A 72,089-nucleotide genomic window follows, 5' to 3' on the forward strand; every position below is an offset into this window, starting at 1 on the left:
AGTCATGCAACTGAATTTACACCTATCTCCCTTGTCCTATGGAATCTCTTTTTCATCGAACCTGTGACAAAAACCATCATTTGCGTGTATTCAATCCACAAAAGCTTGTATATCTCATCATTAGGCCTTAAAGTATGATGACCAAACTATCAAAAATCTTCAGCGAATTTTTATGAGATATATTAGTCAAAATTAGGGGTTTTTTATAACAAAAACCATTTCCCTTGTTCTTGGATCAAGGCACTACTTTACCAAAAACACAACTTTGTTTATTCTTCCATGGCTTCAATGGATTGAGAAAGCATGATCAATTTGTCTTGGTTTTCTCTTGCTCTGGCAACCCTTTTACTTCTTGCTTGAGTGTCTTTGTTGGTTGTTAGGGTTTCTTGTTTCTTTGCTTCTGCATATTTTTTTTCCTCTTTTTTTGGTTCTCTTCTTATCTTTGGAAGATCATGTATCTTCCTCTTCATCAATGATTATTGGTTCTTTTAGTCTAGGGTTAAATTTGGCTTTAAATCCTAGTCTCAACTTATTGGTAGCTCTGGTGTGAGGCTTTCTCAAGTAATAAACCCTAGACTTTGTTTCTCGACTTGTATCCTCTGCCTCCCTTTTTGGCTGCTTTCCATTTTTATTATGTGTTGTTATATGCCCTAGCTCTTCCTCCTTTTGCATTTTCTATTGTTTTTATTTGGTTTTTCTCTTATAAACCCTAGTTTTTCCTTCAGTCGTAGGGTTTTTTGCATTTTCTTATACAGGGATTTGATGACTAGGATCCCTTGTCTCTGTTTCTAGAACTAGGGTTTCAGCACTGGTTGCAGCCCTAACTTTTCTTTGTCTTTTGGGTGTAGGGTTCACCAAATTTCTTCTTCTCAACTGCTCTATTTGTTTATTTAATTCATGTATGTACAATATCTTAATTAAGCCATGATGGCATATATCATGAGGTAATAACTTTGCCCTAGTTCTAGCCTTAGTAACCATTTTAAATAAACTTTGATGCAAGAAATAAGGCAGACTCATTTTCCCAAACCCAACTAAATGACATAAAAATATCATATGGTATAGATATATTTTGGAATACCTGCCTTCACATGTGAAGAATAATTGCACAATATTTAAGGCAACAGACCATTCAGGCTTCAACATCTTTTGAGGGATTCCCATGCTCCAATTAGGGTTTTGATACTCTTCCTTTAAGAAGAAATTGAGATCCACATTCTGCATCATTTGTTTCTTGAACCACTTCTCACCCTCGGTAGGAAACCTCGTGGCTTTTGCTATTGAATCTTTAGTAACTACAAACTCCACATCTCTTATCCAAGCTTTGTTTCTGTCGAAAGAGTGAATAAAATCATAACACCAACTCAAATTATAACCATTAAACCGCTGGAAAATTGGCTCCCATCCTGCGTTTCTAAATAAAGGTGAAGCTTCATCATAGACCTCAAACCATACTCCATCTGGTTCAAACCATATTACGTGGCCTAAATTTCCCATTGCTTGATTGAGAAAAAATGTAAACTTTACCATGTGTTGTAAAAAGTTGCTAACAATTTCACTGTCTGCTGCTAGCAAGTCACCTAGGTTTGATGGAAATAGTTGATTTTCGCACAATTCTGGTTTTAACACTTTTCTTCTCAAAACCTCTTTTAACATTTTGAAACTGCCTCAAAACATCACATCAAGTTATATCATATATATTAAATTACATCAAAGGAATTTAAAGTGTTTAAAATGACCCAAGTGATAGCTATAAAACTTTCTTTTTTTCAAAATTCTATAGGCGCTACAAAAATATTTCGTAGCACACTACGGAAATATTTCATAGAGCCATCTTCTTTTTTGGCATCCGATTGGTGCAAGACTTGGGTAAAAAAAATTGGCATGACAAAAACAACTTTCTTAACATGTTTCTTATTCCTTATGCCACCTTTTCACACCAAAATTTGGAAAAAAAAGTAATTTCCATTAAAAGATAAAATTAAAATTATATGTAGTAGATGTTGTCATGCATATCTAGCAATATAAAACCAGAAAAATCTGATGTGCTTGCTTGAGATAAAAAAAAAATATCATTTTGACAAGAGTACCTGCTACCTAGATTTCATCATTGTTTCTATATAGTATGAGTTATTTATACATTAGTTTAGAAATAAATATCTACATAATATCATAAAAGATGGATCATAAGTAGATGTCACGGCGAGATCCCCTGTAGTCGCATATAAACATAAAAAATTGTCCCATAGTTCTGAAAACTTCTTAAGTTAATTGTGCGTGATAATATGAAAATGGTCGATGGTAGTACCAATAAAATTCAGCCCCAATGTTCTCTTGAATTATCCATGTTCCTAGAACCTGTTGTACCCCTTCCCTTGATAGCTAATTGAAAATGGTGTTTCTCTCCCTGTCAATGTGTGAACATACAATGTCATCAAAATTACCTCTTATCATGTGAGTCTCCTCCAATAATTTTTTTAGAGTGTGTGTGTGACAGTGAGTTGTCTGATTGAACTAGTCAATGACAATTTTTGAGTCTCCGAATACTTGTAGTTTCCACGTCTCTTCTCTAGCACAAACGACAGGAGTAATTTCAAACTTAATAGCTCAACGAAGTTAATTGTACCTGACCCAAATCTAAAACTCATTTTGAAATAATTATTTTCACTCATGGACAGAATGGCTTCTCCTCCACTGCAATTTGTGTTGCATCACCATCGAAATACGCCCAGGGCTTTAAATGATCAATAACCTCAGTAGTGATTGCGTGAATTGAACCAGTGGTTTGATCTTTAGGGATGAGATCATATATGGCGAGTAGGAAAGCTCCTAGCTTTTCAGGATTATACAACTTCTTTTTGAAAATCTTCTTGTTCATGCCTATCCACACTGCCCAGCAAATAAGACTCAGTAGAATCCGTAACTTTTTGGATTCGGGATCCTAACACCATTCTTGCCATGCTTCATTTACCGATCCTCCTCTCCATCTATACCAGATACCTAGTGATAGATAAGCCATGTTCCATATACGATTTTCTACCTAGTCCTATACTTAAGCCCACTTTGCTTGTAATAAAACTCTTAAGTTGTTTTCAAAACATTTTGACTGTTATGAAACCAACTCACAAAAATATAGAAAAGATAGATCAATGCTTTAGAATTCAGCCTCTTCGAGGGGGAAACCTCCTTTACGTTACATAAATGAACAATTCTTGGATGATTCAAATGACAAAACCTCCTTTCTATATATAGGAGTCTAAGGAGTCACAATATAACCCAGCTGACCTAACAATAATAATATAAAGGCACAAAAATAACAATAGAGGGATTCTATGGGGCACGATAATAATAATATGGGGACAATAGGGGCACAACAATATTAACAAGGGATACAACTACAATAGTAATGGGTTAATCACTAGTATTATAGGGACCTAACATTCCCATCTCCTTCAAAAAAGTGTTGTCCTCAATGCTTGAGTAGTTCTGGATGCTTCTGTATAAAATTCTCATCCTCCCATGTGGAATCTTCAACAATTAAGTTCTTCCACTTGATGAGATACTCTGAAATTGATCGATTTCGTAGTTGTCGAGTTCTTTTTTCTGTGACTGCTTCTGGTTCCAATATAATTTTTCCTTCCTCATCAAGTTCTGGCAATATTGTTTGAATTGGGAGCTTGTCGCCTATAACCTTCTTTAAACATGAAACATGGAAAACTAGGTGCACTCGAGAAGCTGCAGGAAGCTCCAATTTGTATGCCATAGTACCAATCTTTTGCAACACCTTATACGGACCATAATACTTTGGTGATAATTTATTATCCTTCTTAGCTTGCTTGAGGGACATTTGTTTATATGGTTGTATCCGTAGGAATACCCAATCACCTACATCAAAACTTCTTTCGCTGTGATGTTGATCTGCCTATTGTTTCATTCTATTTTGCGCCAACACGAGGTTATCCTTTAAGAGTTCGAGGACTTGTTGTTGATGCTCGATGTGATGTTCCACTGCTTGAACCTTAGAATTTTCTTTTAAATATGATGTGATGGATGGTGGCTGATATCCATAAAGTGCCATAAATGGGGTCATTTATGTTGTTGTATGGAAGGACGTGTTATACCACCATTTATCCAGAGGCAATCATTTGACCCATTGTGTCTGTTTATCAAATACAAAGCAACGAAGATATCCTTCCAAAATTTGTTTACTATCTCAGTTTGCCCATCAGAATGAGGATGATAAGATGAGCTATGAGCTAACTGAGTACCGAGACAAGAAAATAATTCTGTCCAAAAATTTCCAGTGAAAATGGGACCTCTGTCACTTACAATAATCTTTGGGTTTCCATGTAGCTTTTGAATTGTTTCCATAAATGCAGTAGAAACTGTACTGGCTTTAAATGGATGTGATAATGCACAAAAGTGTGCATACTTGGTAAGTCTGTCAACTACCACCATGATGACACTCTTTCCCTCAGACTTGGGTAAACTTGTGATAAAATCTATTGAAACCTCCTCCCAATGTTGGCTTGGAATGGATAAAGGTTGTAATAGACCCAGGGTCTTAATTGTTTCAACTTTATTTTGTTGGAAAACCAAACATTCTGCCACAAAATTTTGAATATCTGATTTAAGGCCATCCCAAAAAAATTCCTTCTTAACCCTATGGTAAGTTTTTAAAAATCCTGAGTGCCCTCCTAAGGGAGAAGTGTGCAATTCCATAAGAATCTTTTGTTTGAGTTGGGAATTCTTATAGAGGTATAAGCGATCTTTGTACCATAACGAATCATTTTTCCAGCTAAATGTATCAAATGTACTGGAATCTTGTTGTAACTTTCGAATAAGTGCCCACACTTCTTCATCATTCTTCCATTCCTCCCTTGCTTCATTTATCCAATCTGGTTGGATAATAGAAATGGTGCACAACAATGTTTCCACATCCTCATCCTTTCTTGAGAGTGCATCTGCCACCACATTTTGCTTCCCTTTTTTGTAGATGATTTCAAAGTCATAACCCAACATCTTTGTGACCCACTTTTGTTTCTCTTCAGAGGATAATCTTTGTTCTAAAAAGTATTTAAGGCTATCATGATCCGTTTTTACCTTGAAGTGTCTTCCCATTAGGTAGGGTTGCCATTTCTTAAGTGCATGTAGTATTGCCAACATTTCCTTCTCATAAATAGCTTTGTGTAAAAACTTTCCCTTGATTGGAAGATTTTCAAAAGCAATGGGTCTTTGATATTGCATTAAAACAACACCAATATTTCCTGAAGCATCACATTCCACAATAAAGGTTTTTGTGAAGTCCGGTGTAGCTAAGACCGGTGCTTGGCACATTGCCTCTTTAAGATGTTTGAAGGCCTTTGTTGCTTCTAGAGTCCATGAAAATGCATCTTTCTTCAATAATGTTGTTAGAGGTGCTGCTATTCTCCCATAATTCTTAACAAACTTGCGATAATACCCTGTCAACCTAAGAAATCCTCGCAGATGCTTTATGGATGTGGGGATTTTCCATTCCTTAATGGCTTTAATTTTTCTAGGGTCTACCTTAACTCCTTCATGAGATACAATATGACCTAGATATTCCACCTCTTGTACTCCAAAGAAACATTTGGATCTTTTTGCATATAATTGTTTCTCCTCCAATAGTTGTAGCACCCTGTCAACATGTTCAACATGATCCTTCCAAGACTTGCTTTAGATTAGTATATCATCAAAAAATACTAACACAAATTTTCTAAGGAAGGGTTTGAAAATGGAATTCATCAAACCTTGAAATGTAGAAGGTGCATTGGTAAGGCCAAAAGGCATGACCAAAAATTCATAATGACCCTCATGAGTTCTAAATGTTGTTTTCGGAATGTCTTCAGTCTTCATTCTGATTTGATGATATCCTGAACGAAGATCCAACTTGGTGAAGTAAATTGATCCATGCAATTCATCCAGTAATTCATCAATGACAGGAATGGGAAACTTATCTTTAATAGTGAGCTTGTTGAGCTCCCTATAATTTGGACACATGCACCATGATCCATCCTTCTTGTGCACCAATACTACTAGAGCAGAGAAAGAACTTTGACTAGGTTGAATTATACCAGCCTCTAGCATTTCTGCAACCATACGTTCAATTTCACTCTTTTGGGCATAGGGATATCTACATGGCCTGATGTTTGGAGGAACACTTCCTGGAATCACATGAATAGCATGATCATGATCACGAATAGGTGGGAGACCTTTGGGAGTCTCAAATACCTTGGAATGATTGTCCAAGACTTTTTGGAGATCTGGAGAAATAGATGATTTGATGTGGAAACATCTAGCAAACATAATTGTGCAATTACACCTATTTGTTCCTTTTTTAGAAGCTTTGTCATACCGTTAGAGTTGATTATCTTTCCCGGTTTCCCTACAATACCCCTTAATTCAACTTCCTTTCCTTCCACAGAAAATTTCATGAAAAGTTCTTGAAAATTAAAAGCTGTTGTACCCAAGGATTGTAGCCATTAGACCCCTAGTACAACATAAGCACCTCCCATTGGACTGGAAATCATTGGGCTAGTCAATACATATTCTCCCATGGATAGCTTGATATTATGGCACTTTCTAGAGAAATTTATTGTTCCTCCATTTGCAACCATACTTGACACTCTGGTGCTGGATAGAGGAATCAATTCAATTCTTTTGCTACCTTGCAATGAATAAAATTGTGTGTACTTCCTGAATCAATCAACACTATTACCTTTTTCTTCTTGATTTTTCCTTCTATCTTGATGGTTTGAGGAGTGGTAATTCCAGCCAATGCATTACAAGATATGGTCAGATTCATTTCTTCTTTATCTAGGCTTTGTTCCTGGAGTATATCCTCTTCTTTTGACCTTTCTTGCTACTTTTCTTCTTCCTCTTCACAATCTATGTAGAATAATTTCTTCTCAGCACACTTATGACCTTTAGTGTATTTGCTATCACAACTGTAACAAAGCCCTTTTTCTATTTTTTCTTCCAATTGTTGTGGTGTCAACCTTATAGGTTGTGGAAGACTAGGGGCAACAACACTTCCATCTTTATAGTTGTGAGTGGTATGCTTCCTAGTTGCCATAATTTTGCTTTCCATTTTTCTTGCTAACCTGAATGCCTTCGCTAATGAATTAGGTTCCCAAAGGCGAACATCATGTTGGATATTATCCTTTAAAGTCCCTATGAACACATCAATCCTATGCTCCTCTGGAATATTTTTTACCCTTATGTTCAATTTTTGGAACTCCTCAATGTGCTCCATTATTGAACCCTTTTGTTTGAGACTTATCAATTGGCTAAAAAAAGTGTTGCTTTTTGTATCCTCATAATGTGTTGTCAATTCTTCCGTAAAAATTGCCCAAGTGATAATTTGTTTATGAGAGCAAAGCCATTGATACCATACAAACTGATTTGGTTCCAAATATAAAGTTGCAATACGTACCTTTTGTGTGTTTTGCACATTATTAAGATCGAAAATTTGCTCCATCTGTAATATCCATGTTGCGGGATCCTTGTCATCAAACTTCCTCATATCGATTTTTGGAATATGGTAGGTCTTCAATCCAATGTTAGAGTCTATGAAATCATGATTAACATTTCTTTTGTTCATATCATGAGTTTCCTTTACTACCCTTTCACCATAGTAAGTATTTCTTGTAGAAAATTTGTCAATCCTATCTTCAAATCTGCCATGCCTGTCTTCAAATTTGTGTTCAAATCTATCTTCAAATTGTCCATCTTAGCTTCCATGCAATTCATCTTAGCTTCCACACCATTTATCTTAGCTTTTGTTAGCTTTTGTGAGAGTGACATTTGTTGCACTTGGTCTTGTAATTTTGATATATCATGTAGCATTTCTTTCTCTTCTTCATGAGTCATGCTAGAGCTTTCAGGTTGCTTACTAGGTGTTTTCATTTTCTTTCCTTGGGGCATCAGTTACCGATAAGAATTCTCTACTATGCCCTTTGAATTCCTTCAAAATAATTTTTCAAACCAAGCTTAAGCAAGAATTTAAAAAAATCTACACACCTTTTTTCAATTTGTAGGAGCTCGGTATTGCCTCTGATGTATCTCTATAATTTTAGACCATCCAGTTTTGAAATTGCGACCTGCAGTAGCCCTCTGTGTCCTCTTTCCAATGCTACCAGTCTGATCCAAATTGGATTCTCCAAGGAAGAGTTATGCCAAATCTCCCACAGTGACCTGATTATAGACTAGTTCAGTAGAGCAAACTTGTACGGAGTGCCACGTCTCCCTATTTTGACCTTTGGCTCTAAAAAACATATACAAGAAACTACAGTCCGTCCTCTTCCTGTACCTTCATACGAAATTTCAATCTGATGCTCAGAGAGAAAGTTATGACGATTTTCCCCAGGTCACCTGTTTGGAATGTAATTCAGGAGTCTACAAAAAGACCAACTTCCTCAGATCATATCTCCGCAAATATAACGCAAAAAGATCTGAAATTTGGATCCAAGGTTCAATGCGATTTCGTCTCAAATGGGTTTTTTTTTGCTTCTGAAACATTGCAAAAAAAACGTTATAGCGAAAATACCACGATGACCTATTTGGAGCAACAAAACCCTATAATCCAAAGCTCTGATACCAAATGTTATGAAACCAGCTCACAAAAAGATAGAAAAGATAGATCAACGCTTTAGAATTCAGCCTCTTCGAGGGGGAAACCTCCTTTATACATTAATGAACAATTCTTGGATGATTCAAATGACAAAACCTCCTTTCTATATAGGAGTCTAGGGAGTCACAATATAACCCAACCGACCTAAAAATAATAATATAAAGGTACAAAAATAACAATAGAGGTATTCTATGGGGCACAGTAATAACAATATGGGGAAAATAGGGACACAAAAATATTAATAAGGGATACAAATACAATAGTAATGGGTTAATCACTAGTATTATAGAGACCTAACATTGACACTTCTTTGAAAGTACAAACTTAGCGCTAACACACCTAAATCTCTTTCAGGTCTGAGACATTTGTAATTTAACATTTTTTATAGACCAACCTATGCCAAATTGAGTCTCCATGTCGTGAATTATTTATTTTTGTAGTTGCAACGGTATCTTTGGGAATAGAAAATGGAGATGGTCTTTGAACAGTTGAAGGTGTGATTGCTTCAACCTATTCACAAAAATTTCCCAACATTTGATCTACAGATTTTTCCTAAAACCACATTGTATTATATCCTTGTATTATAGCTACCAATCCAAGATTCATAATGTGGCACGGTGGAAGAAGAGATTTTTCCTTGGAGTGGGTTGGACATTGGAAGTCTTTGTTTCCTCTTCAAAATTATTAGTTGTTGTGCTTAATTATTTCCTCCTTCATCTACTGCTCAATCTGTTAAAATTATGCAACTACGGTCAAATTTCACTTTAGACAACTCACATGATGGAGATAATGATTTCATTGAATTCCTCTTTTCGAGAGGACCAAAATTGACTTAAATATCATCTTATTTGGACATGCATAAGTTGGTTTTTGAATTTATTTATCCACTCATGTATATTGGATTAGGTCGGCCCTAAGAAAATGTAAAATTGAACAGTTCAGCCCTAAGAAAATGTAAAATGGAATAGGTCAGCCTCAACATCAAGTGGACCCTCATGGAAGCCTATATATAGAAGATACCTCAAGCTCATTTGGACACAATCATCAAGCACTTTCTTCTCCCTTCTATTGTTTGGTTCGCACAGGTTTGATGGAGGAAAGATCATGCAAAGGTTCTAAAACTACAAGGACAAAGCTCACATGTGCCTAGGGTTTCTGATTCTCAGATGCACACTTGTAACTAAAGATTTTTGTCCCTAAACGCTCACGCACTATGGTCAAGGGATCATTTGGGAAGTCTCGGATGCTCGCACACAGTGTCTAAGGGAGCATCCAGGAGGCCAGGGTTTTCATAATCCAATTTCGCCCCAAACACTTGCATGTAGTTTAGCTGGAAGCATCCAGGTCAGTCTCAAACACTCACATAAAGTGTCTCAGGGAGCATCTGGGACCAAAAGATGAATTACCAGTACTCCAAAATTTTTGCTTAGTGAAAGTAGCATTTAGTAGTTGACTACAGTCAGTGACAGGGCATTACAGTCCTTGGGATCATGGTTTTCAAGTATAAGCATGTTCAGGGTCATGTCATGGATGTTATAGTTATTTTGTTGCATATATGAAGATATGAATCATTGTATTCTCTTTTGTTGAATCATTTGATGACGATTTAAAAGAGGAAGAATTTGCAAGGGTTTTCCCCATAGTGGGTTTTTCCCTGGTCTCCAACCCATCATGGTGTCTCTATGTGTGCATGATTTTCTTCTATAGTTCCTTTATGTTCTGTTGCATTGATGATGATGTTGATATTGTTCTTTATACATAGTTTCATATGCTGATGAATAATGATGTAAATTTGAATAATGTTATAATGGTATGGGGTGAACTTAATGTGTTAATGAAGAAATGCAATTATCAAAGTAAGGAACAATGTATTTCTATGAAAAATTAACACGATCCAAGAGTGGTTGGGGAATCAATTGATTCCCTTTGATCCGGTTGATGTGCTTGCAATGTTTTAGTGGTTTTAGTTGATTGTTTTTCAATGTATCCAGCAAGTTTTTTCAAGTCCACACTGTCAATTTTGCTAATTGCCTCCATCCCCAATATCGAAGCCAAGACCTCTTTCTCCTTGCCAGTCTCATGCCCCTAGATATATAAAATAAATTTTTTATTTTAATTTTTGGAATTAAAAAAAAAATAAAAATAAAAATTAAACAATTACATCTCTATAAATTAACAATGACTTACCTCATTTTATCCACTATTTGCTCCATTTCCTCTACTCCACATTTTGAGGTTTGGCCTACAAATCTTGTCCGTGGAGGTGAGCCAAAGTAAATAGTGTGCAAGGAAGGAGATCACATTGCACGAAGGGAAACAATTCGAGCTGATGTAAGCAATTCAGACATCACATACACACAAGCTAGCTATATTTTCAACAAACCTTTATGATAATCAAACCATTCTACACCAATACATGAATAAATATCCCACAATTTAACCCTAAATCCACCATTTGTTGATGGAAATAATAATGTCTTACTGTGCAGCTCCAATTTCTAGACCAAAAAGGGAGAAAAATAAAAATCTTGTGTAAGCTTTGTCTAAATCCTTAAGATTACTTCGCAGCTCTAATTTCTGGACCAAAATGGGAGAGAATTAAAAATCTCGTGTAAGCTCCATCTGAATCCTTAAGACCCTTTAAAATCCACTAAAGATGATCAAAAATTTGTCAAATTGTTTTGCTGTATTTGAAATATCGTCATGAATTCAAGCAAAATAAGGCAATATCGAAAGTCCAGAACAGGTGGACTTAAAATCTCCAAGATTGAGGCCTAGGTAGGGGCAGAGGAGTCTGTTCTTTTCTTTCCCAATTTTATGCCTATCAACAGTGAAAAGATTTCTTAGAGGAGGAAGAAAGAGTTTTAACTATTTGTATAGTTCAATAGTTGGCGGATATTTAATTTCGAAGTTTTGGTCTGTGGGAATTTTAAAATTTTGACTCACCCATCATTGAATATTTTGATTTTCACATTGTTGAATTTAGTGCCGACTTAGGTCAAATAATATAATCATGTTAGGGCGTCAAAATCAATGTAAATGGTGCTTATTCTAGTGCCATCAAGTCATTTTTTTCCATAAAAAATCGACATAGAAATGTTACAAGAATATAACATTATTCTCAAACAAAATCAAGGATTAATACAATACATTCAGTAGAATAACCATAATTTCAATAATCCACTACATTCACTATAGAGTAATTTAATTAGCTCTAAAATGATTTCATAAACTAAGTTATAAATGAAGAATGAAACAAAATTGATATACACACTAGTGGTAAAGTGTGTTACATGGGGGGAAATGTTAATCTCAATTAATATTTATGTTGTAAGGACAAATTATACTGTATTCAAAATATAATCTACCAATAATTATTCCCGTGCACTTATTTTTTTATTGTTGATAATTGGATTTGATTATTGCATTAAAAATTATTGTCATTGTTGTGTATTATAGGATCCAGAGAAGGCCATGGACATATGACATGGGCGTCGTAGAACTACTAAATCACAAAGAGGAAAGTGGGTTGAATAATATATAACAATGGAACTTACAAATACAATACAAGTAAGAATATAAATAAACCTAATCCAAAGGAGGAAGGTCTTTATGAATTCACAAATATTACAATGTAGAGGAGAGAAAGTCATTTTTTTTCCAAGTTTCCTTTTAGGTTAAACTTATTGGTTGAAAATGCACATGAATGGTGATTAAATGTGATTTTATGATCAAGGGAAATGTTTTAAAATTAGGGTGCCCACGTGGGATAGGGAGGTTGGACACTTTTCTTGTCGAAATTTTGGCTCGATGTATATACCTAGGGCCATAAAATTATTTTTTCTTTTCAACTCCAAATTAACATGATATCAATATGTCAAATATATGAATAATGTGAAGTTTTGTGTTGGATAGCATATTCATTAAAATGATATAATTGGTGTACTAAAAATTATTGACTATTTTGTAATAGATGAGGCCATGGCAACAGATCACATCATATCAAATGAGGACACAATGAATGACACGGGACATCAGGTACTCAAATTTTGACTTAACTCAGGAAAAATTGATATAATGGCATTTTGTGATACGTCCATTTTTTTCATGATATTATTAAAATTTATAGTGTATTATCCAATCTTGACAGAAATCTTGAGGCACACAAACCATGTCTTTAACCCAATGAAATCCATGCAATTTGGAGTATTCTTGAATAAAAGAAATATGTGTGTGTGTGTGTGTGTGTGTGTGTGTTTGGAGTATTCTTGAATAAAAGAAATATATGTGTGTGTGTGTCTGGGTGTGTGTGTGAAATATTTAAAATATTTAATTGTAGTAACATTCTTGTGAGTAAAAAAATACTCTCCAAGTTAAATCATTCAATTTGGCCTTGAAATGAAGGTTTGGAGTGCATTTTTGTGTAGGTAAAAATTTCCCTACTTCACTAAAATGCATGTCCGGGCTTTATTGATTGGCCAATCTGATTGATTCAAATTGCAGATAGTTTATTTTATTATTTTAAACACTTTTACATTGTTATATCTCTACTAACTAGTAGAGTGGTAATAATGTTAATTTTATTAGGGCTAGAAGTCTTTGTTGTAGATAATTGCATTTTAAAACATTTTCACATTGCAGTCACCCCATATCATCATAAGCAATTATGCAGAGAGAACATTAACAATAATAATGCAGTGAGAATATCATAGGTTTGTCATGATATCTCTATGATAGGTCTGTCACGATATCTTTGTCATAGAGCTCAACATATCTCCTTCATATATCTACCATAATATTTTTTATTATCACAAATAAGAAGGCATAAAGAGGCGGTTGTCATACCCAAGAACTAAGTCCCATTAGGGCATTGTTACACCACAAAACTGAGGCCCATTAGGGCATTGTTACACCACAATATTGAGGCCCATTAGGGCATTGTTACACCACAAGGTTGAGTTACAATTTCATTGACTCATAGGATGGAACGATAATTATATCACTACCATTAATTACAAGTCCTGGTGTGCATTTATTTGAGGCACGTAAACCATGCCTTTTACCCTATGAAATCCATGCAATTTGGAGTATTCTTGAACAATAAAAATATATTTATGGAAAATTAAAATTATATAATTTTATTAATGTTACTTATGAGTAAACAAATACTCTCCAAGTTGAATCATTCAATTTGGCCTTGAAATGAGGGTTGGGCATGCACTTTTGTGGAATAGGCCAAAATTGCATTGCTTCACTAAAATGCATGTTCGGGCTTCCTTTATTGGCTAATCTGATTGATTCAAATTGTAGATTGTTTATTTTATTATTATAAATAATGTTGCATTGTTATATCTTTACTAACCAGTAGAGTAGTAACAGCGTTAATTTTCTTAGGGCTAGAAGTCTTTGTTGTAGATAAAACATTTTCAACATTTTCACATTGCATTCACCCGTATCATCATAATCAATTATGTAGAGAGAACATTAGCAATAACAATGCATCAGAAAATTCATAGGTTTGTCATGATATCTATGTCATAGGTCTGTCATGATATCTTTGTCATAGGGCTCAACATATCTCCTTCATATCTCTGTCATAATATTTTCTCATATCATAGATAAGAAGGCCCAAAGAGGCCATTGTCATACCCAAGAACTGAGGCCCATTAGGGAATTGTTACACCACAATACTAAGGCCCATTAGGGCGTTGTTACACAACAAGACTGAGGCCCATTAGGGAATTTTTACACTAAAATACTAAGGTACAATTTCACAAACCCATATGATGGAATGATCATTATATCACTACCATTAATTAAAGGTATTGGTGTGCATTTATTTGAGGCACACAAATCCTTCCTTTTACACTATGAAATCCATGCAATTTAGAGTATTCTTGAACACCATAAATATGTATGTGAAAAATTAAAAATATTAATTTTATTAAATGTTACTTATGAGTAAAAAACTTTACTTGCCAAGTTGAATCATTCAATTTGGCCTTGAAGTGAAGGTTGGGTGTGCATTTTTGTGAAGTAGGCCAAAGTTGCCCTGCTTCACTAAAATGCACACCTAGACTTCATTTATTGCCCAATCTGACTAATTCAAATTGTAGATTGTTTATTTTTTATTTTATACACTCTTTCATTGTTATATATTTACTTTGAACTTAAATATTTATACTTCAAATTTCATACAACATTCTAAGTTTTGCTTCGACTTGACTAATCTGAAAGTTGTGGATAAGTGGGAAACATAGTTATGTAGGATATTTGTCAGACATGATGCAAGGTTATATCTTAAGGATAGGTACTGTCTAACCATGTCCCATTTCAAATTTCATTACCAAGAGTGTAATTTCTTTTTCAGACTTGAACATTGGCAGATATGATGAATTACTACACTGACAGACTTGGATAGAGGAGAGAAATTCAATTTCTTTTTCCATGAGGCCTTTCAAGACAAACACATTGGTTGAAAATGCACAAGAATGGTGATTAAATGTGATTCTTTGACCAAGGGAAATGTTTGAAAATTAGGATGGTTGTGTGGGATAGGGACTTTGGATACTTTTCTTGTCGAAATTTTGGCTCGATTTATATACCTAGGGCCATAAAAATATTTTTTTTCAACTCCAAATTAACATGATATCAATATGTCAAATATATGACTAAAGTCAAGTTTTGTGTTGGATAGCATATTCATTGATATTGTATAATTGGTGTATTAAACATTATTTATTGTGTTCTATATTACAGGAGCCAGATGGGGAGATGGCAACAGATCATATCATATCAAATGAGGACATAATGGATGTCACAAGGCATCAAGTACTCAAATTTTTAACTTAACTTAGGAAAAATTGATATAATGACATTTTGTGACACATCCATATTTTTTCACGATATTATTAAAATTTAAAGTGTATCATCTAATCTTAACATAAATTAATGCATGTTGTTGATTATTTTAGATGGAGATTGGAGCAAATGCAGAGCATAAGAATTCAACTAGCAAAAGAAAAAGATATGTATGTGGACGTGGACCTAAAACTACTAAATCATGTACAAGACAGTAGGGGGAAGAGGATATGAAAATGGATCTTAATGACATGACAAACGATTTCACTAAACAAGAGGTTGGTCACAACTATAGTACATGTGATGATTTCCTTTGAGAAAAATGTTGTTTATGGATGTTCTATATGTTGTGGAAATACACCATTCAAATGAGTGATTGTACAAAGACATTACATATATGATGAGCTTCCAGTGGGTAATATGCCTCCTACAATGAATTTGAATCCAATAGGAATTTTGGTAAGGAATTTTCTAATTTGATTTAAATAATATGTATTCTTCTTTTAAACATTGTTTTACATTATTTAAATAATTACTTTTTTTCTTGATGATTACTTGCGGGATAAATTTATTGGTTTAAAGTTTTTGGAGCACTGACTTCCAGCCTAAAGGTCAATGATCATTTATCTAATGACACATCTAACAAAAATATGTGCACGTATACCAACTTTGAATATGAGGAATTGATGAAAACAAGTAACAAAACAAGAACTAGTTTAAAGATGCATAATTTTCTTAAATACAAGGGAAAGGTGGAATACATACTCTATGAAAATGAATGTGACGGAAATGATGACATGCCCTTGAGTTTGAGATCAATTTACAAAGAGACATTTGATTGTCAGTTCTATTTCGCTTGGCCCAATGATCAACTACTACCTAGAGTGTATGAGGTGTTTCAATTTTGGGGATACAACTACAGGATACGACCCTCCAATATCCATGGAGAAAATCTAGGCCTCTTTATTGTCCATGAGGGATCTAAACATAGAAATAGTTCACAAAAAACCACTAGGAGTTTAATTCCATATTATGGTTTGTCATATTAAAATGGTGAATGGAGAAGGCTAGCAAAATATATGCATAGCATGTCAACATATGGTCTACATTCGAATATGTATACACATTGTCTCTAATTGGAAAGTGGAAAATAAATTAATAGAGTTCATATTATGTATATAGATGGAAATGCATATACACACAAAAGTATTTTAGGATTTATAAATAGTATTAAGGGAAGGGATCCTACTATAAGATTGAATTGTCAATTTCTTGAGGTTATAAATGATATCCTATGGAGATATGGAAAGATAGGTTGATAGATTGGCAATGGTTAAGGCTATTATGGACCTTACCATTGGGGATGAGTTATTGATTAATTACCCCTTCTTAAAACGCACTCATGTGCGAAAGAAAAGGGAAGAACAAGGTCTCCCTAAGGATGTTCTTACCGGCAGAAAACCAAAGAACAAATAATGAGTGTGGACTGATATTTTATAAACTATGTTCTCAAAATTGTGTTTTATTTTAAATTATTGTATAAAAAAGTTGTCTATAAAATAATGTTCCATTATTCAATTGATATCTATATATATATATATATATATATATATATATATATATATATATATATATATATATATATATGTTCACATATTTTATATTTTTATTTCTTAAGACATATTTCATTATATTTCTTTGAAATTGATACATTCATGATTTATCCAATTGTTGTCTAACATTAAATAATGTTTGTGTTTGTTGATATATATAAGATATTGATGATAAACCTATAAATACCCAAGGTCAAACTATGTTATTAAGATTTGGACGGGATGATCCAAACCATCCTTTAAACCATACCAAGGCGAGAAGAGCAATATTGAAGAGAACACTACTAGCTAAGAAATTTGAAGAGTTGATGAGATTAGCATACATTGATGACATGTCACCTAGCCTTAATGATGGTGATGATAGTGAAAATGCAATGCATGAAGAAGGATTGAATGAAATGCTTACAGGTTTCTTTGGTCATGGAAACAATGATGATGATAATGATCATATGGTTGACAGTAACGATGATAGTAGGGGTAATTACCACCAATGTAATATTGATGATAACAACCTGGAAGAATCAATCAAGCAAGTAGCTAAGACACCCTTGTTCAGATCAGGTGAAAGTAGAACCTCAAAAGTTGCATGCACATTAATATTATTAGAAATTAAGTCACTATTTGGTTGGTCAAACAAAGGATTCACTACCCTACTAAAGTGAGTTGAAATCTATTTCTTACTTTGCATTGTCAATTGGTGTACGTAATTCGTAAACATTCATTAACTTCGTTTATATTTATTTAAGGGGATTTAAAACCATATATTTTATATAAATAGTCCTAGTATATATTGTCATTTTAAACATGTTCAATATAAGTCAAACATTCAATTGATTTTAATCTCGAGCAATCTTATAGGGCACTAAAAACTAAAATATTCCCTAAAGAGAATGTTTTGCTATCAACTTGCAAAGAAGCTCGCCAGTTGTTGGCTGAGTTGGGGATTGAATATAAGAAATTTCATTCATGTAAAAATGAATTCATTTTATACATAGATGAATATCAATACAAGGTAGAATCCTTTGTATGAAAAGAGAATAGATATCATACAAATGTACAAGGTCCTACAGTTCCAAAGAATGTTTTACGTCACATGCCAATTATACCTAGACTTCAACGAATGTTTCGTTGCAAGTCATTTGCATAATTGATGGACCGATATGAAAAGAACGGGAGTAAAGATGAATTCATGCAAATTTCGACTGACTCCAAAGCAATCAAACACATAGAGGAAAAACGACATAGAAAATTCCAAGATGAACCCATAGTATTAGGTTTCGTCTTGCAATAGATGGAGTGTGCCCATTCTTTTTCCCAAGCTCAAATTGTAGTGTTTGTCTAGTCGGATTGATAGTATAAAATATTCCCCCATGGACGATTTTTATAAAGGAGATCCTTATGCTAACTCTCATCGTTTCAGGAAAACATCAAGTAAAAAAATGGATGTTTATCTTGCACCTTTTATTAATGAGATGCAAATTCTATGGAAAGGCATAAGAATGTATGACATATCATGTCCTCCATAAAATAGGTCCTTCATGTTGTATAGTGTGCTATGTTGGACTATTCATGATTTCCTAGGACTTGGTGTTTGTTCTAGTAAGATAAAATATTTACGTATTTACACTCATAATTTATTTTCATCCCAACTTTCATACTTATGTTTATACTATTATTTTGATGTTATTAACATTACTTATTGAATTGTAGGGCTTCAAACAAAGGGGATATTTGCATGTCCAAGATGTGCAAAACAATTTCAAGGGAGTTATTCTAAATATCTACATAAATTTATTTATGCAAAAAACAAGGTTTTTCTACCACCAAATCATAAGTTTAGAAATCACCAAAAGAATCAATTTGATGGAAAAGTTGAAAATAGAGGCCCTCCCATGATTATGGGTCCAGGTGATTGGATTAAGAAGTATGAAGATGTTGAATCGAAAGCTTGGGAGGATTTTTTTGATTGGGGTGATTCAATTGAAGAACTAGAACAAGTTGTAGTTAATATGCTAGAAGGAATGAAAAGAAAATCCATATTTTATGAGTTCCCTTATTGGAAGGATCTATTAATAGCTCACCTATTAGATCTTATGCACATCTTCAAAAATGTCCTAGATTCTATATTTTGACATACATTCAGAAAAGAGAAGGAAACCTTGTCTTCAAGGAGAGATATTTCTCTTTTGCGTGCCAAATTTGATAGAAGACATTTGTGGCCAAATAGGGAAAATGAAACATATGCAGAAGCTCCATGGATTTTGAAAAAAAAAAAAGAGCTAGACTAACTAAAAAAAGTCATATTTTCAATGAGGATACCTACTCATTATGGGTTATCATTAGAAAAATATTTTACAATTGATGGACATCTGAAAATATTTAAAACACATGATTTTCATAATTTCATGAAGGTATTATCATCATTTAACTTTTACTCGTAACATTGATTAAGTACAAAATATATTTTGATATTCCGTTATGTGAGAAAAAATACTAATGACCTTTGAGAAATTTTTTTGATAGCATATCATGCCATTGACAATTAGGGGGGATTCATGTTTTATGTTGACTTAAGGAATGCCATAAGTTGATTATCAGCATTTGCAAAGTATGTGATATGAAATGTTTGTGTGTGCAAAACATAGAGATATTATATCTATTTTTATTTTTTGACTAAAGCTTCATACTAATATTTTATTCTTATATTAGGTGGGTGAAATATAAGAGATCCACAAACATGAAGTGCCAAAATGGAAGAAGGAAATTTTGGAAATTGTATGATTTGAGAAGGAGCTCCCTACAAGTTCATTTACTTATACACCTAATCAATGACATTGAATTGACAGGTGTCACATCAACAAAGTGGATGTTTTTCTTTGAGAGGTATATGAAAAATCTAAAAATATATGTTTGACAAAAGGCACATCCATAGGGTTGCATGGTTAAAGGGTATGTGTTGAATGAAGCATTTTTCTTCCTATGTGAATTCCTTGGTAAGGATTTTGAATATGGTTCACGCTTATGGGGTGAAGAATGAACATAAAATATTATTAATGGAGAAAAACCACAATCTAATAGTGTTGAAGTATAAATTAGTAAGTAAATTCATGATCATTGTTGGCTTATATGGGCTTGACCCAGGTTATGAAGAATTATTTAGCCAAACAAATCCCACAACTACTGGCCCTTTCGGCAACAGCCCGCGAAGCGTGGACTGAGGTCTCACCCAAGGTAGCAAGGGAGGGTGCTGGAACCAGGTTTCCGCACCCTGGGGATGTCTTGGATGTGGTTTGGGGCTCGCGTGCTATTCTGCAGCCTCACGCTACGCTAGATCCGTGCAGATCGGAATACCCTTATCGTGTTTATTACAGATTGAATCACTTATTACTGGTTTGATCTAGTTAAAACGATCTTTAAGAAAACATTTATTACTTTTGGTTACTTCGCGCATCAAGATTAATCCAGTTCACATGAATTCAACCGTAGAAAACGCAGAAATCATAACAGTTCATTTATCATAAAAGAGTAAAGGCACAACCAACACAAAATCTAGAAGAAACTTATCTTTATTATGAATCTTCGACAATACATCCAGATCCACCCTGCACACTCAGCTACAGGGGTCCGCGCACACAGCTGCAGACTTCCTAGGCCTCCGCACACATAGTTGCAGAGCCTCTACCTTCTACCCTACTCCCTCAACTCGGACTTATAGATGCTTTCAAGCTAATTCCTTCCAAAACCCATCACATTCCATCTTCCAAAAGAACTACTTTCCCTCATAGAGCCCCACTCTATTTATACTTTCCCTTGGCCCGTGATCCCTTCATGGGCCAACTCTATTACTATTTCTTTACATTATTTTTTGGCAGACTACCCTTTGACTCAACCTACTATAGTTCGCGCTCTGCGCTTTCCGCGGAGTCTTTTACCCTAATATTACCTGAAATTCCGGGCTTCGCACCCCATACTTGTTCCACGAGGCTTGTGCTACCCAACAATCATTTTGGTTGTTTTCCTTGAAACCATTAATTTACTCTGTAATTTATTTGTCAAATATACAACATGACATTTGGAGTTTGAATAAACATGTTGACATGTAATAGGTGTAGATGAAAGTGTTATACTTGACAAGTTCATTCTGTACCACATCGAATTTATGAAAAAATTGATTGATTTATATGATAAAAAGAGAGAGGAAGTGTTAGAAGCATGGAGACAGTTTAAGAGATCGAACCCAACGAATACTCCACTTCCCACTAATTTGCTTGGGGAATGTGGCAAATATTGCACACTACAATGGGTTACTGAATAAATGCAAAATCAAATAGAAGATGTAGGTATTCAAACATAAAACAAGATGAAATCAACATGTGTAAAGGATGTGAAAGAAAGGTACAGTTGGAATTTTACAAAATGTTCTTTCTTTACAATTTTGACACTATTAACGATTTTAATATTCGTCATTATATTTGTTTTCACTGAAATAAATGGCCTTTTATAGGTAAGGAAATATCTTGCAATGTGGGCATATGGTCGACATTATCATGTACAAGTGTAGATGTAAAGGTATGATCCTTTGATTGTGGCATCATGGTTTATTTAAACAATCTAGTCGATCAAGCTCAAAAGACAAGAATATTTATTGAAGGGAATCTACAATATGTTGGGAAAATCCATCAAATTATTGAGTTGGATTACCACTCTTTTAAATGTTGTAATTTAAGTGTAGATGGCATGAATCATTTGAGAGGACATGGAGACATAATACCCATAGTGGATTGTTTTATATATATTCCTCAAGGTTCCTACCAGAGGATAAGGAGCCTTATGTTCTACCAATTCATTGTGAGCAGGTATTTCTTTAACTCAAACAAGAAGCGGTAGTGATCATTAATATATTAATTCATAGTTTATTACGAATGTAATTTGTTGTGTGTGTGTGTCTGTTTATTAAACAATAAAATTTTTATAACATAGGTCTAATATATGTATGTCGTTCATGTGCAAGTATTTTTCTGTGAATATATTTTGGACCTTGAATGGATGTTTGTCATACATGATTATGATCCAAGATTAAGGCATGTATTTTATGATGCATTAGTGGATTCTGAGTAAAACGATGATGGCCAACAAAATGAGAGAGAGGAATTAGAGGACATCAAAGAAATAAACATCCATGATGATGTTGAAGATGGTTATGTTCAGGCACAAGAAGACAACAATCTAGAGTTATATGATGTTATAGAAGACAACAATATGGATGGTATAGAAAATGATGATCCAAATAGATCTAGTAACAATGGTCTGCAATCAAATTTCAATGATGATGATGATAATGCAGGTCAAGATGAGGATGATAATAATATTAAATACTTGAAACAACATATGAACATTGGAAATGATACAATGGGTGACACTGTTGCATATAATAATGTTAATGAGCAAGAATTCTGAATTTTCAGAATTATTTGTAATCCATGTTTAAAAAAGTATGATTTTTGTGGCCCAAAATTTGAAATGTTTAAGTATTATTTATGTCAATACAAATTATCTATTGCAATAACCTTAAAGTGTTCAATACTTGGTATGAATTGTCAAGAGAAAAGAAAAAAAAAATAGGATTACTTGGATAAGAGTTAGCATGGTCAGTGGTCATTTATTGGTTAATAATGGTTTAGAGGTGTTGTCAACATATTGATTTGACTCGGATTGAACAAGGATGAAGAGTCTATTGAATAACAATACATTAAATATGCAATTTTTAAAAAATATAATTACATATATTGTATATGTAAAACAATGTAAATCCAAACCATTAGGCTACATGTATGAAAATTTGTTCATTAATATATATTATAAAACAAATTGAAATATTTCACTAAGCTTAAGAAAAATTCTTTCTAGGGAAAAATTAGAAAAAATTAATTGTATTAATGTTCTTTATGAATAAAAAATACACTCCAAGTCATTCAATTTGGCCTTGTAATGAAGGTTGGGCGTGCATTTATGTCAAGTGTTAAAATTTGATAGCTCAAGGATGAATTTATCCTAGAATAAATCACATCTTTCAGTTATATTTGAACCACCTATAATAAAATTTCATTTCTAATAATTCCAATATGACTTTCCAAAAATATTATGTCACGACTCAATTTGGAAGTGATTTCCCAAAATAGAAAGTCATGTCTAAATGATCAAGGATGATCTCAACATATGGAATCCACTTTAAAATCAAATCAATCTTGACTATACAACTCAATAATTAATATTTTTATCATTACTAGTATTGTTATTATTATGATACTATTATTTATAAAATAATCTAAAGTCATTCACCTTTAATGGATTAATAAAAATGAATTCTCTCATGAAATAAGTAAATTAAATTAAGAATCTCTTACTTGGAAAATTGAACCTCTCTCTTGGAATAAAATATTAACTCCACACTTAAGGGAATGTAACTTTCCCTCACTAATTAAATGTATGGAAAATTTGTAACTCCTCCTCATTAAATGCATTTGTAACTCCCTAATTAAATTCGATTTGTAACTATCTCCAAATATTCTCTCATGTCTAACACTATGTAACTCTCTTTCTCCCTGTTATCACTCCAAAATTTCTTCTAAGTTGTCAAAAAAAGAAATGATAGAGGTAACCACAAACCAACTTTGGAGATCGGGATCTAGCCTTCCTAATCTCGGAGAGGGCTCTCTCTTTTTTATTTAACTTTGTTTAATTATTTGATTTTAGGCTAGTTACAATTGTGCTTGAGTTTTTTATTTGAATTTGGGTGGTGGGATCACTCACTTAGATGAACAGATGGTTGCTTTTACCATTGGGCTATGGGGTCAAAATGCCAGACAAACAGGACTGTATCAAGTTCTAAAAATAGTGTCTACAGGGCAAGATAGAGGATTTACTACAGATCTCAAAGGCTTGATGGTGAAATGGTTTCCAATCATATCCGGGAGAAATTAAGGGTTCCTTAGGCTGGATTATGAAGAGAAATGAAAGAGGTCAACCGGGATGGGAGAGAAATTAAGGGTTCTCAAATCCAGATATCAGACGAAAACATATAAATGATTAACTGTGCAAAACATAGTGTACTTAAACAAATTTTGAGTTAAATTTCCAGTTAATTCATTCAAATTTAGATAACATTTAAGTTTATGAAACACATAAGAAAGTAACAAAATCAGACAAAGAAGATACTTCACTGCAATAGCTCATCTCATGAATCCTGTAATGCAATCTTTTTATTACTTGCTCCAGTCTGTTGACTTGAAAATTGGTACAATAACCCTTAGGTTTAAGATCAAAATAACTCTACAAATGTATAGCAATCCACACTCAATACTTCGAATTATGAAGTATTTATACAAAAAGAATTTACAAAATATCCCAAACTATCTTGGGAACTAATCTAGGAGAAAGAAATATCTTCATGCAAGAAGATAGAGACAGCTATTGAACTGCTACTTGTTGTCCCTATTATTTAGGTTCTTTTGGCTTTGATTTTTTGATATTTTGCACTTTAATCTGCTTTGTTTTTTGGTCTTCACGCTAGATGTTCTATTTACTCTGACCTTTCATCTGATACACTTTCACTTGGCTGACCTATCAATATCCTTTTACTGTGCCCTTTTACTTTTACTGTACATTTTACATTTTTATTGTGTATTTCTACAGTAAATAATTTATTTTTTCCCATGTCTCAGCATCTGGTAATTGGATATTAAGCATCTTCCTGTAGATCTCATCTACCTCTGTATATTTAGCAAAAGTAGGCTTATTAACAAAAAGGTGTTTTACCTCATGCTAGAGTTAAAACAAATTCTCAAAAGTTTGATACAATACTTTGCCAGTAGGTATACCCTTCATGGATGAAGTATTTACCTGATCTCTGGCTACTTCTCTGATCTTTTTATTATAGTCTTCATGTGTCATTAACTTGTCATTGATAACCAAAGGATTTGGTAAACCCTTTTGCCTCAAAATTTCGAACTTCACCATGAATCTGTCAATGGCCAATTGCATAGTTTGGCACTTATCCTCTAGGTTCAACATTAAATTCCTCTTGGTGAGGACCCTCTTCACTTCCAAAATTGCACATGTTCTGTCAGTTACCTCTAATTCCTGCAGCCCATACCTGTTCTTGGAGTTGAGGTAGTGAATGATCCTTATAGCTTCCTCTGGCATGTCTCCAAATTCTACTTTGACTCTTTGAATGGCTTTTGCATCCTGCTTTATTAAATCAATATTTTCAAAAATAACCTGTATGGATGGCCAAATATCATTGACAGAGTCAATGATATTGGCCCACAGTTGCTCCTTAGCCTGACCTAGAGGTTCTTTCAATGTCAATTCCTTCTCTAGGCTTTTGATTCTTTCAGTCATCCCTGTGGACTTATGATGTTCTTCTTTGTGCATGATTTGGGCTAATTTGTAGTTTGTTTCCAGGATGGTCACATTTTCCTTAAGCATGTTCATCTCAATGATCTGAATGGACATTTATTCCATTTCTTTGACCAACTTGTTTGCTTCATCACTTGTAGAACCTGTTGCTGTAGACCCTATTGTTGATGTAGTTGGTGTAGATGCTGGCGGTGTTGTGGCCATTGGAGTTGTGGGAGCTAAGGATGTTGCCAAAGTAGAAGGTATAGAAGTGGTAACTGTTGGGATGAAAGTTGCAGGGTAATCATCAAGACTAGCTTGTTTTAGCTTAATCAAGCTATCCAATTCTTTCTCCATCTCCTTTAACTGATCATTCAGTTGCAGCACTAGGTCCATCATCTCCTCATGATTGGTTTGGCTCTCTAGGACCTCCTTTGTTTTTGGGTGTTGTAAATGAGGCAATTTAAGTTGTTTCTTGAGGGATGTTATATCCTCATTCTTCTTTTTGATCAATTTCTAAGCAGCCTTAATGTCAGTAAGATAGTGGCCCAGCTCAATGACCAAGTCCTCCAATGACTTGATCCTGTTGTCTTTGGCTTGTGAGGAGGCCTTCTCCAATTTGTACTGGGTTGTCACATTATCTAGTGAATCCTGCAACCTATGTGCATCCACGGCTTTTCCTGTTAGGGTGGAGTAAATCATTTCTCCATCCTGCTTGTGTAACTCTATTTGGACAATGGGATGAACATCAAATACCTCAAAACCAGTCTTCTTATAGTCAGTTGAGGTCTTTGGTTGTTGAACAATGGGCTGCAAAAATAATACCTGGATATTTCCTGCTTTCACGTCAAAGGTTGACATCAACCTGTTCTGGTTGGCTGGTGTATGTTTGAAGTATTGGGCATATGTGTCTACCTTCAATTTCTCATTCCTCATCTTTATCTCCTTGTACATGTCCTTAATGTCCTTTTCTCTGTCAGCTGACCTAACAAAGGAAGAAACCTCAACACTTTGTTTTCTTTCAATCATTTGAGTGTTGGAGGTTGATAGTTGTTGTGTTTCACCTGATGCAGCTGTGTCTTTGCTCCTCTGCCCCATTGTTTCAGTGTCATTTATTTCCATTGATTCAATGTTCTCCTCCTGTTCAGACACAGGATTCAACTTGGGCCTTTTTCTGAGCTCAAACAGCTCATCTATAGTCTCCATGGCAGAACTGGATGCCTCTTCCCTATTCCTCTTTGGATTCTTCTCCTCATTGGCCAAGGTCTGTAATACAGGAGGATTACTCATTGGTTCCCCTAGTTCTGGAACCTGCAAGAAAGAACTCTGGTCAAATTGCTTTTCTAGATCAATGAGTGCGTTCTCCACATCCACAACTGTGTTATCCATATCAATCAATGTATTTTCCAACCACTTAGATTGGTTGGAAAACTATTCAATGTCAGGTCTTGGGTGGTGGATGTAAGGTCCCAATTTGACCCTGAGTCTTAGCTTGTTTATGACCCCATGAGGGTCATACTGCCACATGAAGTTGTTGTTGAACTTCATTTGTTGTAGTATATTATGCACCTCTGGTCTAGCCTCTCTATTATTGCAAATGAATGGGCCCAATTGGTTTTTCATCTTAAACTGGGTCTTCTTCCTAGTAGATAGGAAGTGGACCTCATCAGAGTTGATGATTTGTCTAAAATACTCAAGTGCAAATATCCTCATGGGGAGGTATTTGGGAAACTTGTAAGGGGCTAATTGGTAGCCATAAACCCTAATTTCAGTGTGGTTCTGGTACAGGTACCAGTCTCCCACCTTGTTTTTCTTAGCCAACTGTAGCACCCTCTTGATTTCTTGGCTGATTCTAGGTTGAGTGTTACTAGTCAGCATGTTCATGATTGGGTAGACGAATGAATCTATGAAGTCTTTGTATGTAAATGTTGTGGAGAATTTCTGGATCAAGGGCATCCAGAAGACAACTGATCTCTCTTTTCCCTTGGTATCCAACTTCTGGATGCTTACAGGGAACTTATCTGCTTGGTAATATAAAAACATGTGAAACAACACTAAAGAGTACTTGAAAACTCTTTTAGTGGGCAGTCTTGTGAATTGTTCATGCATCATGTCTGCAATGAACTGAGCATAATTGTAAATGATAGTAGGAGGCATTCCTGGGGTAAAAATGGACAAGAATTCTAGGATAACCTCATCCACATGCTCATTTGTGGTGTATCCTAGGATGCATGAGAGCATGGTGATTATATGTCTACCAGTTTCTGAAAAAATAGTGGCAGCATAGGGTGGGATATCAGTAGGAGTATGGTAGTCTTCAATGATGAAAGTCTGGAAGATTTTCCTTATCTTAACCAAGTCTAGGGTGATATACAGGTCCAATAGGTGTCCAATGGATAGAGGGGTCTAATTTTGGCTAGGTTGGATTTGAAGCATTTGGTTGATGGACTCTGTTGTAATGGTGAATAAGAGTTGCTGGTTTGGGGCAAAAGAACTCTTTCGCTAGGGATATAGCAGGCATGAAAAAATGTATGATATCAAGGAATCGGTGGACTTCTGGAAATAGATATTTGGGTAAATTTGATTCCCAAAGGTGGATGTGATTGGCATGGTTCAGGAAACTACCTTACTCCAACAATGGAGCCTTACAAGGTTGGCCGGGGTAACAGTGTCTTTTATTTGGAAATCTCTGTCTGCTAGTGCCAAATGGTCGATGTCCAGGTGAGGGGTTGACATAGGTCTGACGTCGAGAGAGGTCTAGGAAGCCATTTTTAGGGGGAAAGGTGTGAATTCATCTTTTATAGGTTGTAGCAGTGAGGCTTTGAAAACTCTGGTACAATGAGAGGGTAATTTGTAGTTTACAAAAGAGGAGTTTGGGTATTCAAGTGGAAATTCTCTTCAATTTAGGAGAAAATCAATTAAATTCAATTAATTAATCTTTGAATTAATTGTATGCTTTCAAATTGAGAGGGTCGTTCTGGTTTTTTCTCAAAATACCTAGAAATTGGTGGTTTAGGCTGCAAACTGGTTTTAATGGTGACTGTAGATGGTACGATGGCTTCAGCTGTGCACTGGATGCTTGAATTGGGTGTCTAGATCTTTTTCGGGAGGTAAATGATGGTCAATTTTGGTTGCAGAGGCTCAAGGTGGCACAGGAAGGCTTAGGCAGCATTCACAGTGCAAACGAGCAAAAAGAGTCAAAATGGGCTTCTTCAGCCTTTTAACCGGCAATAGTTAGAATTTGGCGTGGAATTCATAAATGAATAGTGGCTGGTTTTGGCTTTTGGCAGGGAATGGTTTCAGGGGCCATCACACCGCTTTTGGCAGGCAGGCAATATTTCCTTGAGAGCACGCAATTTCACCTGGAGCTGCTACGTAGAAGAATAGGGCCCGGGAAAAATCGCGAATCTCGCATGCTCTCACACTGGTAAAGGTCAAAAAGGGAATGAACACAATATGGATGCGCGTCGTTGGATCTGAGGGTGGAAGATAAGACAGCTGTCACGCAGTCAAGATGCACGGAGGGAATCGGGATCAGGATTTGCAGGGCCTGGGGAGTTAATTACAATTAATTGTAATTAACTAATAAACAAAGTAGGGATTAAATATAAGCGAGGGTTAATAGAGTGGGACCAGGGTTTATTATGGTGGGGTTTGTTTAACTGCACCTGGGTTGGTGGGTTAAAAAGTTTATGTCGGGGAAATATTAATCAAGAAGTTAATTAAATAATGCGGGGGGGATAAAAACTTAGGATAAGAGGTTTTCATGGGTTTTTGAGGTAGAATAGAGAAATTAATAAGGGGGAAGATGATTTTTTACATGAGGAATGGGTTTCACACTAGGGAAAAGAGGTTTTGGATAGGGGGATGACCTTTGGAGGGTAATTTACTAGGGAAATATGTGAAACCAAGGGGTAAGGGCCAAAATGAAGGGGAAAGGGTATATTTATAAGAAATAAGGGGATAATGGGGAAATTAGTAAATAAGTATGTGGGGGTGAAATGAAATGAGATGAAGTTAATCAAATAAGCTAGTGAACATCCTTTCACTCTCATAAATGCTCCTACACACTTAAACATAGGATTAAGCATCACAAATGTGCTTATGATTTAACGACCTTGTATATCGGCAACCTTTCTTCTACCTACCCTTTACTTATCCTGACATTTTTTATTCATTTTATTGGGTGCATTTAACCTTATAACTTCCAATGGCTCAAATTAAGCTTATGAGCACATTTTTATTTCTCTATCTAACTACTGATCTGCCAAGGTTAAACAATTTGGCTAGATATTTATTCTCTATCTATAAACTTGAAATTTAAAGCATGAATTAGTCAAGATTAAGCTATTTAACTATCATGGGTTGTGGCATTTATGACAAGCTGCACACAACCATTATTTTGAACATAAAAGTAAAAGGCAGTGGCACTTGAATTTTCACACTTTCATGATCTGTTTTTGTTTGGGGTTCATATTTTTCACTTTTTGTATCTTTTCTTTTTCTTTTTGTCCTTTGTTTATTCTTTTTGGGCATACCCTCTTTACATTTTTTTTTTAATTTTTAATATGGAAAAAATTTTGCAGAAAGCAAAAGTATGTACAATATTATAAGACTAACCATAGCCAATTCAAAATTATGAATCCTATTATTATAGGACCCTAACAGTGACTCCACATAGGGATGGCATTTCCTGGTGAAATGTAAAGAAATTTAAGATCAGTAGCCTTTGCAAATGTTACTGAAGTTACCTTGTAAACTGTTCTTCTGTGATTTTGCTTTATTCATACTTATGATGGTGAAGCTTTCAAAGCTCAGGGCCTTCTCTCCAAGCTTCAACTTCAAAAGATTACCATCCAATTCAATCTAAACTCTACATTGTTATATACAATGAGTAAAGTAAAGTGAACTATTGTTAGTCTATGGAAAAATAATGCTTCAGCATTCTACCATTGACAGGTCCTCCTAGTAGATCTGATCCATCTATCTCTCTCAAGAAAAAAGCATGGTTACATCTGTAACCATAAATGAAATAAGGGCCTTGCCATAGAAAATAAAATTTTCCATGTTTTCCCTTGTCTTCTCTTCTTGAATCCCACTTAAGAACTTTATCACATATGTAAAAATCATCAGCTTTGGTATTTTTATCAAATACCTTTTTTTTATTTTAAATACCTTTTTTATTTTGTCCTAGATTACTTGTGATTTTACATATACTTCTTCTCCAGTCTGCTGCAAGTGTATGGTCTGATTTATCCTTCTCTGGATATCATTTCGTTCTACCTACAACTCCTGGATGATCTTCATCATTGGCACTCCCAAAGAGGATGGAAAAATAACATCCATCCCATATACTCACTGATAGGTAGATGTACCAATGGACTTTTTGGTAGTTAGTCTGTCTGCCCATAAGGCATTGGCCAACTTTTTGTTCCATGTCTTTTTGTTGTCTTCCAGTAATTTCTTAATGATATTGACAAGGTTTTCGTTAGAGTATTATGCAAGTCCATTGGCTTGAGGGTAATAGGAAATGGAGTGGCCAAGGGTGATGTGATATAGGTAGATGTACCAATGGACTTTTTGGTAGTTAGTCTGTCTGCCGATAAGGCATTGACCAACTTTTTGTTCCATGTCTTTTTGTTGTCTTCCAGTAATTTCTTAATGATATTGACAAGGCTTTTGTTAGAGTATTCTGCAAGTCCATTGCCTTGAGGGTAATAGGCAATGGAGTGGCCAAGGGTGATGTGGTATTTGTTACAGAAGTCTACCATCTTCTTGGACTTAAAAGCAGTTGCATTATCAATAATGAGCTTTTGGGGGCATCCAAATCTTGACAGGACATTGTTTTCTAGGAAGGAGATAATGACAGAGTCTGTAGCTTGTCTAGAAGGGATGGCTTCTATCCATTTGGTAAAATAATCAGTGGCTGTCAAAATCCACTTATGTTGGGCTGAGGAGGCTGGGTGTATTTCTCCAATGAAGTCTAACCCCCATTGTTGAAATGGCATTTCTGTGGAGATGGGTTTGAGAGGTAAAGGTAAAAGCTTTCTTTTTCCATCAAATATCTGGCGCTTATGACAGGAGGTCACCTATTTCTTAACATCTGCAAAAATAGTGGGCCAATAAAAACCATCCCTCAGAATTTTGTCAACAGTAGTCTTCCAATACAAGTGTACTCCACAATCTCCTGCATGAAATTCTTGCATAATTTTATCAGCTTCATCTAATTTAACAGAATACCACCATTGTCTTTCCAAAACAAAGCATTATCTATGATACAATATCTTAATGATTTCATTTTCAAAAATCTAGCTTTAGTTCTTGTTAAACTAGGAGGATCTTGTAAGTTCAGTAATACAAATATGATATCTGCCTACCAAGGTGAATCAGTAAAAGGTTCATTGATCTGTGGAGTCGTCATCTCTTTATGATCATCAAGGGCACCAATGAAATTTATATCTAGGGCCTAACAATTCGATTCAGCCATGAGTTTGGCTAAACCTTGGCCTTTGATAAGTTTAGTAGGCTTTGTTTCTATGTCATATTCCAAAATAGTGGAAATCCATTTGCCTCTCTTTCCATCAGGCCCATTTTGTGTCAAAATGTCCTTCAATAATGAGTTTGGAACATAAGCAATGATGTGAGAATATAAAATATACACTCTGAAATCTTTGATAGCCTTTACTAAAGCTAGTGCTTGTTTTTCCATTATGTTGTATTTGAGTGTGGCATCTCTTAAGGATTTACTGAAAAATGAAATTGGTTGTTCATATCCCTGGTCATTCTTTTGCAACAAGACTACTACAATAGTGTGTTCTGAAGCAAAAGAAAAAATTATAAAATCTTTCTGAAAATCAGGACTTATAAGGACTGGAGTTTTGGTTAGGGCTTCCTTGATGGCTTCAAAGGACTGTTTTGCCTCCACTGTCCATTTAAGTGTTGAATCTTTTCTTAACATGTTATTTAGTTCTCTAATCAATTCTGCTAAATTTGAAATGAATCTCCTAAGAAAATTAATTTTGCCTAAAAATGACTGCAATTCTTTGATGTTTCTAGGATGGGTGATGGTCAAGATTGCCTCTATTCTAGCAGGATCTATTCTAATTCCATCTTTGGATATTATATGTCCCAACAGTTTTCCTTCTTCTAGACCAAAGAGTGTCTTTTTGGGATTTAAGGAAATACCAAATTTCCTGCATTTAATGAAAACTCTTCTCAGGTGATCTAGGTGTTCATTATCAGATTTAGAAAAGACTGTGATGTCATCTTGGTAAACCACTAGGAAATCATGGATCTCCTTGGCAAAATCTATATCCATAGCTCTTTGAAATGTTGCTCATGTGTTCATTAATCCAAAAGGCATCTTCAAATACATGAAGGTACCCCAAGGGGTAGTAAATGCAGTTTTGGCTTGTTCCTCTGGTTGAACTAAGATCTGGTTATATCTATAAAATCCATCAAGCAATGAAATTTTGGATGACCCTACTACCCTCTAAAGGATATGATCCATTTTTTATAAAGGATAGTTGTCTTTTAATGAGACCTTGTTTAAATTTCTGAAATCAACACAAATTCTGATTTCTCCAATTTTCTTCCTAGTAGTGACTAAGTTTGAAACCCAATCTGAGTATCTAATGGGAGCTATAATTTGGGAATCATACATTCTTCTAACTTCTTTCTCAATAGATGGCATAAGAACTGGATTAATTCTCCTAAGTTTTTGTTTAAAAGGCTTATGATCCTCTTTGATAGGTATCTTGTGCTGAATTATGCTAGTGTCATAAGATTTTAGGTCTTCATAACTCCATGCAAATACATCTTGAAACTCTTTAAATAGATTTATGTATTTAACCTTTTCATCTGGAGGTAGGGATTTTGATAATTTAATGAGTTTGGGTTTTTCTTCAATTCCTATGTTACATTCTTCTATATCTTCCCTCAAAGGCTCCATTTTCGACTTCCTAGCTACATCATTGGAATCAAACAAATCTTCTAAGGGGACTAATCCTTTAGGGAAAAAATTATTTGTAAGATTAAGAATTTCAGGATCATCATTCATTATTTCCTCTATTTCTACATTTTCTAAGTTATGTACTTCTAATTTAGTGAAATTAGTAGGTTTACCTATATCTAAAATATTTACATCTATCTACTATTTATGTCATTGTCTATTGTATAGTCTGTATCTATATTACAATTATGAAACTCACCTTCAGCATTCATGAAGTCATAAATTTGGGAATCCTATGAGAAAATCTGCCAATACTTCAAATTGTCTGGTATGACAGACCTATGTCTCACTTCTGCAGTGTATTGATGGTTGGGCTAAAAGGGCAATTTGCAGGTACTAGCAAAAGTAGCCAGACTATGGGCCTGCATATTCTACTTTCTAGGAATGGCAACAAAGTTTGTTTCCAGAAGGTCTTTGATCAAATCTAGGATAGTCTCTCTATATTGACTCAGTCTGGGATTGTTTATAGAGTATTCACCATTAATTTGTTTAATAATCAATTCTGAGTCTCCAAGTATAGAAACTCTCTTGGCTCCAAGTTTTCTAACCATTTGTAATCCTAAGATTAGAGCTTCATACTCTGCCATGTTATTTGTGCATTTAAAATTTAACCTAAATGCATGACCTTCGGCATGATTATTCTCCATATTGTGGATCCACACTCCTACTCCTGCCCCTAACCTATTCACAGATCCATCAAAATCCAAATGCCATAGGGACTCATGAAAAATGTTTTCACTGTCAGTTGTTTTGTATTTCTGTTGTTCAGCTGTGATTTCCTTTCTGTCATGGTCTGAATTGTATAAGATGAAAGAGCACATATTAGAATGCATGGAGTGTATAGGGAAGTTTTATGGTTTTTTTGCACTACTCACCATGTATTTCATCAAGGTCTCTCTATATAGTTTTCTTTGTTGACCAAAAACACATTTGGTGACATATGAAATATCTAATTGCAAGGATCCTTGCAATTTGTCTCCCCATGAGTGAGATAACAACATTCCATATTTGGGTGGGATGTATGCAACTACTATGTCCATTACAATACTCTTTGTTGGGCATTGGACTAGAGTTACACATAAATCTTTAATCAAGCCAAGGCACTTAACTTGACTAGAGTCAAAGGAAAACAAATCCTTATATGGTCTGGTGATATCTAAGTTTAGTCTCTCCATGATTGCTTTTGGCATCAAGTTATGGGATGCCCCTGAGTCTAGCATAGCATTATGTAATACTTTGTCATGAATGTTCAGGCTAATGTAGAAAGGAGGGATTCCTCCTTGCTGATGAGTACCATTTACCTCAGGGCCAAACAATAACTCAGGTTGATCATCATTCAAATTGACTGCATCTTCCCCTTCACCTATATTTAAAGTTTCTGTGATCTGTGATCTATAGGATTCATTTTTCACTAGCTCAGTCAAAGGGACTGATATTTTCAATTTTTCTATTTCAGTCTTGAGGTTGAAAGGCAGTTGAGATTTGTTTGTTTGGATGAGATCTTCCTTAACAAATGCAGTTTGTGTGTTTTTATCTTGTTTTTCAGTACTTGGCATTTCAGTCTGTGTTTCAGCAGTTTTGTTTTGATTACTCCTATTTGGAATGTTTTGAGTGACTGTTTCAGTTTGAGTTTCAGATGAAGTTATATCTACAATTTTTGGGGTAGAAGTCTCCTGTGTTCCCCTAGGAAGGATTTGTAAAATTTTAGTGACAGGAGCTTCTGTTATCTTTTTAGTTTGGGTCTGGATTGATCTTTTAGTGGGAGCTTCATTGTTATTTTTACTTCTTAAGCTATACTGTTTGTGAACTTCATATATAGCTGACTCATAACCCTGTTTAAAGTCAAAGGATTCCCCAGATTCTAATTGCAATTGTTGCAGCATATACAATTCCTGTTCTTCTTGAGTAAGAAAAACAACATCTTCATTTTTTATTCCTAATAAGTTTATCTAGGTTTCATCCTCCCCATCATGGCTCTATGAACCCTCAACATAGTTTCCCTGGAAGGGAGGCCTAATTTTTTGATCTGGTATAGCATTCTTTCCAGTGTTAGGGTTCTTCATGAAGTTGGGGTTTCTTATTGGAGGTGGTTGTTGATTCTCCCATTGAGTTTTTCTTTCCATTTTTTCTAATCTATCCATTATTCTCTCTACACTCTTTGACAAACTATCTATGTTACCATAAGAAGTGGAAGTTTCCTCTTTAATGGAAACTCTCTTTTCATTTCTCATTCTAGCTTTCTTGGCTAATAGGTTGGCCTCTACACTAACATCATTACTTTGCATTTGTTCCAATGTTTCAGGGTTTCTTTCCCTTAACTAGTATGACATGTCAGTGTCAAAACCATCAGGGAATTTGATTAATGCTAGGTCAGGTAGAGGCTTAAGATTAGCAGAGATTGTATTATAGATGCTATTGAACCTAGTACAGTAATCCTGAACTGACTCATTAGGAGTTGTTCTAATTTTATCATATTCAGAAAGTATTTGCAGAGGGTTTTTCTTTCTCTCCCATCTATCAATGAATAATCTATGAAAAGCAACTAAATCTTCAAGATGATTAGCTGGTAAAGCTTTGAACCATTTCTTAACATCCCTAGATAATGTTTGGGCAAATAACCTCATTTGGACATCAGATTCATCTATCTCATGCAACTCAAAATAGTCATTCATTTTGTTCACATGTTGTTGGGCAATGTATTGACCAGTAGCATCAAACAAAAAGATTTTGCTTTGATAATCTTGGGGAATGGCATGGAGTTGTGCTGGTAAAACCAGAGGTGCATATCGGTCTTCCATAGCTTGGATTCTGGCTTGACTAGGGGGTAAGGTGTTGGTACTTGAGGAAGGGCTTGAAATTGATGGAGATGAACTAGATGAGGATGAGGTGTTTAGCTGATGAATAACTGGTTTAGGGGAATGGACTGTGGTGGATACTATTGGTGAGGTGGTAGTAAATGTAAGTGTATTTATAGTATTTGAAGATTGTGCAGAAATTTCAGAGGTAGCAGCAGTAAGGGCAACTAGTTCAATAGATTGTTGAAGGTAAGCATCATCTATATGGCTTATTAAAGTGGAGATTAAAGCTTATAACTTGTCAAAAGTATCCAACACAAATTTATCTAAATTTGGATGTATAAGCACCTTTTTTTATTCAATGAGTTGAATAAAATTAGGGTTTAACACAATTTCATGAATTGCATTCTCTAATTTAGTTCTAAACAATGAGAGATCAAATGACAAATCAAATGGAATTTCCTATAAAGTTGATAATTCTTCAGGGAGTGAATTTTATTTAACTAACTGGCTACTACTTGCTTGAGTCGCTACTTTTTTTGGTTTTCTTAAAATTCTGTCTGGGTCATCAACTATATTAGCAGGGTTTGGATCTGAGTTTTCCCTAGTATAGTGAGTCTTCTTGGGAGCCAGAATTTTAACTTTTTAATTGTTTTTTATGAAACTTTTTAAGAACAACTTATAAAAATGACCTTAAAGGGCTCAAGATGAAATTCTAAGGTTTCTTTAAAGTTTTATTTGACTGAGGATTGAAGTCCCCAGTATGGTCGCCAATTATGTTATCACTCCAAAATTTCTTCTAAGTTTTTAGAAAAAGAAATGATAGAGGTAACCACAAACCAACTTTGGAGATCAGGATCTAGCCTTCCTAATCTCATAGAGGGCTCTCTCTTTTTTATTTAACTTTGTTTAATTATTTGATTTTAGGCTAGTTATGATTGTGCTTGGGTTTTTTATTTGAATTTGGGTGGTGGGATCACTTAGATGAACAGAGGGTTGCTTTTACCATTGGGCTATGGGGTCAAAATGCCAGACAAACAGGACTGGATCAAGTTCTAAAAATAGTGTCTACAGGGCAAGATAGAGGAGTTACTACAGATCTCAAAGGCTTGATGGTGAAATGGTTTCCAATCAGATCCAAGGAGCAATTAAGGGTTCCTTAGGCCGGATTATGAAGAGAAATGAAAGAGGTCAACCGAGATGGGAGAGCAATTAAGGGTTCTCAAATCCGGATATCAGAGGAAAACATATAAATGATTAACTATGCAAAACAGAGTGTACTTAAACAAATTCTGAGTTAAATTTCCAATTAATTCATTCAAATTTAGATAACTTTTAAGTTTATGAAACACATGAGAAAGTAACAAAATCAGACAAAGAAGATACTTCACTGCAATAGCTCATCTCATGAATCCTGTAATGCAATCTTTTTATTACTTGCTCTAGTTTATTGACTTGAAAATTGGTACAATAACCCTTAGGTTTAAGATCAAAATAACTCTACAAATGTATAGAAATCCACACTCAATACTTCAAATTATGAAGTATTTATACAAAAAGAATTTACAAAATATCCCAAACTATCTTGGGAACTAATCTAGGAGAAAGAAATATCTTCATGCAAGAAGATAGAGACAGCTATTGAACTGCTGCTTGTTGTCCCTGTTATTTAGGTTCTGTTGGCTTTGATATTTTGATATTTTGCACTTTAATCTGCTTTGTTGTTTGGTCTTCACGTTGGATGTTCTATTTACTCTGACCTTTCATCTAATACACTTTCACCTGATACACTTTGACCTAGCTGACCTATCAATATCCTTTGTGCCCTTTTACTTTTACTGTACATTTTACATTTTTATTGTGTATTTCTACAGTAAATCATTTAGTTTTTCCCATGTCTCAGCATCTGGTAATTGGATATTGAGCATCTTCTTGTAGATCTCATCTACCTCTGTATACTTGGAAAAAGTAGGCTTATTGACAAAAAGGTGTTTTACCTCATGCTGGAGGTAAAACAAATTCTCAAAAGTTTGATACAATAATTTTCCAATAGGTATACCCTTCATGGATGAAGTATTTACCTGATCTCTGGCCACTTCTCTGATCTTTTTATTATATTCTTCCCGTGTCATTAACTTTTCGTTGATAACCAAGGGATTTGGTAAACCATTTTGCCTCAAAATTTTGAACTTCACCATGAATCTGTCAATGGCCAATTGCATAGTTTGGCACTTATCCTCTAGGTTCAACATCAAATTCCTCTTGGTGAGGACCCTCTTCACTTCCAAAATTGTACTTGTTCTATCAGGTATCTCTAATTCCTGCAGCTCATACCTGTTCTTGGAGTTGAGGAAGTGAATGATCCTTGTAGCTTCCTCTGGCATGTTTCTATGTTCTGCTTTGACTCTTTGAATGGCTTCTGTAGCCTGCTTTATTAAATCAGTATGTTCAAAAATAACCTGTATGGATGGCCAAATATTATTGGCAGAGTCAATGATATTGGCCCACAGTTGCTCCTTAGCCTGACCTAGAGGTTATTTCAATGTTAGTTCCTTCTCTAGGCTTTTGATTCTTTTGGTCATCCTTGTGGACTTCTGTTGTTCTTCTTTGTGCATGATTTGGGCTAGTTTGTAGTCTATTTCCAGGCTGGTCACCTTTTCCTTAAGCCTGTTCATCTCAATGGTCTGAATGGACATTTCTTCCATTGCTTTGACCAACCTGTTTGCTTCATCACCTATAGAACCTGTTGTTGTAGACCCTATTGCTAATGTAGTTGGTGTAGATGCTGGCAGTGTTGTGGCCATTGGAGTTGTGGGAGCTAAGGATGCTGCCAAAGTAGAAGGTACAACAAAGTGGTAATTGTTGGGATGACAGTTGCAGGGGCATCATCAAGACTAGCTTTTTTTAGCTAAATCAAGCTATACAGTTCTTCCTCCATCTCCTTTAACTGATCATTCAGTTGCAGCACTAGGTCCATCACCTTCTCATGATTGGTTTGGCTGTCCAGGACCTCCTTTGTTTGTGGGTGTTGTAAATGAGGCAGCCTAAGTTGTTTCTTAAGGGCTGCTATATCCTCATTCTTATTTTTGATCAATTTCTCAGTAGTCTTAATGTCAGTAGGATCATGGCCCAGCTCAATGACCAATTCCTCCAATGACTTGATCGTATTGTCTTTGGCCTGTGAGGAGCCCTTATCCAATTTCTATTGGGTTGTCACATTATCTAGTGAATCCTGCAACCTATGTGCATCCATGGCTTTTCCTGTTAGGATGGAGTAAATCATTTCTCCAGCCTGCTTGTGGAACTCTATTTGATCAATGGGATGAACATCCCTGACCAATACCTCAAAATCAGTCTTCTTATATTCAGTCGAGGTCTTTGGTTGCTGAACAGTGGGCTAAAAAAATGATACCTGCATCTTTCCTGCTTTGATGTCAAAGGCTGACATCGACTTGCCCTAGTTGGCTGGTGTATGTTTGAAGTATTGGGCATATGTGTCTGCCTTCAACTTCTCAATCCTCATCTTTATCTCCTTGTACCTGTCCTTGATGTCCTTTTCTCTGTCTGTTGGCCTGACAAAGGAAGAAACACACTTTGTTGTCTTTCAACCATTTGAGTGTTGGAGGTTCATGGCTGCTGTGTTTCACCTGATGCAATTGTGTCTTTGCTCCTCTGCCCCATTGTTTCAATGTCAATTATTTCCACTGATTCAATGCTCTCCTCCTATTCAAACACAGGATTCAACTTGGGCATTTTTTCTATGCTCAAATAGATCATCCGTAGTCTCCATGGCAGAACTGGATGCCTCTTCCCTATTCCTCTTTGGATTCTTCTCCTCATTGGCTACGGTCTGTAATACAGGAGGATTACTCATTGATTCCCCTAGTTCAGGAACGTGCAGGAAATAACTCTAGTCAAATTGCTTTTCTAGATCAATGAGTGTGTTCTCCACATCCACAACTATGTTATCCATATCAATCAATGTATTTTCCAACCAATTAGATTGGTTGGAAAACTATTCAATGTCAGGTCTTGGGTGGTGGATATAAGGTCCCAATTTGACCCTGAGTCTTAGCTTGTTTATGACCCCATGAGGGTCATATTGCCACATGAAGCTATTGTTGAACTTCATTTATTGTAGTATCTTATTAGCCTCTAGTCCAGCCTCTCTGTTATTGCAAATGAATGGGCCCAATTGGTTTTTCATCTTAAACTGGGTCTTCTTCCTAATAGATAGGAAGTGGACCTCATCAGAGTTGATGATTTGTCTAAAATACTCAAGTGCAAATATCCTCATGGGGAGGTATTTGGGCAACTTGTAAGGGGCTAATTGGCAGCCATAAACCCTGATTTCAGTGTGGTTCTGGTACAAGTACCAGTCTCCCACCTTGTTGTTCTTAGCCAACTGTAGCACCCTCTTGATTTCTTGGTTGATTCTAGGTTGAGTGTTACTAGTCAGCATGTTCATGACTAGGTAGACAAATGAATCTATGAAGTCTTTGTATGTAAATGTTGTGGAGAATTTCTAGATCAAGGGCATCTAGAAGACGACTGATCTCTCATTGCCCTTGGTGACAAACTTCTGAATGCTTACAGGGAACTTATCTGCTTGGTAATATAAAAACATGTGAAACAACACTGAAGAGTACTTGAAAACTCTTTCAGTGGGCAGTCTTGTGAATTGTTCATGCATCCTATCTGCAATGAACTGAGCATAATTGTACATGATAGAAGGAGGCTTTCCTGGGGTAAAAATGGACAGGAAGGCCAAGATAACCTCATCCACATGCTCATATGTGGTGTATCCTAGGATGCATGAGAGCATGGTGATTATATGTCTTCCAGTTTCTGAAAAAATAGTGGCAGCATAGGGTGGGGTATCTGTAGGAGTATGGCGGTCTTCAATGATGAAAGTCTGGAAGATTTGCCTTATCTTAACCAGGTCCAGGGTGATATACAGGTCCAATAGGTCTCCAATGGATAGAGGGGTCTGATTTTGGCTAGGTTGGATTTGAAGCATTTGGTTGATGGACTCTAGTGTAATGGTGAATAAGAGCTACTAGTTTGGGGCAACAATAGCTCTTTGGCTAGGGATATAGCAGGCATGACAAAAATGTATGATATCAGGGAATCGATGGACTTCTGGGAATAGATATTTGGGTAAATTGGATTCCCAAAGGTGGATGTCATCAGCATGGTTCAGGAATCTATCCTTACTCCAGTACTGGAGCCTCAAAAGGTTGGCTAGGGTAGCAGTGTATTTTATTTGGAAATCCTTGTCTGCTAGTGCCAAATGGTCGATGTCCAGGTGAGGGGTTGACACAGGTCTCACATCCAGAGAGGTCTAGGAAGCCATTTTTAGGGGGAAAGGTGTGAATTAGGCTTGTATAGGCTGTAGCAGTGAGGCTTTGAGAACTCTGGTACAGTGAGAGGGTAATTTGCAGTTTGCAAAAGAGGGATTTGGGTATTCAAGTGGAAATGCTCTTCAATTTAGGGGAAAATCAATTAAATTCATTTAATTAATATTTGAATTAACTATACGCTTTCAAATTGAGAGGATCGTTCTGGTTTTTTTCTCAAAATACCTAGAAATTGATGGTTCAGGCTGCAAACTAGTTCTAATGGTGACTGTAGATGGTATAGTGGCTTCAGCTGTGCACTGGATGCTTGAATTTGGCGTCTGGATCTTATTAGGGAGGTATACAGCAATCAATTTTGGTTGCAGAGGCTCAAGGTGGCACAAGAAGGCTTAGGCAGCATTCACAGTGAAAATGAGCGAAAAGAGTCAAAATGGGCTTCTTCAGCCATTTAGCCAGCAACGGTTAGAATTTGGTGCAGAATTCATAAATGAATAGTGGCTGGTTTTGGCTTTTGGCGAGGAAGCGGGTTCAGGGTCCATCGCACTGCTTTTGGCAGGTAAGTGGTATTTCATTGAAAGCACGCGATTTCGCCTGGAGCTGCCATGTAGCAAAATAGGTCTCGGGCAAAATCGTAAATCTCGCGTGCTCTCAGGGTAGTAAAGGTCGGAAAGGGAATGAGCGTGATATGGATGCACGTCGTTGGATCTAGGGGTGAAGGATTGGATGGCTGTTGCACGGTTAAGATGCATAGAGGGGAATTGGGGTCAAGATTTGCGGGGCCCAGGGAGTTAATTACAATTAATTGTAATTAATTAATTAACAAAGCAGGGACTAAATATAAGCGAGTGTTAATAGAGTGGGACCAGGGTTTATTGTGGCGGGGTTTGTTTAACTGCACCTGGGTTGGTGGGTTAAAAAGTTTATGTCGGGGAAATATAAATCGAGAAGTTAATTAAATAATGTAAGGGGGTAAAAACTTAGGCTAAGAGGTTTTTATGGGTTTTTGAGGTAGAATAGAGAAATTAATAAGGGGGGAGGTGATTTTTTACATGGGGAATGGATTTCACACTAGGGAAAAGATGTTTTGGGTAGGGGGATGACCTTTGGAGGGTAATTTACTAGGGAAATGTGTGAAACCAAGTGGTAAGGGGCAAAATGAAGGGGAAAGGGTAATTTTATAAGAATTGAGGGGATAATGGGGAAATTAGTAAATAAGTATGTGGGGGTGAAATGAAATTAGGGGAAGTTAATCAAATAATCTAGTGAACATCATTTCACTCTCATAAATGCTCCTGCACACTGAAACATAGGATTAAGCATGATAAATGTGCTTATGATTTAACAAACTTGTATATCTGCAACCTTTCTTCTACCTACCATTTACTTATCCTGATATTGTTTCTTCATTTTATTGGGTGCATTTAAGCTAGAAGACCCTTTCTTTCATTTTCTTTTGAGAAGCAAACTATCTGATTCTAACCTTATAACTTCCAATGGCTCAGATTAAGCTTATGAGCACATTTTTATTTCTCTATCTAACTACTGATCTGCCAAGGTTAAACAGTTTGGCTAGATCTTTATTATATATCTATAAACATGAAATTTAAAGCGTGAATTAGTCAAGATTAAGCTATTTGACTATCATGGGTTGTGGCATTTATGACAAGCTGCACACAACCATTATTTTGCACATAAAAGTAAAAGGCAGTGGCACTTGAATTTGCACACTTTCATGATCTGTTTTTGTCTGGGGTTCATATTTTTCACTTTTTTGATATTTTCTTTTTCTTTTTGTCCTTTGATTATTCTTTTTGGACATACCCTCTTTACATTTTTTTTTTTAATATGGAAAACATTTTGCAAAAAGCAAAAGTATGTAAAATATTACAAGGCTAACCATAGCAAATTCAAATTTATGAATCCTATTATTATAGGACCCTAACACTCCCTAATTCAAATTGTAACTCCTAAAGACATATGTAACTCTCTCTCTATTCTTAGGATGAGTTACATCTCTCCTCAAGTAACTCCTCCCTCATGGAATTAAATTCTCCTATTATTGGCTCGAGGAATGAATTCATTTTATAACTCATGTCCTTTATCATCTATTTAAGCAAGAGAAAGTTAGAGTTGACAGTGGCATGTTCATTGTGAAGAAGGAGAGATAGTGTTGAGTGTGTTCAAGAGAATAGTAAGAGAAATTGAAGAGGTGGAGCAAGTGTGAAGGACAAGATTTTATCAAGAGAATGAGGAGATATTCAAGCAAAGAGAAAGAGCACTTCAGCTGCAAGTTGATCAGTGTTAAACACACACATGGCAAAGACAAATAGGAAGGATAAAACATGAGAGTACATTTTTATTAACAAATGATATACATTTATAGTACATGGTTTGACTATTGGGTTTCACATCCCAAGGTCTCTTGGACTTCCTTTTGTCTATTCGGCTTCCACACTAACCCATTGAGGATTAGGTGTCCAACATTCCCCCCCTTAATCCGAAGGGTTACGTATGAGTCTAAGAAGAGAGCTGTAATACAAAATGTGAAAAAATGCATGGCAGCACTAGGTTGAATGTGCTCTCTAAAATGTTGGTATAAAGGGCGGTGGTTTAAGGATGACCACCAACACTAGAATGCTTAGTGTAGTTCTCGGACTCTTCCAAAACTGGCAAGAAGCTGAAGTCTTCTGCTAGAGGAAGTGCTCCTATTGTTTTGAAGAGGGAAACCTTTAACCATGAAAGGGAGGTCTCACCCCGCATAAAAGGGAGAACTTCAACCTGAAAAGGGAAGTCTCAACCTGTGATGGTTTAAGGATGACCAACAACTCTAGAATGCTTAATGAAATTCCTGGAACTCTTCCAAAAATGGCAAGAAGATGAAGTCTTATGCTAGAGGAAGTGTTCTCAATTTTGTTCCTGGAATTCTTCCAAAACTGGCAAGAAGTTGAAGTCTTCTGCTAGAGGAAGTGTCCCAAATTACCAATTGAAGGCATGTTTAAGGGCATCTTTTTCTCTGGCTACAACTCTGAATCTGGTGTGGCAGATTGTGGCTCAGACTCGCTTGATGTGACTTTGAAGCTTATATATTACCATTATTTCCCCCCTATCAGATACAAGGTGAGATGATAGAGAAAACTCAACTGCAAGACTGTTCAATACTCTAGAACAAGTTCTGACATGTGATTGGAATATCTTCTTGGATGTTGATGCCCATTGCCAAGAAGCGATCCATCCAAGATGAATCTTTGTTCTTGCAGGACGTTTGTTTCTGAAGCATCTGTGTGAAGAATGGGTGGTTTTATGATAGTGCTTACATGGATGAAGATCAAAATAGTGATATTTCAAATGGCCAACTCAATCACAGTGTTGGCATTTCACAATCTATTGTTGTTGTTGTTGTTGTGGGAGGGATAGAATCTGGAACAATTAGAGGTGAACTGTCATGAAGGAATCCAGCATTCTGAAACAGAGTGGGCTTTGAGTTGTCTAGAATATGAAAGGACACATCCTTGTCGTATCCAATATTAGTTCTATGCTTGTCGTGGACAAGCTATTCCCAAGGTCTGACGATGGGCTTGGGAAGTGCAGACTGAGTTTCTACATCTGCATGTACAACTGCTGCTTTATTGGGCACTGGATCTGAATGAACTTCAACAATATTGTCTTGCTGTTTATGGAAGTATGTTTCATTGTTCTAAACAGAAACAGGTTCAGAATGACTCCTCCGTTTTAATTCTTCTTGCTGTAGCTGAGATTCGAGCTACAAAAAATCAATTTTCTCTTATGCATTTTGTAGATAGAACTGAATGTCTGTGAGAGAAACTTTTCTGACTTTTAATGTATCATGAGTAGTAGACAATATGAGAGTTTTGAGGAACTCTAACATTTCATTGATTCTGGCCATTTTTCTTCAATGTCAGAATTACACCTTAAAAATTGATCACAACTACTACTCAATGCAGAAAAGTAATACCCACTCACAGTACACAGCAATATCCTTTATAAATGTGCAGCAAATGATCAGTGTGCAACCAGCAAGCATTAATTACAATCCATTACATAAAAGTAAGAGTTTACTCATGACCAGCACTATGTTCTGACAATACAACCGACTAGACTTTTCTTCACAAAAGATTACTTTTATTTGTCAAAACAATCATTGCCTTTATACAGCCCACCAAACTCTTATGCAACAGTCGAATCAAGGAATCAATGCATGTAGATAAAAAGCTATAATGAGTTTTAAATACAATGCCACACTGGGGCAACAACAACTGCAAACTTGCTTGGATCCTTCAAATACTCCTTCACTTTCTTGGCCAGTGGAAAAGAATAGTCAAGTTCAATAGCAACTACTAATACATTCTTGTAACCATTGATGATAACATGTGGAACAGCTGCAATTGTTGGATTACAGATTGCCAGAGAAAGAGTTGTACAAAATCTCATAAACTGCAAATTTCTTGTTGTGGTGTGCCAAAGATGGTCTTCCAGAACTATTCGGACACACACATATTCCCAGTAATTAATTCATATATGATACTCGGTCTTCAAAATACAAAAACCAAATATAGCCCGACGGTATTCACAAATTTCACTTGCTCTGCATGCCCTCTTCTTTCTTTACTCACAAGACATGACGTGACTAACAGGCAGGCAGGAGGGCAGGACTAATCACACTCCACTCTGCTCCGTGCAATCACAATTCATTGAATTACGATTGCATGGAGACTGTTATATAATGGATTTCTCATACCCGCCATGGCCTAGAGGCTAGAGCCCAACACATATTCATTCGATTCCTAAATCTATTATGACCCCATAGCTACGAGAAATACCACTTTCCCACCTTTATTTTCCATCTCTTTTATTTATTCTATTCAACACATGCCATCTACAACCCAATAAATTTCAACGCATGTATGAGCTACGGCTATTCAAAACTTTAATGCATGTATGAACACAAGAGCATCGTTTTTAAGGGAAATCAATGCATGGTTAATGGAACCATACCAAAACAACCAACGCACAGTATATGGAGCCACACCAAAATGACCAATGCACTCACATGGAAATAACTTAAATAGTGCCAAAACTAACTTCGCATATTTCACCAAGTTGTATTCTCGGCATATCTTCAATGTTCTATCATGAATGGTTCAATGCACCTTCTTCACCAATACACAGTCATGCGTAGGAGTCTTCGAACATCGTTTCAGCACCACCCTTTTTTTATGGGAACTCAATGCATACCATATATTGAATATGTATCACTGCTAGTCATATATACCATAGCATTTTACCATGACCTTCAAAAATGTTCAGCTCGAAATTAAATTCACCAACGGATCATCCAATTCAAGCGCATAGTTCAACCAAGATTGTGGGTAATATGCTTTCAACTCACCACAGAACCAAATACAGCACTCACAAACAACTCCTAGGGATTTGAATTGAAATAATACTGCAACACACTGCCTTCAAAATCTCAACGTACAAAAGTGCTCGGCATGCATAATGATGTTGGAGATTCTTCAACGCAAAAACACAAATCACGCTCCAGTATTCAATCGCAGAGATAGTGGAAGAGTATGCCAGGATTGAGGGTGGCGAAGGTTGTTCACGGCTCCGTGTCTTTCTATTTTCCACAGCTGATTATGATCTCAGCCATTTTGATGCAATGAATGATAAGTGGAATGCCAAGCAATGAATACCAGCATTCCGATCTAACTGGACCAACATTCAAGAAATATATATGATACCAACGCAAGCAAACCCACCACATTTTAAATGCACCCCTTTTACCAATGCAACCAATTGAAGTACTCAACTAAAACTCTAAAACAAACTATCGTGCTAGCCGAGTTAATTAATTATAGATATGGAAAGGAAGACAAGTTGTAGGAAGCACAAGAAACGGCACTTGCTTACGCATTGTGAGACCGAAGGCTTATGCATATATCATATAGATTATATGTCACGGCCCATGGAGACCATAGACGATATCGATCCATGGGATGTCCAATTCCTAGAAATCGATTGTGAAACCCTCTCTAAAATTGCAATGGCCACCCACTTTCTTGATATCCCGAGTCTTTCACGCCTGGTTTGTCGAAAAATTGCTGAGATAATTAAGAGTTGTGAAACACCCGAAAGAGTCCATTAGACGCTTGGCATTCCAAATGATATTTCTTTGGAAGTTGAGGAGCAGGACAGAGAATAATGACAGTTGAGTTACGATGTAGAAACCTAAATTTGAAACCTGCGCTCTAGCTGTCAGTGATGTCATTTTCTGCAATATGGGCAGAACAAGAAAACCATTTCAAGGCAGCGCATTATATAAAATAGTGGATTATATCATGTCAGGGCAATGCATTATATATGCATCAGGATTATATGTCAGGTCAGTGCAGCGTTATATGCAGGTAATTATAAAAAATTGGTCAGAGAAGAGCATAGGGGTAGCACTCTGTATGCAAGGCAGAAAATAGCTAGAATAGGGAGTTACAAAGCAGAGGGAGGCCAAAAATGGCGCTGGAGAAATGACGGAGGTGGCAACTAGAATTTAGCTGAGAAAATATTCATAAGTGATGGCAGAAATGACCTGCACATAAAGACCATAAAACAAATGGCTCAAAGTAATTATGCAAGGCAGGAATATGCCTGCTCTGATACCATGTTAAACACACACATGGCAAAGACAAACAGGAAAGATAAAACATGAGAGTACATTTTTATTAACAAATGATATACATTTATAGGACATGATTTGACCGTTGGGTTTCACATCCCAAGGTCTCTTGGACTTCCTTTTGTCTATTCGGCTTCCACACTAACCCATTGAGGATTAGATGTCCAACAGATCAGATGTTGGTAACTTTATTCATTCTCATTCTCTATCTCTCTCTCTATACTCTATTGAACAATTGAGGAAATCTAATAGAAGAAGAATCATTTATGTTTCCCCTTGTGGGTTTTTCCCTAGTCACTGGGCCTAACTCTCAGTGTTTCATATTTATGTTTGGTTGTCTTCATATGATCCTTAAGTTTATGTTCTATCTACAATAGCTTATATGAAAAGTATTGAAGAAGAAATATGCATTCTAAGTAATTGTAACAACATAGAACATTTAATTTTTTGCAAAGTACATTTAGTTTTCTGCAAAGTACATTCAATTTTCTGCAAGCACATTCGATTTTTTGCATAGAACTATCAAGTTTTTGCAAAGAATTTTTAAATGTATTCATATTTTTATATTTAACATGGTATCAGATCCTTGTTGAAGACAAGTCTAAGGAGACCAAAGATCACCTGAAGAGACCCCATTTGCTTCCAAATTTTTCTGATTAAGATGACTTTGTCCTACTTCAAGATAGAGGAGAAGTTGAATGATGATTCAATCTTTGCTCCATGGAAAGCAAGGGTAGATATCACTCTTGAAGAACACAAAGTTTTGGAGTATGTTGAAGACACAGTAGCTGATCCACCAGAGAATGCAAGTGTTGTTGTCAAATCCAAATATAATAATGGTGACATCAAAGCTAGAAAAAGTATCCTTGATTCTCTTAGTGATCTTCTCATTAAGTATGTTTTTGGTTTGAAGAAAGCTAAACAAATGTATGACAAATTAATTGGCATGTTTGAAATTAGTAACTTGAACAAGATTATTTCCTTGAAGACTCAACTGAAGGACATAAAGATGAATAGAGGAGAGATAGTTCAAGCATACTTCTTAAGAATGACCAAAATCGGGAATCAACTGTCAATGGTTGGTGAAGTTGTACTCGACAAAGAAATGTTTTTTATTGTGCATGGAGGCCTTTCTCCTATTTGGGAGACTTTTATCACCACCATCAACAATATCAACATTATTCCCATATTTGATGAGCTCTTGAGAAAGTGTATCTAAGAGGAGGCCACAATGATCTCCAGATGGGAGAATTTCACAATATGAAGAAGGAGAACCTATAGCATTTTCAACCTATGACAAGAAAAATAAAGTTAATAAAAAGAAATTTGCTTTCAAACCAAATAAAAGGAATCCAGACATGTCAAAAGTTAGATGCTTTAACTATCAAAAGCATGGTCTTTTTGCTTATGGTTGTAAATAAAGAAGAAGAACTCCTAGATTCAAAAGAAAATCTGATTATAGAAAAGACACTTTTGAAAATCAAAGAAAAGTCCATCCTAAGAAAACAAGAAATCCAAAGTATAGAAATAATGCAGCAGAAACTCAATCAGAATATTTCTTGTTTCTGCTTTACAATTCTTCTTTTGTAGATTCATTTGATAGTTGGTTAGTTGAGAATGGTTCTTCCAAACATTTTACTGGTTACAAAGAAGTACTCTCTAATATACTTATGATGGAGATTAATTTAAATGTTATACTTGGAGATAATTATACTCACCAAGTTAAAGGTTTCAGTTTCATTTCAATTAGATGATGGAAAATCTATTTTTTTGCAAGAATTTGTGTATGTACCTGGTTTGAAAAAGAATCTTGTATCCATATCTACTATAGAAGATAAAGGATTGAAAGTTGATTTTATTAATGGAAAATTTCTAACTTGGCCTTTGAACTCAAATATGATAGAATCCTTCACTCTTGGCTCAAGATGTGAAGGGCTTTACAAAGTCAATGGTAAACACATTCATGCATTGATCCATGATATCGATCTTCTGTGTGAGCTATGGCACAAACTATTTGTTCACCTACACTACAAATCCTTACCTCATGTAAGGAATATGGTTTCTGGAATGCCTGAGCTCAGGACGGATCATGAAGGATTTTTCCCAGGATGTGCAAGTGGAAGGCATATAAAGGGACTATTCCCTTTAAGAAGAACAAAAACTAGTCAGGTACTTCAGCTCACACATTCTCATTTATGTGGACCTATTCTTGTTACTTCTCTTGGTTGCTACCTGTATTTCATGATTTTTGTTAATGCTTTTTCTTGCAAGACATGGATATCTTTTTTAAAAAGAAAGGGGAAGTATTTGACATGTTCAAAGATTTCAAGCCTCTAATTGAAAATCAAACAAGAAAGTTGATCAAAGTTTTCAGATCTGATAATGGGGGAGAGTTCACCTCCAATGATTTTAATGATCTTTTTAAAGATGGTGGAATAAATTAAAAAACCACTATGTCGTACAATCCAAGAACAAATGGTGTGGCTGAGAGGAAAAATAGAACCATTATGGAAGCAGTCAGAGCCATGTTGCATGATCAAAAGCTACCAAATTTTCTATGGGGAGAATCTGCAAATATTGTTGTTTATGTGATCCAGGTGGATGTTGGTGGCCACCCACCTATCCCATTTGGACCCCCACAACTATCTCTTTCAACTTTTTCAGTTTCGTAAATTGTAGCACAATTTACTATTTTTAGCAGTTTTTCGGGTCCTGAACTTCTGGAGCCGTTTTGAGGCCCTAAACGACGTTTTTTGGGAAATCTGGGGAACCATGGGTCCATGGACTGATGTTGCCTCCTAAAGTGGTAGTGTTGGGATAGATCTTTCTAACGAGCTATTGTACGCGTCAAACGAAGATCGTATGCCAAAGTTACGACCCCGGGAAATTGATGTACCAATTTACCCAAACGGGTCCCACAATTTGGCGTTTCATCTTCTAGGGTTAGGTTTTGGAATGTGAAGGGTTTTCCATTGTTTCTCAACAATAAATAGGCCTTCGAGCCTCATTGTAACACAGTTCAGAACAGTTTAGAGGCATGTAGCCACCACATCTCTTCTCAGAGATAAGCTACCATCGCCCTAGCTGGTTTATTTCCATTTCTGGTTGTAAGCATATTTCAGTATTTTCCATTAATGAAATGAAGTATTATTTCTGCTGCATATCTGTGTTTATGGTTATCTTTGTAATTTGTTACGTTCCTGTTTAAATCTGGATCAATGGTATTAGAGCAGTCTGCTTTTTCTCTGTTTTTCTTTGCATGTCCCCAACGAGGTCGGGATATAAGGAGTAAGGGCTTGAACTAGTCGAACCTTTGCAAGACTTGCCTCGCAAATCCCGACGGCCTCCCATGGCGGATGAGAAGAAAGATGATGGAGTAGGAGATCCTATCAAAATCTTGCTCGAAGAAGCCCTTAAGCGACAATGGAACACGATGATGGACAACTTTGCCCAGATTGTTCAGCGGCTACCTAGAGGCGACGCATCAGCTTCCAGCAGCTACTCTGGAAACGCCACACCATTTAAGGTACAAGTTAATTTTGAAATCCCCATATTCGAGGGTCAAATAGACGCAGATGCCGTAGATAAATGGTTAAATCTGCTAGAGGGTTATTTTTCTGTTCATGAATTTTCAAATTGGGAAAAGATTATTTTCGCTCTTCTCAAAGCAACCCCCCACATCAAGGACTGGTGGGAAACCTACTGCGAGAAGAAGGATGAAAGTACAGGCTCACTATTTTCAGCCACACCCACTTGGAATGACTTCTGGGATGCCATCAAGGAGCAGTACTACCCTGTCAAAAGCTATGAGGACAAATACATCAAATGGACCACACTGCGGCAGGGACGAGACCAAGATGTGCCGGAGTTCACAAACATTTTTCATACCCTTCGCACACAGTTGGGTATCAAATATTCTGAGCTGCATCTGGTACTCAAATACCGTGGCTGCCTACATAGATACATCCAGGAAGAGATGGAGTTCCTAAACATCTCCTCACTCGGCACGGCGTACCGATACGCTGTCAAAATCAAGCAAAAGTTCAAACAGAAGAAGCGAGACTTTGGATCTGCAAATCCGAAGCCCAAAGGACAAAGCCAAGGCGGGGTGACCCAAGGCAACCTGTCAAAGCCGCAAGAAAAGAACAACACCACGAAGCTGAAGAAGGACACAGGAAAGTGGTGTGAGTTCCACAAGAGTCCCACTCATAACACAAGTGAGTGTCGGACCAAGCAGTCGTTGGTGGCCGAGTTGAAGGCTTCTGAATCAGATGCATGTTTCGACCCTGAGTCAGAACCCGACAAGGGGAATGGAAAAGGGAAGCAGATCATTGATGCAGAGCCCAGCGCCACTGTTGCCACTGCTAAGATCCAGAAGAATGAGCCTGAAGACCCAGAGGAGGGGGAGCGCCTTTTACACTCACAAATGTGGATGAAGGGTTCACCGCTGCAATTCATTGTTGACAGTGGGAGCTAGAAGAACTTCGTTTCAGCAGAGTTCGTGAAGCGGTTGGGCCTACCAACTACACCACACCCACAGCCGTACAGTATCGGGTGGCGTCACGAAGGACGAGATCTCAAAGTTCGCCAACAGTGCTGCCTTCCCTACAACATCAAGCTTTTCACAGACGAGGTATTGTGTGATGTTACACCTCTGGATGTTTGTGATGTACTATTAGGCCAGCCATACTTGTGGAGGCGACATGTTGTGTATGAGTCAAGGCCTCGCACTGTCATTATTTCTTTGGATAATTCATTATACAGGATACCGGAGGTACCCCCACCTACCGCCACCTCTTTGATCACTGCTAAGAAAGGCAGCAAGCTCATCTCACAGACTAGGAAATTTATTTTTTGTCTGGTTCGCTCCCAAAGTAAGGGGAAGATCGTTGCTACATCCATGACCCCCGCAAAGGGTTCCTCCACGCAGCAGCAGCAATAAAGGGATACAGTCATGACAGAACACAGGAACAACTTCTCCTTACCCAGAGGGGTACCACCCAAGTTTCAGGTGGGCGACAAAGTTTGGTTACATCTGCAGAGAGAACGCCTTACCAGAACCCATCAGAAACTCAGGCGACTCCGACATGGTTCTTACACTAGTACCAAGGCTACGGGAAACAATGCTTTGAAGCACAGCATTCCTCCATTCCTTCGCTTGCACCGAGTGTTCAATGTGGACCGTCGTTGACCATGCTTCCCACCATTTCTGGACACATCAGAGATTGCAGAACAGCTCACCAGAGACCCAGATCAGCAAAAGCTTCCTCATCTCAAGGAGGAACTCAACGAAATGGGGACCATTACTTCCTAAGGGGGGAGGAATGATCTAGGTGGATGTTGGTGGCCACCCACCTATCCCATTTGGACCCCCACAAATGTCTCTTTCAACTTTTTAAGTTTCCTAAATTGTAGCACAGTTTACTATTTTTAGCAGTTTTTCGGGTTCTGAACTTCCGGAGCCGTTTTGAGGCCCTAAACGACGTTTTTTGGGAAATCTAGGGCAACATAGGATTGATGTTGCCTCCCAAAGTGGTAGTGCTCGGATAGATCTTTCTAACGAGCTATTGTACGCGTCAAACGAAGATCGTATGCCAAAGTTACGACCCCGGGAAATTGATGTACCAATTTACCCAAACGGGGCCCACAATTTGGCGTTTCATCTTCTAGGGTTAGGTTTTGGAATGTGAAGGGTTTTCCATTGTTTCTCAACAATAAATAGGCCTTCGAGCCTCATTGTAACACGGTTCAGAACAGTTCAGAGGCATGTAGCCACCACATCTCTTCTCAGAGATAAGCTACCATCGCCCTAGCTGGTTTATTTCCATTTCTGGTTGTAAGCATATTTCAGTATTTTCCATTAATGAAATGAAGTATTATTTCCACTGCATATCTGTGTTTATGGTTATCTTTGTAATTTGTTGCGTTCCTGTTTAAGTCCAGGTCATTATGTGCAAACCATAACTCCTCATCGGGCCTTCAACAATAAGACTCCTAAAGAAGTCTTCACTTGTAAAAGGCCTAAGGTGAGTCATTTGAGAATATTTGGTTGTCCTGTATACTTCCATGTGCCAAAAGAGAAAAGGAACAAACTAGAAACTTCAGGTAAGAAAGGTACCTTTGTTGGTTATTATGATAATTCAAAAGCTTATAGAATTTATGTACCTAATCAAAGAACTATAGAGTTTAGTAGAGGTGTAACATTTGATGAAGATGTGTCTCATATAAAGGTAAGAGAGCCTCCTCCTCCTTCCGTTGTTGAAATACAAGTTGTTAATGAAAAAGTGGTTTTATCTAAGTCTAAACTGGAACCTGAGAATGATCTTGTTGATAATCCAATGGGTTCCATGGATCCTCTAGATTCTCCACCACATGATCATCCTACTAGAAAGATACCACTATGGCTGCGAGATACCTTGCAAGATTTTGAACAGCATACTGCCCCAAGAGGAATGTTCAAAGAAGGTAAGATTCAAATTTGGTTTCAAAGGTATGTTGTTGCCATGAGCAACATCATTCAGGCATAACCATGCATGTTTGAAGAAGATGTTATGAAACTAGCTCACAAGAAGATAGAAAAGATAGATCAAGGACTTCAAAATTAGCCTCTTCGAGGGGGAAACCTTCTTTACATTACACAAATGAACAATTCTTTGATGATACAAATGACAAGACCTCCTTTCTGTATATAGGAGTCTAAGGGGTCCCAATACAATCAGAGCTACATAACAATAATATTGTAGGGGCACAACAATAACAATAGTGGGCTTCTATGGGGCATAATAACAACAACATGGGGTCTATATGGGCACAATAATACAATAAGGGGGTTGCACTAATAATAATAAGGGGTTACACTAGGATTATTGGGACCTAACATGCCCCTCTCCTTCAAAAAGTGTTGTCATCGACGCTTGAGTAGTTTTGGATGCTTATGTATGAAATTTATGTCCTCCCATGTGGAATATTCATCAGGTAAGTTCTTCCACTTGATGAGATACTCTGAAATTGATCGATTTCGTAGTTGTCGGGTTCTTGTTTCTGTGACTACTTCAGGTTCGAATATGATTTTTCCTTCCTCGCCAAGTTCCGACAATATTGTTTGAACTGGGAGCTTGTCAGCTATAACCTTCTTTAAGCGTGAAACCTGGAAAACTGGGGGCACTTGGGAAGATGCAGGAAGCTCCAATTTGTATGCCATAGTACCAATATTTTGCAGCACCTTGTAAGGACCATAGTACTTTGGTGATAATTTATTATCCTTCTTAGTTTTCTTGAGGGACATTTCTTTGTATGGTTGTATTTGTAAAAATACCCAGCCGCCTATATCAAAACTTCTTTCGCTGCAATGTTGATCTACCTGTTGTTTCGTTCTATTCTGCACCAAAGTGGGGTTATCATCTAGAAGTTGGAGAACTTATTATTGATGCTCGATGTGAACTTTCACTGCTTGAACCTTCTTCTTCTTGATATGTCCTTCTATCTTAAGAGTTTGAGGAGTGGTAACTCCTGCCAATGCATTACAAGATATGGCTAATTCATTTCTTGATGTTCGATGTGATCTTTCACTTCTTTTTTTCTTCTTGATATGTCCTTTTATCTTGAGAGTTTAAGGAGTGGTAATTCTTGCCAATGCTTTACACGATATGGCCAGATTCATTTCTTCTTTCTCTGGGGTTGGTTCCTAGGGTATATCCTCTTCTTTTGACGTTTCTTGATCGTTTCCTTCCTCCTCTTCAAAATCTATGTAAAATAATTTCTTCTTAGCACACTTATGACCTTTAGTGTATTTTCTATCACAACTATAACAAAAACCTTTTTCTCTTTTCTCTTCCAATTGTTGTGGTGTAAACCTTGTACGTTGTGGAAGGCTAGGAGCCAAAGAAATTTCATATTTATAGTTGTGAGTGGTAGGATTCCTGGTTTCCATAATTCCTCTTTCAAATTTTCTTGCCAACCTGAATGCCTTCTCCAATGAATCGAGTTCCCAAAGATGAAACTCATGTTGAATGTTATCCCTTAAAGCCCCTATGAAGACATCAATCCTTTGCTTCTCTGGAATATCATATACCCTTATATTCAATTTTTTGAAGTCCTCAATGTGCTCTACCATTGAACCCTTTTGTTTGAGATTTATCAATTGGCTAAAGAAGGTGTTGCTCTTTGTATCCTCGTAATGTGCTATCATTTCCTCTGTGAAAATTGACCAAGTGACAAGTGGTTTACGAGAACAAAGCTCTTTGTACCATAAAAATTGATTCGGTTCTAAATACAAAGATGCAATATGTACCTTTTGTAACAGTTGTACACCATGTAGATCAAAATATTGCTCCATCTATAGTATCCAATTTACCGGATCCTTGCCATCAAACTTCCTCATATCATTTTTTCTTGATTTTAGGAGCTCGATCTTGAAACGATTGTAACTTTGTAATTTCGGATCTCCCATTTCTGAAATTGCATCCTATGGTATCTCTCTGAGTCCTCTTTCTAACCCCACTAGTCTGATCAATATTGGATTCTTCAAGAAAGAGTTATGCCAAATATCCTACGATGACCTGATTATAGACGGGTTCAGTAGAGTGAACTTGTATGAAGTGCCACATGTCATTGTTTCAACGTTTGGACCTAAAAACAATACACAAAAAAGTAAATTTCATCCTCTTTCTGTAACTTCTTACGAAATTTCAATCTAATGCTCAGAGAGAAAGTTATGACGCTTGTTCCAAGGTCACCTATTTGGATGTAATTCAGGATCCTGCAAAAACCCTAAATTTCTTGGACCGTATCTCTGAAAATATAGAGAAACAAGATCTGAAATTCAGCCCCGAGCTTCAACAGAATTGCAGCTCAAATGGGTTTTAATTTCAGAGTCGGAACCTTCGTAGAAAATAAATTATAGTGAAACTTCCACGATGACCTATTTGAGATGGAATTCTGGAGCTTTCAAAAACTCTAACTTCCTCAAATCATATCTCCGAAAATATAGCGTGAAAAGATCTTAAATTTGGACCCGAGATTCAGTGTGATTGCGGCTCAAATGGGTTTTTGTTTTAGCTTTTGAAACGTTGTAGAAACAACATTATAGCGAAAATTCCACGATGGCATGTTTGGGACAGTGAAACCCTAGAATCCAAAGCTCTAATACCAAATGTTATGAAACCAGCTCACAAAAAAATAGAAAAGATAGATCAAAGACTTCAAAATCAGCATCTTCAAGGGGACAATCTCCTTTACATTACACAAATGAACAATTCTTCGATGATACAAATGACAAGACCTCCTTTCTGTATATAGGAGCCTAAGGGGTCCCAATACAATAAGAGCCTACATAACAATAATATTGTAGGGGCACAACAATAACAATAGTGGGCTTCTATGGGGCATAATAATAACAACATGGGGTCTATATGGGCACAATAATACAATAAGGGGGTTGCAATAATAACAATAAGGGGTTACACTAAGAGTATACGGGCCTAACAAAAGATGTAAAAGAACAAGTCTAGAAAGATGCCATGACTGAAGAATACGAGTCCATCATCCAGAATGATGTCTGGGAAGTGGTTCCTATACGTCAAGGTAAATATGCTGTCACGTCCAAATGGTTGTTTGAGATTAAGCATGGTGCAGATGGTGGTATTGAAAAATATAAGGCTAGATTTGTAGCTAGAAGTTTCTCTCAAAATGAGGGAATAGATTACAATGGTATTTTTGCACATGTAGCTCGATATACTACTATTTTATCTGTTGTTGCCTTAGTTGTTATCCAGGGGTGGACTCTTCACCAAATGGACGTGAAGACTACTTTCTTGCATGGCTTCCTCAAGGAAGAGGTATTTGTGGAACAACCATAAGGCTTTGAAGATCATGACAGGTAAACTCATGTATTCAAACTAAATAAAGCCTTATATGGGCTTAAGAAAGCTCCAAGAGCTTGGTATGCTTGCATTGATATCTACTTAATAAAGTTCAGTTTCAAAAAAAGCAATTCAGGCCTAAACCTCTACTTCAAGACAGTCCAAGGTATGCCTTTGATTTTGGTATTGTATGTTGATGATTTATTCTTAACAAGAGGAGAACATCTTACCCTCGAGTGTAAGAGGGAGTTATCTTCTGAATTTGAAATGAACGACCTTGGCTTGATGCATTACTTTCTAAGTCTAGAGGTATGGAAAACACCTGGTGAAAATTGTCTTTCTCAAGGAAAATATGTTGTTAAGCTTCTTAAAAGATTTTCTATGGTAGAATGTAAGTCCATGCATACTCCTATGGAAATGAACTTTAAGAAATTATGTCGAAAAGTTGCAGGACCTAGTCTGGGAAATCCCACAGAGTACAAATAGCTCATTGGTGCTTTGATGTTTTTTGTAAACACTAGGCCTGACATATGCTTTGTTGTAAACACTTTAAGTCAATATATGATTGATCCCTTTCATGCCCACTGAATTTCTTCAAAACATGTAGTCAAATACTTGCATGGAACTATCAATCTAGGATTGAAACACACTGCTAAAAATGTAAGACTTCATGGATATCCTAATGTTGATTGGGTTGGTAACTTTGTTGATAGAAAGATCACTTCTAGGTATTTCTTTAGCTTGGAATCTGCCATGATCTCTTGGATGAGAAAATTGAAAAGATATGTTGCATTGAGTACAGTTGAAGTTGAGTACATTATTTCTAGCATGGCTACTTGTGAGGAAGTTTGGCTGAGGAATCTTTTTGGGGAACAGTTTGAGCAAGTTCCAAACACAACAATTATATATTGTGACAATAAGAGTGGGATTCATCTTGCAGAAAATCATTTGTTTCATGACAAGTCCAAGCATATTGAGGTAAAATATCACTATATCCGGGATATGGTGTAGAGAGGAACAGTGAGGCTCCATAACATTTCCATTGATGATCAAATAACTAAAATTATTACCAAGCCTTTACCGAAAGGAAAGTTCTTGGTTTTTAGAGAGCATCTTTGACTTATGGACGTGACCCTTCTGGGAAGTAGTCACAACTGATTGAGAACATTGAGTTGCCTTTCCCCCTGTCAGAGCTCACGGGATTAGGAAATGATGCCAGAAAGATCCTAAGGATGAGGGACCTCTTGTGTAGTGTGTGCCACAAGAGTAGGCCTCAGTATGCATCTAACCCACAATTTAGGATATGGGAAGAACCACCTTTCTTTTTAATAGGTGTAGTGATACTTGTTTGTGTGACTTGTCTAGGATGTAGGTGTTCCACCACTTGAAAAAAATTGGTTGTGTTTTATTCTTGTCTATGTGACTTGTTTGAGTCTTGTTTATGTGATGTTTGTGTTCTATCACCTAATTTTTGAGGTGAAAATTGGTTGAGTGTAATCCTTGTCTATGTGACATGTGATGATCCTTTCCTTTCCAAATTTGTGTCAAGTGGATGATTCTTCTTTAGATTGTGATTTCATTGTTATAGATATTACATAGTGGAGTTGAGTTGATATGAAAGAAAGAGATTAGAGGAAGCAAAGATCTTTGATGCTGAAATAAATTCCTCCCTAGCTGATAAGGAGTGTTAAAATTTGGCAGCTTGAGGATGAATTTCTCCTAGAAGAAATCATATATTTCAGTTCTGTTTTGAACCACCTATAATGAAATTTCATTTCTAATCATTTTAATATGACTTTCCAAAAATATTAATTCACATCTCAATTTGGAAGTGATTTTCCAAAAACAGTAAGTCACATCTCATTTTGGAAGTGGCTTTCTAAAAATAGAAATTCATGTCTAAATGATCAAGAATGATCTCAACATATGGAATTCCCTTTAAAATCAAATCAATCATGATTATACAAGTCAAGAATTAAATTTTTTATCCTTACTAGTATTATTATCATTATGATATTATTATTTATAAAATAGTTTAAAGTCATTCACCTTTAATGGATTAATAAAAATGAATTCTCTCATGAAATAAGTAAATTAAATTGAGAATCTCTTACTTGGAAAATTAAACCTCTCTCTTGGAATAAAATAGTAACTCCACACTTAAGAGAATGTAACTCTTCCTCACTAATTCAATGTATGGCAAAAGTGTAACTCCTCATGCACTTGTAACTCCCTCATTCAATTTGATTTGTAACTCTCTCCAAATATTCTCTCATGTCTAAGTGTAACTCTCTCTCCCGAATTCGAATTGTTACTCCTCAAGACGTGTACATCTCTCTTTATTCTTAGGATGAGTTACACTTCTCCTCAAGTAACTCCTCCCTCATGGTATTTGATTCTCCTATTATTGGCTCAAGTAATGAATTCATTTTGTAACTCCTCTCCTTTCTCATATATTTAAGAAAGAGCAAGTGAGAGTTGAGAGTAAGATGTACATTTTGAAGAAGGAGAGCTAGTGTTGAGTGTGTGCAAGAGAAGTGTGAGAGCAAGTGAAGAGTAAGAGCAAGAGAATAGTTGGAGCAAGTGTGAAAGACAATATTTGATCAAGAGAAGGATGAGATCTTCAAGCAAAGAGAAAGAGCACTTTAGCTGCAAGTTGATCATACATTGGTAACATTATTAATTCTCATTCTCTCTCTCTCTTTGTACTCTGCTGAAAAATTGAAGAAATCTAATAGAAAAAGAATAATTTGGGTTTTCCCCTTGTGGGTTTTTCCTTAGTCATTGGACCTAATTCTCAATGTCTCAAATTTGTGCTTAGTTGTCTTCATATGATCCTTAAGTTTATGTTCTATCTACAATTGTTGATCTGAAAAGTTTTGAAGAAGAAATATTTATTCTAAGTAATTGTAACAACATAGAACATTAAATTCTCTGCAAATTACATTCAATTTTCTGCAAGTACGTTCATTTTTTTGCATAGAACTTTCAAGTTTATGCAAAAAAAAAAAAAAAAAAATAGAACTTTTAGAATTTAACATAAAGCAGGCCAAAATTGCCTTGCTTCACTAAAATGCACGCCCAAACTTCATTTCTTGGCCAATATGGTTGATTCAAATTGTATATTGTTTATTTACTAACTAAGAAAAGACATTATGCCTTTTGCTTGATATTTTGGAATGCTAGAGATGGAGTTGATAATATCTTCAAACTTGAAGTCTCATTTTTGTACTATTTTTTCAGTCTTAGAAGGATATTTTATTCGGTGAGATAAGGATATGTGGATTACATTCCTGGTGATGATCATACAATCTTATTAAGAATCTATTTTGTTTTGATGTTGCTAAATTTGTATCTCATGTAAGCTTTATGCAATTTTCTTATTAATAGGAAAAACCATGTTAGAGAATAATGGAAAGACCTATCCAGGCAGCCCACATCTTTGCCTGATTAATTGAGGTAGTGCCAATCCCCCAGGCATAAGACAAGATTTTTTACCATTTTGGTTAAAAATTACACCTCCAGCTCCAGCAACCCCCAGATTTCCTTTTGATGCACCCTATGGTATATTTTTCCATATGATGCATTAAGCATATTGCAATTTTTTTCTACAATGGAAAGAAGACATATTTTGTATTTCAAATAGAAAATTATTACATTACATATCACTTATTTCTCAATTTAGTAAGCTATCAGCTTATAAAAGTCCATTACATTGTCCAAAAATAAAAGAGTAACTAGATCTCAATGAGACCACAACTAGATAAAAACTCCATGAAGGAGACATAAAAGTAAGTCCTCAAAAAAGACTAGCAATTTATTCAAAAATGCATGTTAACAGAAAATATAATGATATATAATGCACGTTAATAGAAAATAATGATATATATATATTACATGTTGAAATGTGTCTACATAGATACAACACCTAAAAATTGTTATTCTGAAACTCAAGGATGCTTGGGAGGATTCTGCAAGCCCTCCTCTTGAGAAGAAGAGTGTCTCTTTCCTTAAGTGGAAACTTGTGATTGTCCAGGCACTACAACAAACGCATCCTTTGATCCTTGTTGAAGCTATCGATTTTTCCTTTCATAATTTTCTCTCATATTGAATTTATATTTTCTTAGCCTATTTAAGAAATCTAAATTCTTTTTATATTTTTTATTGTGCTCAGTTTCCTTCCTTTCAAGATCTTCCTTTCTAGATTTCAATTAATATCTACATATGGCCAATTCACTAGTGAGTTGTTGTACTCTATCCTCAAGATATTTTTCCCTTGATTGTTGTTGGTTGTTTTTTATTTGATGATTTTTGTTGTTTTTCCATCTCTAATTGTTGTTGCAAATCAGAAACCTAAGATTTCAAATTTTGTATCTATATGTCACATCCCAAATGTTGCACTTTTTAGCCACTTATGAGAATGTTGTGTTGCTCTATAATTGTTTTTTCTCTCTCAGCTAATGTTTACTTCAATGATTGAACAACTGGTGGTGAGACATACAGATCTCCCACATAATTCATGGTTGAGACAGTGGTCTTTAAAAACTTCACTCGTGCTTTTAGATTGGATTTCTCCAAGTCCTTTGAAGGCATTTGTTTTACTCTTGTATCCTAACTTGTACCTTTACCCTTACCCTTACCTTTATCCCCACTCATAGTACCACCTTCTATAAAATGTCGATATTTTTCCTTTTCAAGTTCTTTAATCTTTTTTTTTTGCTTGGGTAAGTTCAACATATCTCTCTTTCAACTTATTAGCTTTCCAATGACATGTTTTATCCAACTTAGCCACTCTTTTCTTGTATTATTCAACCTGAGATTCATGCTTTTATTGGTCCTGATCTTTAGATTTATTTGTAATTTCATCCTTTAAATATTTAATAAATTTATATTTTTCATTCAATAACCTCGCTAATTTAGCCTCAAAAGTATGTGAAGTTTCCATTCGAGGTACATTGAGAACCTCTGGTCTTCTTCTCAACTCTTCTTCAAGTACACTAATTTTTTCATCATATGTAGACTTCACTTTTTTTAACTTTGCATGTAGTTCATATATCTCCCTCATACCTTTGTCACTCATTCTGGATATATGATTACGCAATTCATCAATAATTGTATTCTTGGCATCTATGTCTTTCATTTATTTTTGTGTTTGTTTCACAATTGTTGGTTTTAGCATTGCAATCTTCTTCATGCATTCAACAATATCCTTCTCCTTTAGTTCGTACTTTTCCATTCAGTTGTATATAGAGGAAAAATCATCCATTGCAATTTGTTTTTAATGGATAAATCTATCATATACTGAGAAAACAAATCTCTTATTGAAATTGTATGTTGGAATGTGCACAATTAAACTTGGAGATGTAGATGTTGAATCACCCATAAAAGGGTAATTATACTGAGGTGCCAACTGTTTAGAAGGAATTTTGTCTATTATAGAAGAATCATCATTAAATGTTTCCATATAATGGTCCATACCTTCCTGCTCCTCATATTCATACACATGCACATATAAGTCTACTAGAACACTAGCAGCTATATCTTCAGCATGGAAAACTGTATCATCATATTTTCCACACCTTCAACCAGAGTCTATTCAGGTTCTTCCTCATTGGTTTTCTTTGGTTTTGATTTCTTAATGTAAGTTTTAAGAGGCCTTATTTGAACACTGGGTTGATACAAATAAATAATTTTATACAGAATTCCCGAGAAACTGACTTAACCTTCTTAATTTTATTTTCTTGCAGGGTAATGTAATTTTTTAGCTAATAGATGAGGGACATCTATGGTCGTGCCTTCAACCCAATGAATAACTAGCCTCATGTAGTCATCAGAAATATCAAGCTTGTGATGATTCATAATTGTCCTAAGGATAACTTGAATCAAGGATTTGTATAGTCCTTGGGGAACATCTTGCATTTTTAATCCATTCCTCGGAACAAATACTTTTTTTCCCACATATTTTATTGGCCATTTCAATCTTTTTTAGCTTAGGGGTTTTCTTGGAGTTAAATATTGCTCCCCCTTTACGTGGATTTTTTGTTTCTCTTACAACTAAGTCAAGGTCTAGGTTAATCCTCTCCCCAAATATTTTTAATTCCATGGCTTTATCATCATAATTTTATATGGGCTCATCTATCTCATCATTATGGAAATCAAACTATCCAAATATAAATTTATAAACCTTTTCTCTTCTAAGGATATGTAGCATACGTGGTGGATAATTGTTTGTACCTCTCCATGTACCATTTTTTTACTGTGAACTTCTCCTAGGAACCCCATGTGTCAACTATTTTCGGATGCCCCTATTTCAGTTGAGTCCATCATTGTCTAGGTTAAAGGCTTGCTATTTGAATGCACGTTGAATGTAATAATGCACACTACATAGACCGTGAAGAATGCATGTCGAATGTAAGAATTCACGATGAATAAACTATGATGAATGCACGTTGAATAAACTATGACGAATGCACGTTGAATTCAAGAATGTGCATTGAATAGCCGTGAGGAATACACGCGCAAATGAGGTTTTTTTTAACTTATTTCTTTATTCTTCTATAAATCACCTTTATAAAGAAAGGACGTGAATAAAATTGTTTATAAGGTGCTTTAACTTTGCTCCTTTACTCCTATTTTTTCTTAGACACATAATTAAAAAATTTAAATTTAATATTTAGATATAAGATACAGTTTATTAAAAAGGACACTTTTAAAAATAGGGTTGCAAGATTTTGATGGCATGTAAGATGGTCATCACTTCTTTCTCATGGGTATAATTTACCAAATTTCCTTTAGGCAACTAGTTATTCATAAATGAAAGTAAATGTCCTTTTTGCATTAAAATGGCACCCAAACCTTTTTATAGTAAATGTCCTAACTAGGTCACTTGACCTAATCTTAAACTTAAAACCCCAAAAAATGTGTACAATATAGAAAACCCCTAAAATAGACCATGTAAACCGTAGGTGCTATCTCTTTATCTATCCCTTGGAAACATTTAAACCTAATTACTACTAAAATAACGTCATACAACCTTACTTGTAGGGTTTTCACCAAGAAAATACAAGTTTCAACAATTTAAACTCAAGTTTGAATTTTCTTCGTCCATCACCTTGTTCCCAAAACATTACTAGCATGCATTTATTTGAGACACAGAAACCCTGCCTTTTACCCTTTGAAATCCATGCAATTTGGAGTATTTTTTAACAACACAAACATATATGTGGAAAAATGAAAATATTGAATTGTATTCATGTTACCTATGAGTAAAAAATTACTCTCCAAATTGAATCATTCAATTTGGCCTTGAAATGAAGGTTGGCCGTGAATTTTTGTGAAGCGGACCAAAATTGCTTTGCTTCACTAAAATGCACTACCATACTTCATTTATTGGTCAATCTGATTGACTGAAATTGTAGATTATTTATTTAATGATTTTACACATTTTGGCTGTGTTACATTATTCTAAGTGTTGCTTCGACTTTCCTTATGTGAAAGTTGTGTATAAGTGGGAAACATAGTTATGTAGGATATTTGTCAGACATGATGCAAGGTTATATCGTAAGGTTAGGTATTGTCCAAACATGTCCTATTTCAAATGTCATTACCAAGAGTGTAATTGGTTTCGCCTAGGAGTGCACATTTGTTTTGACTTGATCATTGGCAAATACGATGAATTGCTACATTAGCAGACTTGTATTTTAGTGAGTGAGATTTCTTTTAGGCTAATGAGTATCATATGTTGTAGAAAATTGGTGTATCTTTAGGATGGAATTATCCCTGCCATTAACCTTATAAAATCAATCCAATTTGGAGTATTCATGCATAACAAAAATTTAATAAGAATGAGTAATTCACCACCCAAATTTAATGAGGATGTAAATCGTAACACATTGGTGACAAGAAGAAGGATTTCACTCTCTTTTACCTTTTTTCTTTTTCTTGTTTGGAATTCTACTACCATTGAGGAAGAGCAACGTTGTTGTGGAATTGATGCTCATGATGATGAAATTTGTCGGTTTATGAGGTACTGTGTTTTCTTATGAGATTGATTTTAATTTTTCATCTTTTAATATTTTTTCAACATTGAAATGTTATGTATTTTCTTGAGGTATTGTCATGGCACGTTAGCACCAGGGTGGATCTTAAATATTGAATGCTAGTAAAAAGGTCCTAGTTAATAGTGAATCCCAAAGGTTCTTTCCATATAGTAAAACCTATAATTCTAATCACCATTTTCATGTGTGTTGGGAATTTCTATTCATGACTATTCCAATCCATGAGTGACATTAAAACCCTAGATCTACTTAGACTTCATTGCTAAACAAGAATTAAGAACTAGTATTATTTGTCTTGATTATCCTTACCTATTTATCTTCGAACCCTTACTAGGTCACTTGACCCAATCCTAAACTTAAAACCTTAAAATATATGTACAATATAGAAAAACCCTAAAATAGACCTTGCAAACCCTAGGTGTTATCTCTTTATATATCCCTTGGCAACATTTAAACCTAATTACTACTAAAATAATGTCATTCAACCTTACTTATAGGGTTTTAACCAAGAAACAACAAGTTTCAACTATTAAAATTCAAGTTTGATTTTTCTTAGTCCATCACTTTGTTCCCAAACATTCATGGTGTGCATTTATTTGAGGCACAAAAACCTTGCCTTTTACCCTTTTAAATCCATGCAATTGGGAGTATTTTTTAACAACACAAACATATATGTGAAAAAATAAAGATATTTAATTTTATTAATGTTACCTACGAGTAAAAAAATACTCTCCAAGTTGAATCATTCAATTTGGCCATGAAATGAAGGCTAGTGTGCATTTTTGTGAACGTGCTAAAATTTCCTTACTTCACTAAAATGCATGCTCAGGCTTCATTTAATGGTCAATCTTATTGATTCAAATTGTAGATTGTTTATTTAATGATTTTACACAGTCTTGCATTGTTATATCTTTACTTACACGCCATTGCCAAACAAGAAATAAGAACTAGTCCTATTTGTCTCCATTCCCCTTACCTATTTATCTTCAAGCCCTAACTATGTCACTTGACCTAATCTTAAACTTAAAACCCCAGAAAATATTTACAATATAGAAAAACCCTAAAGTAGACCCTACAAACCCTGGGTGTTATCTCTTTATCTATCCCTTGGCAACATTTAAACCTAATTACTACTAAAATAAGGTCATCCAACCTTGCTTATAGGGTTTTGACCAAGAAAATATGAGTTTCAACTATTAAAATTCAAGCTTGATTTTTCTTAGTCCATCATCTTGTTCCCAAACATCCATGGTGTTCATTTATTTGAAGCACTGAAATTCTGCCTTTTACCCTTTGAAATCCATGCAATTTGGATTATTTTTTAACAACACAAACATATATGTGAAAAATTAAAAATATTTAATTTTATTAATGTTACCTATGAGTAAAAAAAATACTCTCCAAGTTTAATCATTCAATTTGGCCTTGAAATGAAGGTTGGGTGTGCATTTTTGTGAAGCAAGCCAAAATTTCCTTGCTTCACTAAAATGCATGCCCAGGCTTCATTTATTGGCCAATCTGATTGATTCAAATTGCAGATTGTTTATTTAATGATTTTACACACTTTTGCATTGTTATATCTTTACTTAGACTTCATTTCCAAACAAGAAATAAGAACTAGTCCTATTTGTCTCCATTCTCCTTACCTATTTATCTTCAAACCCTAACTAGGTCACTTGACCTAATCTTAAACTTAAAACCCTAAAAATATTTACAATATTGAAAAACCCTAAAATAGACCCTGCAAACCATAAGTGTTATCTCTTTATCTATCCCTTGGAAACATTTAAACCTAATTACTACTAAAATAAGGTCATATAGCCTTACTTATAGTGTTTTAACCAAGAAACTACAAGTTTCAACTATTAAAATTCAAGTTTGATTTTTCTTAGTCCATCACCTTGTTCCTAAACATTCCTAGTGTACATTTATTTGAGGCACAAAAACCATGTTTTTTACCCTTTGAAACCCTTGAAATTTGGAGTATTTTTGAAAAACACAAACATATATGTGAAAAGTTAAAAATATTTAATTTTATTAATGTTACCTACGAGTAAAAATATTCTCCAAGTTGAATCATTTAATTTGGCCTTGAAATGAAGGCTAGGCATGCACTTTTGTGAAGCAAGCTAAAATTTTCTTGGTTCACTAAAATGCATGCAAAGGCTTCATTTATTAGCCAATCTAATTGATTCAAATTATAGACTCTTTATTTATTTGGTTTTACACACTTTTGCATTGTTACAACATGCTAAGTTTTGTTTCGACTTGCCTTATGTGAAAGTTGTGTATAAGTCGGAAACATAGTTGTGTAGGATATGTGTGAGACATGATGCAAGTTATATCCTAAGGTTAGGTATTTTCCAATCATATCTCATTTCAAATTTCATTACCAAGAGTGTAATTGGTTTGGTCCGGGAGTGCACATTTGTTTTGACTTTATCATTGGCAGATACGATGAATTGCTACATTACCAGAATTGGATTTTAGTGAGTAAGATTTATTTAAGGATGATGAGTATCATATGTGGTAGAAAATGTTTGTATATTTAGGATGGAATGGTCATTGTTTCACTGCCAATTAATTATAGGTCCTAGCATGCATTTATTTGAGGCACACAATCCTTGCCTTTTACCCTATAAAATCGATCCAATTTGGAGTATTCATGCACAACGGAAATTTAATGAGGATGAGTTATTATCCCAACAAATTTAATGAGTATGTACTTCATGCTATGTGGGGAGTCATGTTCCCCACACACTTCAAAGGTCTCTTAGGTCAGTATGAATAGGAAGAGACTTATAATTTGTAAATTGTAACACATTGGTGACAAGAGGGAGGAGTTCACTCTCTTTTACCTTTTGTTTTTTTCTTGTTTGGAATTCTACTACTATTGAGGAAGAGTAGAATTGTTGTTGAATTGATGCTCATGATAATGAAATTTACTGTTTTATGAGGTACTATGTGTTTTTATGAGACTGGTTTTAAGTTTTCATCTTTTAATATTTATTGTTGGGTGTGGAGCCGATTATCTTCTTTATTTAGAGGTATCGCCACATTGGAACCCAGTTCATAATGTGGCGGCAACGCTGCTCGTAAAATGTATGCTGCAAGGGGGGTCCAAGGGGGGGCGGTTGCAATCCTTGGGAGCCCCACCCCCCTAGTGGGGGATCGGGGGAAACGCCCCCGAAGCTAAAAATAGATGTAAAATTGCCTTGTAAAATGTTGTAATTTCGTAGTCAATTTGGACCATTCATTAGGTGGAGATCTGACGGTAGAAGTTATGTTTAATTTAGTGTTTTTTCCTAGAAGGCAACCCCTTGCTATATATATGAGGGAATTGTATTGCGCCTATGTATGTATTCTGAGTGAGAAAGAGAGAGGAGATTGTGTGAGAGCGAAGAGGGAATTACAGCAGATCTGTTGTAGGTTGTATCTCCTCAGTTTGTTGGATAATATAAATGGAAGGACTGGTTGTTTCTCTATGGACGTAGCCCAAATTGGGTGAACCACATATATCTGTGTCTCTCTTGTTTTATGTGTTTTATGTGTTTATATTTCTGCAATATTTTATGTGTTCCATTGCTCTGTAATATATAATTTTCTAGCATTTATTTAACATTGAAATGTTATGTATTTTCTTGAGTTATTATCATGGCAGGTTAGCACCTGAGTGGATATTAAATATGGAATGCTAGTAAAAAGGCCCTAGTTGATAGTGAATCCCATAAGTTCCTTCATTATCTTAAACTCTAGAATTCTAGTCACCATTTTCATGTGTTTTGGGAATTCCTATTCAAGACTTTTCCAATCCATGAGTGGCATTGAAACCCTAGATCTACTTAGAAATCATTGCCAAACAAGAAGTAAGAACTAGTCTTATTTGTCTTCATTCTCCTTATCTATTTATCTTCAAACCCTAACTAGGTCACTTGATCTAATCTTAAACTTAAAACCATAAAACATATGTACAATATAGAAAACCCCTAAAATGGACCTTGGAAACCCTATTGTTATCTCTTTATATATCGCTTGGCAACATTTAAACCTAATTACTATTAAAATATGGTCATCCAGCCTTACTTAATTATAGGGTTGTAACCAAGAAACTAAAAGTTTCAACTATTAATATTCAAATTTGATTTTTTTTTAGTTCATCCCTTTGTTCCTAAACATTCCTGGTGTGCATTATTTGAGGCGTACAAACCCTGCCTTTTACCCTATGAATCCATGTAATTTGGAGTATTCTTGAACAACAAAAATATATATGTGAAAAAATAAATATATTTAATTGTATCAATGTTACCTATGAGTGAAAAATACTCCCCAAGTTGAATCATTCGATTTGGACTTGAAATGAAAGTTGGGAATGCATTTATGTGAAGTAGACCAAAATTGTCTAGCTTCACTAAAATGCACGTCCAAGCTTCATTTATTGACCAAGCTAATTGATTAAAATTGTAGATTTTTTATTTAACGATTTTACACACTTACATTATTATATCCTTATTTTGAGCTTAAGTATTTATACCTCATATTTCATACAACATTCTAAGCTTTGTTTCGACTCGCCTTATATGAAAGTTGTGTATAAGTAGGGAACATAGTTATGTAGCATATTTTTAAAACATGATGCAAGGTTATATCCTAAGGTTGGGAATTTTCCAATCATGTCCCATTTCAAATCCATTACAAAGAGTGTAATTGGTTTGGCCTGGGAGTGCATATTTGTTTTGACTGTGATCATTGGTAGATATGATCAATTGATATTTCGGCAGACTTGGATTTCATTGTATAACATTTCCTTTATGAAAATGACTATGATATGTTGCATAAAATGGTTTTATATTTAGGTTTGAATAATCATTATCACACAGTAAATTAAGTACAGGTCCTGGTGTACACTTATTTGAGGCACACAAACCTTGACTTTGACCCTACGAAATTGATCCAATTTGGCATATTCATGCACAACAAAAGTTTTTTTGAAAAAATAATGTTAATTATCAGTAAAAAATTACTCTCGAATTTGAATCATTCAATTTGGCATTGAAATGAAGGTTGGGCATGCATTTTTGTGAAACAGACCAAAATTTCTTTGCTTCACTAAAATGCATGCCCATACTTCATTTATTAGCCAATCTGATTGATTCAAATTGTAGATTGTTTATTTAATTATTTTACACGCTTTTGAATTATTATAGGTTTACTTTGACCCTTAAATAATCCTACTTCAGATTTCATATAACATTCCAAGTTTTGCTTCAACTTGCATTATGTGAAATTTGTGTATAGGTTTTTCTTCAGCTTGCTTTTGGGTAGAACAATTGTCCTTTTAATTTAGAGCAATAGTTCCAACTCTTCACATTAACTGTCAATCCGGGTAGGTTTTGTTATTACAAGGCTATTACGCAAAATGTATGCAAGGGCAAATAATGACTAGTGCTAATAGCCCCAAGAGTTAGCTCAATCGGTCAAATCAAGTGCCTCGCCAATGGGAGGTCACAGGGTCGAATCCCGAAAGCTCTTGGGGTTAGGTCAGTAAATAGGCCGAGGGGTGTTGATGCCCTTCGGGTGGCGTCCACTCAGTGTTTAAAACCCTGGACGTAGTAGCTACCCATTGACCCGGGTATCCGTGAACCAGTAAGTGAAAAAAATGACTAGTGCTAATGAATCTCAAACTCAATCGTTGTAATCACATTTTTAGCCTTGCAATAACAAAACCTACTCGGATTGACAATTAATGCAAGTGCAAATAATGACTAGTGCTAATGAATCTCAAGTTCAATCA

This window comes from Pinus tabuliformis, chromosome 8, assembly GCF_031772625.1.
Source record: "Pinus tabuliformis cultivar Carrire ecotype Pingquan chromosome 8, CPIR1, whole genome shotgun sequence".
Classification (NCBI taxonomy): domain Eukaryota; kingdom Viridiplantae; phylum Streptophyta; class Pinopsida; order Pinales; family Pinaceae; genus Pinus; species Pinus tabuliformis.